We start from the raw sequence: 72,089 nt of genomic DNA, 5'->3' as shown, positions 1-72,089 counted from the left end.
GTAATTCTGATTCCAAATTTAGTATCCTTTTTTTCATTGTGAAACTTGGAAGCATTTCACTAATCTCTCCATCACTTCACTCACTTAAAAAAAACATAATAACTTATTAAACTTTGTATTTTGCTTCATTTTGTTTTTAAGAAATGAACTGTCTTATTCATAGTCCTGATTTTTTTTTCTTTTCAGATTACTGTTAGTTGAGGCTGTTATTGGAGTTTAAAATGGAAAAAAAATAGGGAGGAAGGAAGGGTGGAGGGACAGAGAGAAGGAGGGAGGAAGAGAGGATGGAATAAAAGAAGCATTTATTAATTACTCTGTGCCACTGTGCTAAAGGTTTTGCAAATATTTTATTTGATAATTGAAAAATTTGGCAGGTGTTTTTAACTCTTTTGTAAAGTTGCTCTTAATAAACTCAAAATTAAATTGTGTGTGTGTGCATGTGTGTGTGTGTGTGTGTGTGTGTGTGTTTTGAAATTGTATGCAATGTATGTATTGGGGTCTTCCTCTAGATCTCTGTATGGGTTATTTATCATTTATCCCTTGCTTCTGCTGCATAACCAATCTGCCTTCTTTTGTGAATATAAATCTCTCTGATATCCCTTTTTACCTCATCTCCTATGAAACTTTTCATTATTAAAATGTTGAAGCCTATTCATATTCACATATAAAACCACAGATTTAAAGATGGAAGGAGGCTTAGAGCTTATCTAGTCCACCCTAATTTTACAAAGAAGGAAACTGAGGCCAAAGGAATTTCAATCAATTTCTCCAAATTGAGGTAGATTCAGGGGCAATATTTAATCCAGATCCTCTGATTCCAAATCCAATATTCTTCCCAATGGCCCATACACCTTTTTAATGTTTTTTTAATTCTTCAGGAACCATAGAATTCTATAAAGATGCCGCTTTGTTTCAGAGAAAACTCAGTTGTTATTGAAGAAAATGTATGATTTGCCAAAAAATGATACAATATAACTGCCAAGGAAAAGCATAGAAATTTATAACAATAGAAATAATAATACTTTGTGGTTGACTGCTATCTTCACAATATTCTCATGAGATCAGCAGTATAAAGGGATACTAGGCTCATCTTATAGGTGAGACTCCAAGTTAAATCAAGTGAAATATAAAGCAATTTGCAAAACTTGAAATGCTTTGTAGATATTAGTTGTGATTATTAATATTAGCATTGTTGTTAAATGTGTTGCCTCAGATTATAAAGCTAATGAATCTGAGATGAACTTCAAATATATCTCACTTTCTATGTTTATCCCATTTTCCCTCCTTCGTTCCTTCCTTCCTTCCTTCCTTCCTTCCTTCCTCCTTCCCTCTTTCCCTCCCTCCCTACCCCTCCTTCTTCTCCTCCTTCTCCTTTTCCTCCTCTTCTTCCATCATCAACATCATCATCATCATTTTCTTCTTCTTCTTCTTTTTGTATTTCTTTTTCACACACACATATCCATGTTTATAAATTCTCTCTCTTTGTCTCTGTCTTCATATACACACATCTATGTTTGTAATTTTCTCTCTATGTATATAGATGTATGTATATAATATAATATAAACATATGATAGATAGATATATATAGATGGATGGATAGGTGGATGCATAAATACATAGACAATAAATAGAAATATGTAGATAAATCTTCATATTAATTTTGGGGCCTGAGCTTAGGCCAGACTATACTCTAAAGAAAGAACTTTTCTGGATTTATTTTTGCTCACAGCACAGATATGACTTATTTTGCATTTTTGAAAGAGGGGACTGGGTAGAGACTGTTTTCCTTTCCTGAGCTTAATTCCTTTGTAGACTGAAAGGCAAATGGGGGAAGGTAGAATTTTCTTTCATTAGAGCTTTTGACTCATTTCGACAGGTCTCAGCAGCAATGAACTTATCTCATCATTTCCCCATAGTTCAGTTAATATAACACAACATGAGAAGCCTTTAGCCACATTACTTCTGAAGTCTCTGGCTTGTGATCTTTTAACAAAACTGCTCTCTGTGTACATGGCTTGGGTACAAGAATTGACATGCATGGTGAGCATGGATTCAAATGGTCTCTCTTTAACCCTTTTTTCCTCCAGGGTCACAAGGAATATCTTAGGATGGGAATGTTGTATGTCCTTGACAGAATCTGAGGAGCAAAGTTTCAACTTCAGTGATTTCAAGACAGTAACAAATATAAACAGAGGCTCAGCCATAGGCATTTAGAGCAGCACCAGATCTACTCAGGACAGGAAATGAGGAGAGAAAGGTGGTACTAGGTTCAGTGCACACAGGTCTGTTTTGTGCCATGTCTTTTGTCCCAAGGGAACTCCCACTTTGGCACAAAGGGCAAGGAGGTTAATGTTGATGTTACAACTGAAAACTGATTTGATGCTGGAGACAAGAGCCTGAGAATGGGAGACGCTTTGGGCTCTGAATGCCAAAATTGGGTCAGTAATGCATAACTATTCTACTTGGCATGCAGAATGCCCTCTCAGAATGACTTATGCTCTAGGGGGCTCTGGAAGAGTTCTTAACAGAAGTGGAAACATTGGTCAACTCCCTGCTTAAAGATGAGAGAGAGAACCATCTTTCCCTAAACTGACAGTATTTGAGCCTCTCCCAAACTACAAGGAGACTGGTCCCAAAGGATAGGAAGATGAAGAAAAGCTCCTTTTCATCTAAACACAAAAGAATTCTAGAAGCTGTCACATGAAGATCTTTTAGCTGATTTTTACATGTTGTAAATTAGATATCTTTGGAAATCAAGTTACTTCTTTCAAACCTTCAAATTGTAAAGGAATGAGAAGAATGAAGATAATAATAATAATAAAAGCTAATGATTATCTTTACTTTCTAATTCCTCTTACTTCCCAAAACTTTAGGTGTTTCTTTGTTCAATTTCCAAAGTGTAGAATATTCTACTCAGTGGCCTCAGGCATATTAGTGAATTAGCAACTTTGATATAGTAAGACAAAATTGTTTAGCACTCTGAAAAAGTATGTAAACATAAGTTATATGCATACATATACTGTGTATAGTATACACATATACACAATGAATTTTTGTTTATATATGTGTGTGTGCATATGCATGTTTGTGTGCCTGAATGCATTTTTGTGTGTATATATATATATATATATACACACACACACACACATATATATATACATACACATATGTGTGTGCCTGAATGCATGTTTGTGTATATATATATATATATATATATATATATATATATATACATATACATATATACATACACATATGTATGTATGTGTATATATATATATATATATATATATATGTGTGTGTGTGTGTATATATATACAGATATATGTATGTATATGAATGTGTACACACACACACACATACACACACATATTATACTAAGAATCCTTCCAGAGCACTGCATGGCATCAGCCAGTCTGAAAAAGCCATCTACAGAACAAATGGGACAGTTATACCTAACTAACCAATCCTGATATTCAGAGGCCAAATATACATATATTATAATACATCCTCAAAATTATTCTACAACAAGTTGACAAGACCTCAGATGATTAATAAGCAGTGGAAAACAGCAATCCTGGATTAGTTTTCAAAATCAAAGTATAAAATAAGGTTTAGGTAGCAATAAAAAATAAAAATAGGAAAACACATAGGTAGCTCTCTAAGGGACTAAGACAATTGCATTGCCTGGTACTATTATATGAAATGTTGCTTCAAAGATATTGGAGATTAAAATGTTGAATTCCTTCCAAAATTTTAGAATTTGTAGATACTTTTGGAGTTTGAGAAAGTGAAAAGTAAAGAGTAATAATGACTGGCTAAATTACACCTGATCTCCAGAAATTATCATGAATTTATACTTGGGTTTATTTGATTAGTTTAATTACTGGCCCAGTTTTCTAATTCTTCAGTGAAGAACTTTGAGTTGAAAGGAGAAAAGAAAAGTCATGTGATTTGAAGTCATGTGAAGGGAGTGAAGTGCAAAACATTTTTGTGTGAATTATAAAGAAAAAAAATTGAAGAAAAATATAAGCAATTTTGAAAAGTTCTGATAGAAAATCAGTCCCCCAGAAAAAAGTTCCTGAGAGATTTTTCTGAAAGGAGCTGAGTGGATGTAAATCTTATGTAAAGTTGGCTATACTGAATTATTTTCCGCAGATACTTTTACATATGATTATTTTCAGAGCTTTAAGTTTATCTCTATGAAGCTCTGAATTAAAGAAGTATTTAGAACTATAAGATCATTAGATATTAAATATTTGTATTTTATCTATCATAAATGTGAATTTTGATTTCTTAAAGTAAAATGGAGGTATGTCATTAAATGTGAAGAGGTCCTAATTTGAGGTTTTAGAGTGAGAACAGAAGTCATATGAGAAAACACTTGAGGAACTCAGAAAAGTCAATGAAAGAAACTATTTGCAAAAGACAGATCATAGAATGGATGAAACTTAGAAGCTGCCAGGAGTTTCACACATCTAAAATCAATTGACTGGAAACATAAAGGCTCTAAATTTGATGTGGGGAACTGATCTGATTAGAGGAAAATTTTGATGAACAGAGGTAATTGAAGAAAACATTTTATGTTGAATGAAGAGCTCACCTTGTGAAAGCCATCTTGCTATCCTCTGCTATCTCTCCACAGAGGAAGCACGTCAGAGCCCAGGACTAATCCTTTTATTAACTAAAAGAGCTTGACACTGATTGAGAGACCAAGAATGGCCAAAAAGTGGCTTTCTCCAGAAGAAGAGGCAAGAAGCATAAGAGAACAAGATGCCACTGTTCCATTGACATGTGATGACTGTTCCCCAAAAAACCAAACCAATGATCCATTACAATTGCTTTTGGCACATGGGTTTTCTACTCATATGCTTAACTGAAAAGGTTTATATTCTTAACTTATAAGTTTTAAAGTTTGTTTTTTCTTCCTTTTAAAACATATTTTGTGAGAGTGGCTCAGGATTACAAGTGAACTTTTATGCCTTTTTTGAAACATTTATTCATTTATTCATTCAATTTTTTATTTGTTTGCTTATTTATTAATTATAATATCTTTTTTATTTTTTCAAATGCAAAGATAGTTTAAAACATTCACCTTTGTAAAACCTTATGTTCCATTTTTTTTTTTTTCTCCCAGGGGCAAAGCCAAAATAGAATAGGGAAGACAGCTTTTTATCTGAGCTCTTCCTGGCTTCCCTTAGAATCAATACCAGATCAAGCCTCTGAATAGGTTTTGGAGTGAAAAACCCCACAAATATTTGAAGTATAACAAATTTTTAGCAAAATGTATTTTGGAAGAGCTTCAGGAAATATCTATCATAAGTGAAAAAGGTAAGACATGGCCCAGTGCAGGAACAGAGCAGGGTGGCCTAGGGCAGCAAGGTCTCCACATACCAAGGTAATTTAGTGAGAGGCTTTTAGTCAAAATACAGCAACCTTGGCTACTCTGTCCTGATTCAGAAGACAGTGGATCAGCAGAATAGCTGTGAGAACTCTAATGCAACTATAAAAAGCAAATAATGAGACCTTGTTCCCCAGAATAATGCAGAACTTGACCACAACCACCCAGTATGGAAAGAAAGCCAGCAGAACTGGGCCCAGGGCAGCATAAAATCCCTGCCACCCCTAGAGGAAGCTAGGGACAATTTCCTCTTTGCCTTAGGAGCAGACCTTTAAAAATGATCAAAAAAGCAAAAAGAGCTCTGACTATAGATAGTCATTATGGAGACAGGGGAAAACAATAAAGGACAATAAAGGTAAAATGCCTCTAGATGATGCCTCAAAGGATCATATGAAGTGTCTCCAACTCAAAAGACTCTTGGAAAAATTAGAAAAGTATCATAACAGAGAGTTAGAAGATAAATGGGAGAAAGAAATGAAAGCTTTACAGGAGATTGGAAAAGGAAACATAAATTACATGAAGAAAAAACTCCTTAAAAATATATCCAATGAAATGTAAAAATAAAACAACTCCTTAAAATAGATTGGGAAAATGAACAAAAGAGAACAACTCCCTAAAAATAGAATTGGCAAAATGGAAAAAAAAATTCAATGAACAAAACAACTCATTTAAAAGTTTGATTGGCCAATTGCGAAAGGAGGCAAAAAGCTAACTAAAGAAATAACCCACTAAAAATTAAAACTGAACAAATAAAGTTAATGACTCAACAAGACTTCATAAATCAATCAAATAAAACAAAAAAAGAAAGAAATAGAAGAAAATGTAAAATACCTCATCAGAAAAACAATGACCAGGAAAATATGTTTCAGAAAAGACACTCTAAGAATTCTTGGACAACCTGAAAATTATGATGAGAAAAAGATTTTAGATGACATCTTTCAAGAAGTCATCCAGGAAAACTGCATTGATGTCCTAGAACCAGAGGATAAAATAGCTACTAAAAGAATCTATCATCATTTCCTGAGACCCCAAAAATGAAAATTTCAAGGAATATTGTAAATTCCAGAATTATCAGATCAAGGAGAAAATGCTACAAGCATCCAGAAAGAAACAATTCAAATGTTGAGGAGTCGCAATCAGGATTACCCAGTATCTAGCAAATTCCATCTTAAAGTATTGAAGACTTGGAATATGATATTCCCAAGGGCAAACAAAGTTGGACTGCAGCTAAGAATCAACTATCCAGCAAAAGTAAGAATTGCTTTTCTGGGGTGAGGGGGGGACGATAGACATTCAATGAAATAGGAGGCTTTCAATTATTTTTAATGAAAATAGTAGAACTGAACAGACAATTTGAATGTAGAAGTCAAGAGAAGCATAAAAAGATAAAAAAGAAAGAAAAATGTTTTTAAAAGTTAAAATCTTTACATCCACATATGAGAAAATGTTATATTTAACTTTTGAGAGCTGTATATTTGTTAAGAGTATACTTAGAAAGTATAGGTATAATTTGACTTTATTGTGATGATATAAAAAAGAAACTAGGGGTGGAAAAGAGATTGTACTTCACAAAGCAGAAAGGGTAGTAAAATGTGGTGATAAATGAAGAGGGGAAAAAAAAGACTAAGTACAGTGATGAAAAGAAGGGAAGGGGATAAGCACTGTTTGAACCTTAGAAAGAATATTAAATATATTTAATTTGAAATAGAAACTTGCCCTTTCTATATGGAAGTAGGAAGGGAAAGGGGTAAGGAAAGGGGGAGTCTAATAGAAGGGAAAACCAAAGTAGAAGGGGAAAAGCATAAGAAAGGGGGCAGGGGCTGTAAAAGGGGATGACAGATTGAGGAAGGTGGTGGTCAGAAGCAAAATATTGGTAAGGAGGGAAAGGGGGAAAGGAAAGAGGAAAGTATTACTTGGGGAAAATAAGATAGCTGAAAAAAACAGAGTTAATCATTTTAACTGTGAATGTAAATGGGATGAACTCTCCCATAAAATGGAAGCAGATAGCAGATTGGATTACAAAATACTATTTACAAGAAAGACATTTAAAGTATCAAAGAAACAGAATAAAGACAAAAACCTAGAACAGAATCTAGTATGTTTCAGCTAAAATAAAAAAAAAAAAAAAGCAGGGGTAGCAAACCTGATCTCAGATCAAGAAAAAACAAAAACAGATCTAATTAAAAGAGATAAGAAAATAAACTACATATTGCTGAAGAGCACCATAGATGATGAAATAATATCAGTACTAAACAAATGTGCATCCAATGTTATAGTATCCATATTTCTAGAGGAGAAGTGATAAGAACAGCAAGAAGATATAGACAGCAAAACTCTACTGGTGAGGGATTTCAACCTCTCTCTATTAAAACTACATACATCAAACCACAAAATAAACAAGAAAGAAGGTAAGGAGGTAAATAGAATTTTAGAAAAGTTAGATGTGATAGACTTTTGGAGAAAATTGAATGCGGACAGAAAGGAATATACTTTTTTTATCAGCAATACATAGAACTCACACAAAAATTGACCATGCTTTTGGGCATAAAACTCTCAAAATCAAATGGTGAAAAGCAAAAATAATAAATGCATCTTTTTCAGATCATGAGGCAAAAATAATTACATGTAATATAAGACTAGGTAAAAATAGACCAAAAATGATTGGAAACTAAATAGTCTAATCCTAAAGAATAAGTGGTTGAAACAGCAAATCACAGAAACAATCAATAATTTCATCCAAAAGAATGATAATACTGAGATCACATACCAAAATTTATGGGCTGCAGTCAAAGCAGTTCTTGGGGAAAATTTTATATTTCTAGATGCTTATCATTTTTTTCTTCTTCCACCCCCTTTTCTTCTCCCCTACACAATCCAATATAGGTTAAACATGTACAAATTCTTCTAAACATATTTTAATATTTGTCATGCTGCACACACACAAAAAAATCATATCAAAAGGGAAAAAATGAGAAAGAAAAAACAAACAAGGGAACAAAAACAACAAAAAATTGAAAATGCTATGATCTTTTTTTTCACCTTGCAGAAATTGTAAAACAACACACACACACACACACACACACCCCAATCAGAATATTATCTTTCCCTCACAGGTGAGTACATTCTTTTAGAGACTTATGCAGTCTTCCAGATTTAAAGCACCAGCCTTTGGATTTAGCCAATGTCACTCTCTCATCTCCCTGATTTATACAGTTTAATTTTTTGTAGTAATGAAAGCCATATGGTTATACATCATCTCACAACAAAGCTGGGTCTGAAAACTTAGTGTTGTCCAAAATTTCCTCTCCTCTATCTCTATGTAACAATTAATTACTAGTTCAAGAAAAAAAAAAAGAAAGAAACTACCATGCTCTGATCCACATTCCATTCTCTGACCCTGAATTTGGATAAATCTTTTCATCACAAGTCTATTGGGATTTTCTTGAATCACCTCTTTGTTGAAAAGAGTTAAGTCCATCACAGTTGATCGTCATATAATCTTGTTACCATGTACAGTGTTTTTTTTTTTTTTGGTTCTGCTTACTTCATCAAGGTTTTCTGAAATAAGCCTGCTGATCATTTCTTGTAGAAAAATATTCCATTACACTCATATACGATATCTTATTCAGCCATTCCACAACTGATGGGCATCCACTTAGGCTTCAGTTCCTTGCCACTAAAAAAAAGGGCTGCCACAAACATTTTTATACATGTGAGCCCTTTTCCTTTTTTTATGATCTGTTTGGGTTATAGATCCAGGAGAGACATTACTGGCTCCAAGGGAATGCTCAGTTTTATAACCCTTTGAGCATAATTCCAAATTACTCTCCATAATGTTTGGGTCATAAACTGTTATGTTTTAATTATTATTTTTCCTCCTTTTATTCAGAAAAAAATGTGATCATTTTTTTGAGGATGGAAATGACAAAACACTCCAGTGTCTTTGCCAAGAGAATCCCAAATGAGTTCATGAAGATACAAAATTGCAATAATTGAACAATAACTACAACAAAGATCATCTTTGCTTTTGCATTCTTATTTATCAAATATTTCATGTGAAATAGGTAATAGTATCTTTGTAATTTATGTGAATTAGAAGTATACTGGTAGGGGCTCATTACTTGTGCTCATATGTTGTAATAGGTATTTTCCCCTACACCAGGGTTACCCTTAAGACCTTAAGAGTGAGTTGTAGCACTGTGCCTAACTCTTTGAGGAATCTCCTTGACTTGCCAAAATGAGCACAGATGGAATAAGCAAACATTTGATTCCAGGAAGCCCGGAAAGAAAAGAGGATTAATACCATACATGCAATGCATATTGACAACAGTCTTGTCATTTGAGACAGACACAAATATACAGCTTCATGGAACAGAAAAGAAACATAGACAATGTCTTAATATCATATACAATCTAAGGGCATAGGTATAGTGACCCAGAATAATACCCATTTGGGGTACATATCAGGAAGGCAAACTTAGGATTTCTGGGTCTTGAGGAAGTTTTTTTGGTAGCTCAATCTTTTTTTTTTTTCTTCTCTTTTCTTCCTCCCCTAATCTCACTCTTATATGTACCATATGGCATCAACTAGGCAGAGCTAAAAAAAATAATCCTTTTATCTATTTAGTTAATTTTCAGAAGAAGAAATATGAACTTATTCATTACGCAAGCAGCATTATTAACACGTTTAGCATTTCAATTCTTTTTCTAAACCAAGCATTTAAGATGGTTGATTCACATTGCAAAGCAGGATACCTTTGAGTCATCGATCATAGAAACTAGCATAATGTCTTATCTAAATTTCATTAATTTTGTGAGGAAGCTCCACATTTTCAGTTCTGTGTGCTATATGTAGGGCACATGTTATATCTAATCATTAATATTTTTAAGAGCAGAGGTTCCAATTAAATTCTAAGTGAATTAATAAGAAAGGAATAGGAAAGAAGAAATAGAAAGGGTGATTAACTCTGGTCACAAAGGTTTGTGAAGATAATTTAACTAGTATATGGTAGGCAGGAGAAAGGGTATTGTGTGGGCATAGTCTGTTATAATTCCATATAGTATTATTACTTCCATTGAACTAGGCTTGATGAATAGTCATGTCTGACTCTAAAATGATTTCAAGATGAGGGTACTTTGATAGCCTCAGATACTGAACATAACAGAGGAATCCAGATGCTGATAGTGTTAGAGGTGACCCTTCCACTTTGTAGGTTTGCAGGCAACTTCTCATTTCCTGATGACTTAGGATCAGTGATTTTATGTTGAGAGAGACATTAAAAGTCATCTAATCTAAAAATCTTAATATTTTAGATTTGGAGCTGGAAGGCATCTCAAAGGCCATCTTGTCCAATCTTCTTAATTTACAGATGAGGAAAATGAGACCTAAAAAGGGCTTCCCCTTCACACTGTAGTTAGAGCTGGAGTTCAAACAAAAGAAATGACTTGCCCAAAATTATCATTATTATTCAATAGAGATGTGATATAGTTATACCTAGGCTTTATAAAAGTCACTTTGGAAGTTAAGTAGAGGTCAGATTGGAATGAGCAGAAATTTGAAGCCAAGGGTTCAATCAGGAGTCCATTGCAATAATCCAGACAAGAGATATTGAGTTTGAATTAAGTAGAGAATATAAGTAGACAAAAGGGATATAGATATACATATATATGTATGTATATATACTTGCATGCATGTAAACGTGTATGTCAGCCTGCTGATTCATGCTGTAATGATATATATATTATAAATATATGTGACATATTTTATATATATATATATATATATAGTATATCTGTATGTGTGAATAGAGAAATAGAGGTAGAGAGTGAGTGTTCATGCTTTAATGATATGTCTATGTATGCATGCATGTATCTATACACATATGTGCATGTGTTTATGATGCCATGAAGGTAGAAACAACAATATTTGGCAATGGCTTGGCCAATTGGAGTGAATACACTAGAGGAATAAAGGATAGTATAGAAGTTGTAACTAATTAACTGGGAAGATGGTGTTATAACTATAAGGATAATAATTTAGAAGAGAGGAAGATGATTAGTTTGATGATGGATATGAAGAATTTGGGATGTCTGTAGAACATCCAGTTGCAGGATAAGTGAGAATACCACATCTTTCAATTTTAAAAGTATGGCCCAGATCTAATCATTGCATCTTTCTGAGAACCAGTTTCCTCTTTGTAAAATGCACTAAGTTAGATTTTTAAATAACACCTTCCTGGAAATTATTGCTGTTATTTATTTTCCTAACCTGAGTGGCAAGTGTCTCTTGATTAGCGTGAATATGTCAGCTGCCTATCTTTTGAAAAGACTTAAAGAACTTAAAGTTATGCAGAGAAAGCTAGTAGATGTGGTAGTATACAGAAACTAAAGTAGGAATTAAGAAGATATGAGTTCAAATCCTACTTCAGATACTTCTTAAATATGTGATCTAGGTAAGTTATTTAACCTCTGTGTATCTCATTTTCTTTGACTTTAAAAAGTTGTTTTGTGAAATGTTCTACAAATCTAAAAGGGCTGTGTGAATGCTAACTAGAAGAAAATTTATACTCAAGGAAGCATGGGACCTGTCTCACAATACCAAAAATATGTGTTTTTTTATGAGTGTGTAATAAAGACTTTCCTCTGAGTGGGGAGATTGGTGGCAGGGATCCTAGATGGAACTCTGTCTCCTTTGTCAAAAGAACAGCTGACCACCACAGCAGTACAAATTAGCAGAAAAAAGGTTGATATTGAGGCAAATCCTTCATGCATCAAAGCTTTGGAAGGAATTTCCTCTTTTAGAAACCTCAAGCTCCAAGTAAACCTCTAAATGGAGGAGAAGGTCAGTCAGGAGGATAGAGAAGAAGGATTGTACTGATAGACACCATAGGTCTTGATTTATCATTCCATACCATATGACTACTTACTTTCATCTAGAGTCTCAGCCTTGGCGAATGATTGCATTTTAGTTGTTCATTTGAATTTGTCTTCTGTTGTTAAATAACCCCTTCTTTAAAAGTAAATGTAAATTTAGAATAAATTTCACCTTACCTTACTCCTTCAAATAGGAAAATATCTGTATTATTTTCTGTAAATAGAATGAAAGCTTCTTGAGGATAAGATTTATTTTATTTTTTTCTTAATTTTTGTAGTACTGAACACAATGGCAGCCATGCGTCTTTATTAAATGAATGTATCAATATTGAAAGAAAAGTGAATGTGGAGTGTTAAATATTTGTAAAATTAGCTTTGAAAGTCAATAGGTGTACTCCAAGGTCCAGTGAGAGTTCTTAAAAATATGTAGATCTGTATTATGAATGCCTGCAAAAGTCATTAAGGGCAGCTGAGAACTTTCTACTTGAAATCAGACACCCTGTATTTAAATCTCTTTCTCCCTTACTAGCTGTGTGGACAATAGATGAATTAATTAATTTCTTGGCTTCCATGCTCTCCTCTGTATGGAAGGAGTAATGGTACTTCCCTACCTTCCTCATTAGGTTATTAGGAGAAAAGTTTTGGTAAATCTTAAAAAACCTTAAAAATATTATCCAAATGTTAGCCAACAATAAGTAATAGAGATTCCAAACTTCCTAAAACTGAGAAAATGAAGGCTAAGATAGGCTAGATGAGATAGTAATGACCCAGGATAGACTGTTTTCAAAATTATTTTATTGTTCTTTTTGTATTGACCTAATCATTTTCCAATAAACATCCTCTCCCAGATACAAACAGTGCTTTCTTTAAAACATCTGCCACAACAAAACCATCTTTCCAGCCACTATAGCTGATAAAATACAAAAGTCTGCTTTGAACAGTTTTTTTGTTTTATAAGTTAGGAAGAAGTATGTAGCAATATTCATCTGGAGGCAACAGTGGTCATTGTAATTCATCTGAATTTTGTTGTTTTGAGTATTGTCTTAATTTTCATCATTACAATCATTATGTTTATTTGTCTCCTGTGCCTGTTTCTTCATACGGCCTCATACAAGTCTTGTCATGTTTCTCTAAATTACTCATATTCATCATTCCTTATGGTATAATAATATCCAATTATATTCACAAAACACAATTTGTTTAGCCATTCACCAATAGATAGTCATGAGATTTATTTATTTATTTGTTTGTTTGTTTGTTTTTTTCTACTATAAGAAGTGCTGTACAGAATATTTTGGTATGCAAAGACCTTTTTGAAAAGAATCACTGATCTCCTTATTCCTAGTAGTGAGATCATAGAATCAAAGAGTGTGAGTCTTTTAAATAAATTTCTCCTATAATTACAAATTATTTTCCAGAATGATTGGACTAAACTATAGTTCTACGAATAGTGTATTAGAATGTATTTCTTCCCACAGGTCCTATAGCATAGACGATTTCCATTTTTTTCAATCTTTGCCAATTTGATGTCTATAAAGTGATATTCCAAGTTGTTTTAATTTATATTTATTCTATTAGTTAATAAGACGCACCATTTTTATATTGTGATTGATAATTTGCATTATTTTTGATGAATTTTTTATAATATATAAACAAACTTATAATTTGTTTTGATGAATTTACGAATGAATTTGATTAATATAATTATAATATAAATTATAAACAATAAACAAAAATTTATTATATATATAAATATACTTATCTCAATTTCCTAAAGGTTTTAATTGCCCAACATTTATCACAAATGTTTAAGTCAGGATTTCCTCACAACTAATATTCCCCAAAATCTTTTTCTTTCACTTTCAATGATTTTGTTTATGCAATATATTTTAATTTTATGATATAATCTTTTTGTTTTTATAATATCCTTGATCCCTAAGTTGATTATGAAATTTCCACAGTTCATTTCTTTCCATCTTCATTCTTTCATTCCTTCTTTCCTCACTTCTTCCCTCTCTCCCTCCCTCCTTTCCTCTCTCTCTCTTTCATCTCTTTCTTTCTCCCTTTCTTCCTTCCAAGCATTGGTATATAATATTTAATTTTTCTTTGATCTTATTTACCTGGTCTATTCAGATTTGGGTTTAAGTCATGATCTTTAGGAAACAAATGTAGCCCATAAACCCTAAGATATCTTGTGAGGTTTCAGTGATCAATATTTACTTTCCTTTGCAGAGTATTGATAAATAAAAGTATCATACTTTACATGGACAGGAGGAAGGGAAAGAATGAAGAAAAGAAAAGAACTGTGTTATCCAACTGATTGTTCCCAGTTGGGTCTCCAGTGATTCAGCTTCCACTTCTTTGTACACAGGTTAAGTCTTGTCCTTTGTTCTTGGAGAGGCTCATGACATCAGGAAGGAGATGCCATGCCATGCAAGTGAATTGCATTTAACTTAGGGAAGACTATGCAAAATCACTTGCTTCACTTTCCCCTCCAGAGCCATCTGGGCCCAGTGGCCAGATGGAGATCCAAGACAACTGGAGATGGCCCTGGGTACTCTTAATTGGCCAATAATAGGTCCTAGGTCAAGCTCCATTTGATAATTGTTTGGGCCCTGATGTGTGTGGATATGTAATTTTAATTTGGTAAAGAGACCATTATCTCTTGCATACTTTGCTTTAATCACTGAATAGGTATTGCCTAAGTCAATCTGAGACCTGTGAAAGACCTCATCTTAAAAGGCTGAGGTCTCCTACAGTATCCAGGGCCATCTTTAGTCATCCTGATCAATGCCATTGAATCCAGATGACTTTGAAGGAGAGAGTAAGGTTGGAAACTTTGCAGATTTTTCATTTAAATCTAATTGTATGTCATTGTTATTCTTTTACCATGTAATTTGAGATAATAGTAATCCTAGGCCCTTTTATACTTTTTAAAAATTTTCATTATTTCTTTTGCAATTCTTAATTTATTAAATTGATTACTTAATCTAGTTATATACAATAAATGACCCTTTGATATTTTCCTTGATATAACACTAAATCTGTAAAAAATAAGTACTTTAATAATTTTTCTTTTATTAGTATGACTCATCCACAGACACAGACACGTTCCTATTAATTCTGCTTTTCTTTCTCCAAAGAGTGTTTTATAATCCTAGGGTGGAGGTGAGGGGAAAGGATCACACAGAATCAGAGATAGAATAATATGACTTTAGGAATGAAATCTGATCACAGTGAAAATAGAGGATAGTAAAAAGGAACGCAGTTTGGGAAAATTGAGTAATTTCTACCACAGCATAATTTTTTTCTTTCATGAATTGTTATTTCAAAGAGCAAAGCATGGCAGGAATGTAATGAAACATTCATATTACTATATGACCTTAAGTGAGGAATGGGAATATTTTGGGGGAATTTGACAATAGTGGCACATAAACTAATATGACCATTAATCATTACAGCCAAGGCTCAAAACTGCACAGGAAGCTTGGAACAGCAATCCCTTTACTCCAGGAGCAGGGCTCAACCATAAAAGAAAAAAATGAGGAAATACCATAAGTAGTTTGACCGTAGAAACCTACTATGGTAACAGGGAAGACCAACTCAGATGAGATCAAAATATCAACAGAGGAAATCTCAAAGAGTGATGTGAATTGGTCCCAAGCCCAAAGAGTCTTCTTGTAAGTGCTCATAAAAGACTTTAAAGGGCAAATAAGAAAGGTAAAAGAAAAAAATTGAGAAAAGAAATGAGAGGTATGCAAGAGAAAGTCAACTACTTGGAAAAGGAAGGAAAAAAATTGAAGAAAACAACTCTTTAAAAATACAATTGGCCAAATGTAAAAAAAAAAAAAAAAAAAATCCATTGAAGAAAACACCACTTTCAAAATTAGAATTGACCAAATGAAAAAAAGAGATACAGAAGCTAACTGAAAAAAAAACATACATTAATAAGACTTGGCCTCATTTTCTAGATGAGGCAATAGAGTTTCATGAAGTAAGAGACTTTAAATCATTTCCATGGGGGAAAAAATAGAACTAAATAGAAATTTTAATCTACAAACACAGGACTCAAGAAAATCATAGTAATGTAAACAGTGGAAAATGCACACACTCTTATCAGATGATGAGGTGGGTTCAAAAAAAGACACTACTAAGGACAGGGTGGAACTAGAGAGCAAAAATATATACCGAGGAGTAAAAAGAATGAAGGAAATATAAACCTGGTATTCATGACTGTGAGTATGAATGGGATGAACTCTCCCATAAAACAGAAGTGAATAGGTGAATGGATTAAAAAACAGAATCCTACAATATGTTGTTTACAAGAGACACATTTGGCTCAGAGAGACATACAGAGTAAAGATAAAAGGCTGGAAGAGAATTTATTATGCTTCAGTTGAAGTAAAAAAAAGCAGAGGCTGCAATTCTGAACTCATAAAGCAAAAACAAAAAATAGATCTTATTAAAAGATATAAGGAAGGAAAGATCATTTTGATAAAGGGTACTGAAAATAATGAAGTAGTATTGACACTAAATGTATATGCACCAAGTGGTAGAGCAGCCAAATTCCTGGAGAAAATTTTTAGTTAAAGAAGAAATAGACAGTAAGACTATTCTAGTGGAAGACCTCAACCTTCCCTTGTTGGAATCAGACAAATTTACCCATAGTATAAACAAGAAAGAAACTAGGGAGGTTAATGGAATCCCAGAAAACCTAGATATGATATGTCTCTGGAGAAAATTGAATAAGGACAGGAAGGAATATACTTTTTCTCAGCTGTTCATAGAACCTTCACAAAAACTGACTATGTATTAGGGCATAACAACCTCACAATCAAATGAAGAAAATGCAGAAATAGTAAATGCTTCCTTTTCAGACCACAATGCAATAAAAATTCTATTCAATGAAGGGGCAAGGAAAGATAGACTAAAAACCAATTGGAAATTAAATAATCTAATTCTAAATGAGTGCTTCAAACAAAAAAATCATACTAACAATCCATAATTGCATCCAAGAGAATGACAATAATGAGACAACATGCCAAAACCTATGGGATGCATTCAAAGCAATTCTTAAGGAAAATTTTATATCTCTAAATATCTACATGAATAAAAAAGAGAAAAAGGAGATCAATGAATTGGGCATGCAACTAAAAAATCTAGAAAATCTAGAAAAACCTCAATTAAATATGAAATTAAAAATTTTGAAACTCAAAGTAGAGATTAATAAAATTAAAACTAAGAAAACTATTGAACTAATTAATAAAACTAAGAGTTGGTTTTATGAAAAAAAAAATAGATAAACCTTTGGTTAATTTGATTAGAAAAAGAAAAGAAAAAAATAATATCACCAGCATCCAAAATGAAAAGTGTGAATTTGCCATCAAAGTAAAAGAATTTTTTCCCAACTGTTTGGCAGCAAGTCTAACAATCTAACCAAAATGAGTGAACTTTTACAAAAAATATAAATTGTCCAGAAGAACAGAAGAGGAAATAAGTTATTTAAATAGTTTCATTTTAGAAAAAGAAATCGAACATGCCATTAATGAACTCCCTAAGAAAAAAATCTTTAAGGCAAGATGAAATCATAAGTAAATTCTACCAAACATTTAAAGAACAATTAATTTCAATACTGTGTAAACTATTTAGAAACATAGGTAAGATGGAGTACTGCCTAGTTCCTTCTTTGACACAAATGTGGGAATGATATCTAAACCGGAAAGAACCAAAAATGAGAAAGAAAATTACAAACCATTCTCCCTAATAAATATCGATGAAAAATTTTAAATAAAATATTAGAAAAGAGATTATAGCAACTTATCAGTAGAACAATATATTATGACCAAGTGGGATTTATACCATGAATGCAGAGTTGGTTCAATTTCAGAAAAAAACTATTACTATAATTGACCATGTAAATAACAAAACCAACAGAAATCATATGGTAATCTCAATAAACACAGAAAAGGCTTTTTGACAAAATATAGCACTCATTCCTATTAAAAATATCAGAAAGCATAGGGATAAAGGGAGCTTTCCTTAAAATAACAAAAGTATCTATCTAAAACTAACAGCAAGCATTATTGTAATGGAGAGAGGCTGGATGCATTCCCATTAGGATCAGAGATGAAAGAAGGATGCCCATTATCACTACTATTATTGAACATTTTACTAGAAATTTTAACTTTTATAATAAGAAAAGGAAAAAAAAACTAAAGGAATAGAATAAGCAATGAAGAAATAAAACTCATGTTTTGTAGATAATATGATAATATACTAGAGAATCCTAGAAAGTCATCTAAAAATATATTCAAAAATAAATTTTTAATTTTAGCAAAGCTTCAGGATATAAAATAATCTCACACAAATTGTCAGCATTTCTATATATTATTGACAAAGTCCATCAGCAAGACATATAAAAATAAATTACATTTAAAATTAATGTAGACAAAATAAAATACATGGAGACTACCTGCCAAGACAAACATAAGAACTATATAAACACAATTACAAAACACTTCTCACACAAATGAAGTCAGATCTAAACAACTGGAAAAACAATTTGCTCATGTATTGACTGAGCTAATATAATTAAAATGAAAATTCTAAAATTGATCTAATTTTTCAGTACCATACTAATCAAATTGTCAAAAAATTATTTTTTAGAACTAAAAAACAAATAACAAAATTCATCTAAAAGAACAAAAGTTCAAAAATATCACAGGAATTAATGAAAAATACAGAGAATTGTGGCTTAGCATACCTAAAACTATATTATAAAGCAGCAATCATCAAAACCATTTTCTATTTGCTAAGAAATATAGTGGTACATCAGTTGAATAGATTAGATACACATGACACAATAATCAAGACCTATAGTAATGTAGTATTTGATAAATGCCCAAACTCCAGCTTCTAGAATAAGAACTCACTATTTGACAAAATTCACTGAAAAATTGGAAAATAATGTGTCAGAAAATCAGCATAGAACTACATCTCACACCCCAAAATAAGGTCAAATGGGTACATGATTTGGGCACAAAGGATGATACCATATACACATTAGGAGAACAATTTACTGATCATATCTTTGGAGAAAATAAGAATGTATGACCAAAGAAGAAGTAGAGAGAATTATGAAAGACAAAATGGACAATTTTGCATTAAATTTAAAAGGTTTTATAAAAACAAAATCAACTGAAACAAGATTAAATGGGAAGTACAAAGCTGGGAAAATCTTTACAGATAGTATTTCTGATAAAGGTCTCATTTCTAAAATAAAGAACTATGTTAAATTTATAAGAATACAAATAACTCTCCAACTGATAATGGTCAAAGGACAGGAACAGACAATTTTCAGATAATGAAATTAAAGCCCTGTATAGGCATATGAAAAATGTTCTAAATCACTGTTAATTAGAATCCTGCAAATTGAAAAAATTCTGAGGTACCATCTCACACCTCTCAGATTGGCTAAAATGACAGGAAGTTAATGATATATGTTGGAGTGTTTGTGGGAAAACTTCGTCACTAATGCATTGTTAGTGGAGTTATGAAAATATCCAACTATTCTGGAGAACAATTTAGAACTATGTCCAAAGGACTATAAAACTTGTGCCTACCCTTTGATCCTACAGTGTCACTACTGGGTCTATATCCCAAGGAACTCATAAAGGAAGGAAATGGACCCACAAATGCAAAAATATTTTTAGCAGCTCTTTTTGTGTTATCAAAAATTGGAAAATGAGTAGATGTCCATCAATTTTGGAATGGCTGAATAAGTTGTGATATATGAATATAATAGAATATTATTTTTCTATAATAAATGATGAACAAGCTGATTTTAGAAAGTTCTGGAAAGATTTACAGGTACTGATTCTAAGCAAAACAAGTAGGACTAGGAATATATTGTATACAATAACAGCAAAAATGTGATGATCGACTATGAAAGACATGGTTCTTCTCAGTGGTTCAATGATCCAAAGCAGTCCCAATAGGCTTTGGACAAAAATGCCATCTGCATCCAGAAAAAAAAAATTACGGAGATTGAAAGTAAACCAACACATGTTATGTTCACTCCTTGTTTCTGTTTGTTTTTTTTTTTTAATCTCTCTTTTTCCCTTTTGCTGACTTTTCTTCCCCAACATTATTCATAAAGCAGTGTATGTTAAAAATGAATAAATGTCAAAAACTTTATAAAAATAATAACAATGTTCCCTTATGTTTCAGATAACACCAATTTCTAGGAAGTCCTTTCTTAGATTGAAATCAAGTTTCACTTCTAATAACTCATACATTTATCCTAGTTCTTTCCAGTGGAACAAAATGTTTCAAGCAGCTGACAAGTACTTATTGCAGTCACATGCCTGGCCTATCATTGATAATCTGAAACTCATTGAAATCACCTACTGGATTCACAAGCAATAGTTTAAAAACCCTATGTGTTAGAATTCTTACAAGGTGCTAAGTCAGTGGAATTGATAGAGACAATGGTTGTTTAGCAGGGTGCTTAACAGTTCTTTAGATGTACTTAGTACTTACATAGTTCCACAAGATTTACATCTTTAAGAGAATATATATAAGGTAGGAGCCTCAAACAGAATTGACTCCAGGAGATTCACAAGCCAGGATTCAGTCAAGGAGATTCACAAGCCAGAGATGGCAGTTGGGCAGAATGAAGGAAGACAGAGAAGTGGTGGCAGGCTGTCCTGTGGAGAACACTGAAACCAAGATGCAGAAGGCTTCCAGACAAGTAGCTGAGCCCCAAGTGAAGGAGATAAGATTTTGGAAAAGACAATAAAGGATTTGGACTTTAATTCCTGGCTGCATTTGGGGTGATTACTGAAAAAGAAATGAAGGCTGCTCCCAGAAGCCCCCCAAGAAACCTGCTCTTAGAGAACATTATAATTTAGAAAAGAACATTACACCTATGTAACCAAATGCCTTGTAGTATGGCCTGCTGTATCTGGCTGATGGGTTGTATTTATCTTTCTGTTCTTGGTTAATATTGGGCTTGGAGAGCAGAAGAGGTGCTGATTTTGTTTTGCCTATGCTTTATATACTTTTTAGTGAGCTATTTTGTGACAACTGAGCTTGGTTGGTTTGCCGTTTCCTGGGGCCTCTATTTAAACATCTAGTCTATAAAGTTCTCAGTAATTGCTTTGTTTTCTCTGCAATCTATTTAATGGAGTTTATATATTTCCTCATTAATTAAAAGTTATTCTGTTTTGTGTTTATAGGGCTGATCCTCACTTGGGTAGATTAAAAATGGTAACCTTGAAGAGGGCCTTCCTCCTAACTACTATTAAATCTTTGGTATTTCACTTTCCTAATTTCTGACTTTGCAAATAATATAATACAATTGGAGAGCTCCTGGCTATATGTAATACCTAAAATTTGTCCCCTCCCCGTTTACCCTCCCATTTATCAAGTGGGATTCACAAGTGGGGAATACACAAGAGTGTACTCTTTTTTATTTTATTTATTTTTATTTGATTTAATTAAAGTTTTCAAAAAAAAAGTCTTCATCCCATATTTAGTGTCTAAAAACAACCACACATTGATTGAGCTTCATGAACTCTTTTAAGTTTGCCTTGAATAAAGATTTTAGTTTACTGGGTCCATTTTTGATTGGGGCTTAAAATAATATGTTTATCAATTCATTTATAACCATTTTCCTCCACAAACTATATGTTCTAGATAAATTGGAATCTTAGCTATTATCCAAACTTGGCAGTTAATTTTCTATCTTCAGTCAAGTTGTTTCTTGTGCCAGGAATCCATTTTTTTTTCCTTTTTATCCCCCACATCATAGGATCTTTAGTTTCCTTTTGTATTTAGCTCAAGCTCAATTTCCAATGCTGTCTTTTCTGATCCCTTTAGTTTTTTGTGTTCCTTCCATTCTCAGATAACTTTGTACTTTCTTAAATTTTTACATTACCCAAGAGAATATGTTTCTTAAGGCAAAGACTTTCATTTCTGTGTCTTTCAAATATTTGGCAGGCTGTAAATATTATTGAATTGAATCAAGTTGATATGGCTCCTTTGTATCCAATTTATCCATTCTTCCATCCATCTAAAATCATCTTCCCTTTGGTAAAGGTCAGATAATATGGTCTCCACTGAAAAACCTTCAGTGTTTCGCTATTGATAACATGCTCAATCTGGCATTTGGAATTTGCCACAATATAGCTTTCTAGCCCTATTTCTTATTCCCTTCCCTGTAGCCAAAATGGACTCTTTTTTGTTCTCAGAATTGGGCATTCCATCTCTTAGTGCATTTGCACAAATCAAGTTTCCCTCAGACTCCTACTCTTGTCCCTTTCTGGAAAATACTCTATACCCATACTTCAAAAGCATTATCTTTCAAGGTTCAGTTCAGATACCATACGAAAACTTATCTGATCATAAGTTATTAGTAATTAATATTAATTTATTTGTGTATGTATCATATCATTCAGTAGAATGTAAAATCCTTAAAGTCAGAGTGCCTCATATTTGTTTTTTTTTATCTTCAGCTCCTTGCATATTGCCATGAATGTTGTAAATATTTAATAAGTTCTTATTGAATTGCACTATAGAGATATAGAAAACAAACAAAAAAACCTGTTTCTAAATATATTTATTACAGACTAAGACCCTTACTATCCCAATATGTTCGGAAATACAAATTCCATTTTGATACCATCTTGATAGAGAGTTATTCAGTATTAATTTGTCATCATCCTTTTCCTTAATTCTCTACCTGTAATTAGAAATTGTATTAAAAGTATGTCCTAGGCTTCTACTATTTTCATTTTTCTAGTCAGGACTGAAAAATTCTAGGAAGGTTTTCTAGGTTCCTTATAGGGTTATCAATAGATTTCTCATAAACCATCAGAAATGAATAGGGGTAATGGGGTTTGCTAAATCTTTGGAAGCTTTGTCACATCTCAGATATATACCTTGAAATACATATTTCCCTTAAGAGTTTCATCAATAGGTTTTCTCATCTCATAGTATTTTATTTATTTCTCTCATAAAACTTATTTGAGTTTCATTTTATACACACAGATATATACTGCCTCATATTTATTTATTTATTTTTCATTCATGTTGAAGTTTTATTTTTATTTTTTAATAGCTTTTTATTGACAGAACATATGCATGAGTAATTTTTTACAATATTGTCCCTTGCACTCACTTCTGTTCCGATTTTTCCCTTCCTTTCCTCCACCTCCTCCCCTAGATGGCAAGCAGTCTTATACATATTAAATATGGTATAGTATATCTAAGATACATTATATGTGTGAAGATCTGTACAGTTCTCTTGTTGCACAAGAAGAATTGTATTCAGAAGGTAAAAATAACCTGGGAAGAAAAACAAAAGCAAATAGTCCACATTCATTTACCAGTGTTCCTTCTCTGGGTATAGCTGATTCTGTCCATCACTGATCAATTGGAACTGAATTAGATTTTCTCTTTGTTGAAGATATCCACTTCCATCAGAATACATGCTCCTACAGTATTGTTATTGAAGTATATAATGATCTCCTGGTCCTGCTCATTTCACTTAGCATCAGTTCATGTAAGTCTCTCCAAGCCTCTCTGTATTCATCCTGCTGGTTGTTTCTTACAGAACAATAATATTCCATAACATTCATATACCACAATTTACCCAACCATTTTCCAATTGATGGCCACCCATTCTTTTTCCAGTTTCTAGCCACTACAAAAAAAGCTGCCACAAACATTTTGTACTGCCTTGTATTTAATACTATTTGTTTACACAAATATTTGTGCCCCAATAGATATTTATTTCCTTGAAGTGAAGAACTTTTTTGAACAGCTTCTATGCACAAAAGTCTTTGGGGAATGCCCAAAATCAATAACAAAAAGAAATATAATCAGGACATCTTGATTACCTTGTATCAGAATACACTGAAATATAAGGAGAGAAATTGCTTCCAGGATTTTAAAAAGAGATTTTTGATTGCCACCACTGTTGCTTTTGTTGTTGTCATCCTTGTTGTCATTTTTGGTGTTGAATCATTAAAAGCAAAGAGTAATTACCCTATTCACTACACTTGAAGTACACAATGAAACCTTGTTGATTAGAAAGTGACACCTTTAGCTAAAATTCTCCCCAACTTTCTCTTCTCTTTTACACTGACATCAAATTCATTATGTTGAGTGGAATAGATAACTCCTAGAGGTCCCTTTCAACTTTTAAGATCCTGTGATTCTGAGATAAGACAACAGAACAAATCTGGGCCACTGCTGAAAATGTTTGATCTCATTTGAAATATGGGACTATGTAAAACTGTATGAATTACTTAGTGCAAAATTATTAATGTAAATTTATTTTAAAAAATAACTCATATTTCCAACTCTTCCATAAGACATTTTTTAAAAAAAAATCTAATATTACCAGAAATTACCATTTCTTTCTTTTCCTTCTTTTTTATATGCATCATTGTAATCCATTCTATGCAATGCAGGACTTTATATTATCTTATACTCATCTTTCCCTATTTCTTGTGCATAAATCTTGCTTTTCTAACCAGACCATATGGTTTCTTGAGATCAGGGATTACATTTTATACTTCTCTTTTGTATAGTTGCCTTCATATAGTGAGAATCCAATAAACTTTTCAGTTAATAAATTAATGTGAACCTCAAAAATAATACCAGGGAAAACTATAAAAAGTGAAGGCATGCATACTTTCCATATCCCTTTCTGGACTTTTCACTATTATGGAGCCATATTTTCTTAAATGCTGAGAGGTTCTCATGAAACCTGCTGCTCATACAATCTTTGCTCTAAATGCAAATATTTTTTCTCATCTACTTTCTCCAAACTTGTCATTGACTAGTTGGTATCAAGAAAGGATCTAATAACATAATGTTAATTAAGGCAATATTGACTTCTTAAAAATTAATGCTATTTGTCCTGGGAATATTTGCATTTTTTTCAGAGATGAATGCTTAACTTAAAAACAGCAGCAGCTTTAACAGTAACAAGAACAATACCAACTGAAACTGTAACAGTAACAACTAGAATTTGTAGAGCACTTTAAAATTTACTAAGCCTTCTTATCACAGCAACCTTGTTCAGTAGGAAATGCAGATTTTTTTTTATTCCCATTTCATAGAGGAGAAGAATGATGTTCTGAGAAATTTAGAGATGAGTTGCCCCTATTCATGTGGTTAATAACTGGTCAATTGTGAATATGAATCAACAATTTTAAACACACTGTCAGTACATCTTCTATGAGTACTGCCTTACTAAGAGAATTTTTAATATGTCTGTAAATGAAATATTCTGGAGACAGAAAGACCTTTTCCTAGGGCCAAAAATCAGATCCCAGAAACAGCTACCCACTGAGTCTATGCAGAAGGTAAGCTCTGTATTGCTTTATACATCTCCTCCATGTATCAAGAATATCTCATTCCCTGGGGATACATGAAACCACTTCCCAACTTTAGAACCAAGAATGATGGTATAAGAATCAAATTTGAAATGTTCACACTTCCAAGTTAAAAATTCAGAATATATCTTCTTGCTTATATTTTTCCATCCTCCTTTAAGGAAAGGGAAAAGGGGTTTTTTACCTAACTCAGTAGAGAAAGGAAATACAATTGGTAATGACACGTTTAAATTACAGAGGAGCAAGGAGAGGGTGGGAACCATTTGTAGTATAATTCATATCATATTTTTCCATGAATGAAACATAATCTCTTGACTTAAGGAAAATCAAAATTCACTCTTCTTTCCCACTTTTTCCTACTTCAGAAGGATGATTCAGCTTTCTTGCCCCTTTCTAGATGTTAACAGTAAGAGGTCCAATTAGTACCATTTTTATCCATTTCCTTGGAGACTTGGAGTCAGATTTATTGAAAGCTGATGGTGTAATTTAGTCAAGTGTTTTAATTTAATCACCTGAATGCTTTTGCTAGTTGTTATTTAATGATGCTAGGGGTCTGAGTAAATGTTAGGAGTCAAAATATCTCTGTGAGAAAAGATATCCCCTGATAATTAGTTCCTTCCCATTTTTCTGCGCCTCAGGTTGATCACAGGTTTCATGAGAAGGTCTTCAATCTCCTAGTCTAATCTGACATTATACTGTGATAAGAGGCATTAGCTGTCATTTCTGGAGCATAACTATCATGAGCCAAAAGGGTTTTTGCACTAACATAATATCTAGGAGGTTCCTCTTCCTGTGAGAGAGATTATTATTTTTTTTTTAACTATATCTCAACTCGCTGTTCCCTACTGTCCATGCTGCTCTGTGGGGCAATTCTTCTCAGGATCCTATTATTGCATTGCCCCTCTCCTGAATCAACTTTAAAATCTTGCATTTATAGAAACAAGGACTAGACTTTCTAGGAATCAGGGATCTTCATCTCCAGCTGCTACTATACCTATTTTGCACACACTCTTCAGTATACTGTCCCTTATGCTGGTTATTTCTGTGGAGTAGGGGAAAATGATTTGAGAGCAATGAAGGGCTAAATACTATGCTTTTCTCATCAAGTAGAGATTTATTTCTACAAATTACAATTTGTGACAATTTTAGTTAGTGATATTCTCTAGCAGAAGTGGTTTTGTTGTTGTTGTCACAGAACTCCTCAGAGAATAATCTTACATATTTCCCCCACCCCCACTACCACCTTAGTTCATTTGGAACAAGGAAAAAGAGGATTCAATGATTCTTTCAATAAAATTCTAACCCATGAAGTATTTCAGTGCTGCCAGACACAATGGTAGAATGTACAAGCTATTTTCTCTCTTGATACAAGTTGGGATACAGCTTCTATCTGCGCATGATAAACCCTATTCCAAACACAAGAGTGAAAGGGACTAGAAATTGAACCTCCTTGAGAAGTATGGTTCAAAGATGGAAAGTCCAAACTTGGTAAGCCATGAATCCTCTGTGTCTTGCTCCTAGACATAATAATGGAAACCAATTTAAGTAGGATTATTCTGGCTAAAAGCTTCCAAGAAATCTATGTTCCTGACCTGTGATAGGCCTGGTTTCTTTGTGGGGTGTGCTATTGTTTTGAAGTCAGAAAAGTCCCGAGTTAAAATCAATGACTGTGTATTCTCAGTGTGAGTAGTTTAAGCCTCCCCAAGCAGTGAGGATTTCCAGGCAGGCCAGTTACCTTGTATGCTCAGTAGTCCCATAGTTCAGCCATCCAGGAAGGCATCTGAGAAGACACAACAAACGAATCAAAAGAAAAAGTGAGAAGGAGGAAGGAGACTGAGAGGAGAGGGTTCTTTGTCAAAAATGAAATAGCACCCATAAGATTTCAACAGGTTGCATTGGGACAGCTTGTGTAAGCTTTCTAAATGAATGCAAATCTCCTGGGACTGAATCCATAATGATTTCTGTGTGGTAGAATTCCAGGAGTTCAAAGATTAATGCAAAAGTATGAAGTGAATGCAATTTGGTCTAAATTGCTTCGTTTGATCCTGCGACCCATGGGAATTATCCTTCACATGGACCCTGGATTGGTGACAATGAAAGGCAAACAGGCAGGCGAATGCAGGAGAATTTTTGTCTTCTCTTTGAACTAAAAAAAAAAAAAAAAAAAAAAGTTCAGGAGAGGAATTGAACTCAAATTTTACTCCCATCAAGCCTGTTTGCTCTGGATACCAATTATAATCATCTTTTGTGTTCCCTTCCCTCAGTGAAGATTTGCCAAGAAAGTCTCTTTATGGGGTTCTAATAGGATTACCTGAAAATGGGAAGTTACTTGTTCTCACCGGAAGGTCACTACCATTTGTTTGGGCTTCTACATCATCTATCATAATAGTTTCTTTTGCTTTTTCTTCTTTTAAGCTTGTTTTGTCCACCATGGAAATTTTTTGAGTATCACACACACATACACACACACACACACACACACACACACACACACACCATATGGAAACACTGATTCTGAGCCTCTGCACATATACATACACATATGTATGCTTATTATTGTTTAGTCATTTTCAGGAATGTTTGATTCTTTGTAACCCCTCGAGGTTTTCTTTGCAAAAATACTGGAGTGGTTTGCATTTACCTTTTCAGCTCATTTTATAGATGAAGAAACTGAGGCAACTTTTCCAAGAATAAAGCAAAATATATATTATTTCCCCTGGAATATGCAAGTTATTGTGTTCAAACTATTCTAATCTTTCATTTCTTTTTCCTTTTAGGGATTATTTAGCTGAAAAGGAACTTCCAGGTTTGGTAGTCTAATTTCCTTCATTTTGAAGATGAGGACATTTGAAGAGAGGTGAAATGATTTTTCTAAAGTCACAAAAGTAGTAGGAACAGAACAAATTTCTTTGAATCCAAATCTCCTTGAAAACTATACACAAATATCTCTTCTTTCCTCTTTCTAAATGTATGTGATCAACCTCTTTTAACTCTTCTTCTCAATCCTGGCCCTCCACAGTTATTATAATTTTTAATAATAAGCATGGCTCCTTTCAAGACTAGATTCAATTTGGACATTGGTCATTCTCTAAAATAAAGTCCATAGAAATGAGACCAGAATTTCAGAAAATGAATGTTAATGGAGCTTAAAGTGGAAAAACTATTCTGTTCTTCATCTACATTAATGCAGACTAATCTGTTTAAGGAGTAAAGAGGTAGTATAGACAGTAACTGATAGGAAAGCTATGTTAGAGCACAAATCCAAGTATGGTGAATTATCTTCTTTCTGTTGTCCAACTTGACTTCTAAACCTGAGATAGTTTTAAAATTTTTTTTATTTCCATTTTTCTCCTTCCTTTCTTTCTTTACTTCCTTTCCTTCTTTTCTTCCTTCCTTCTAGAAAAAAGAATTGAAAAATTAAAATAGTTTGAACATAATTTTCTTCCCTGCTTTCCTCCTTCCTTCTTTTCTTCCTTCCTTCCTCTCTCCTTCCCTCTCTCCCTCTCTCCCTTCCTTCCTTCCCTACTTCTTTCCCTTCTCTCCTTCTCTTCCCTCCTTCCTTCCCTCCCTCTCTCATTCCTTCCTTCCCTCCTTCCTTCCTTTTCTTTTCTTTTCTTTTCCTTTATCCTTCCTTCCTTCCTTCCTTCCTTCCTTCCTCCCTCCCTCCCTTCTTTTCTTTCTTTCTTTCTTTCTTCTTTCTTTCTTTCTTTCTTTCTTTCTTTCTTTCTTTCTTTCTTTCCTTCTTTCTTTCTTTCCTTCTTCCTTCCTTCCTTCCTTCGTTCCTTCGTTCCTTCCTTTTTCTCTTTTTCTTTCATTTTTTTGTAACCATCAAAACCTTTTCCTGATTGTCCAATCATAACCATTTTATGGTGATTTTGGGACTTTCAGAATTATATTTCATTTGCCTTTCTGTGATGATCGTGCTAGCACCCAGGATACCTTAGAATCAGCTGGAGTCAGGATAAGCAAAAATTCTTAGTCTTTATTCTTGGTCTCTAGGGGTAGAAGTAAAGAGGATGGAAGTAGGATCTCCACAACCGCCTTCTTCTTCCATAGCCAAAGTGACTCTGCTATTTTTACTCCACCCCCTAGTTCCTCCTACAATCCTCTGTATACACCAATCATTGAGCCAGCACAGGATAGTGGGAAGGACCATTTTCCAAGCATATACCCATAGAGTACTGTACAATTGGTAGTTAGCTTCAAGTGCTCAGCGGTCCCGACCTCAGTGCATTGTCAGCCCTCTACATCTTTCTCCTTTGATGCTGTTATCTTTAATTTCCTATTTTGACATCAGCCATATATGACCTCAACTCTGATTTTCTAGTAACTCTATTTCCATGCTCTGAACAACACCTATAACTCATGGTGTTCCCATGAACATCCTACTCTTTCTAAGTCTGATTGCTGCCACTGACCTTTCAATTCCCAATTAAAAGTAGTAAGTCATTATATACGGTCTACTCTGGGTACTAGTATTAATGCTGTCTAAGATCACATTAGATTTTCATTTTTTATTCAATGGATTTTAATAAACATTTTATGTAGAAAAATTTGTGATAAGATACTGACAAAATATTTCCTGCATCCAAGGAGTTTACAGTTTGTTAGGGAAAGGATAAGACATATAAGATAGTTTGAGAAGGATAAGAATGCTAAAATCTGGAAGAGGCATCAGTGTTAAGGAAGACTATACTTAACATGAGTTGGTAGTTGAACTAAGTTTTGAAGGAAGCTAAGGACATTAAGAAAAAGAAGTAAGGAATGAGAGAATTCTGGCATAGCAATAGCTAGGGAACTGTGGGATTAGATTGGGGAATATAGGATATGCAAAGGAAAATGACATGAAATAAATCTATAAAATTAGGCTAAAACCAGAGTGGGAATGACTTTAAAAGTTAAATTGAGAAGTTAGCATTTTATTTTAGAGACAAATAGGAACCAATGAAGATTTCTGAGCAAGGGAGTGACATGATTAGACTTCTGTTTAAGGGACACTATTTGGCAGCTAAGTTAAGGATAGAACATAAAGGGGGAAAACTGGAAGCATTGAGATCAGTTAGTGGGTTATTGCAATAATCCACAAAAAAGGTGATGAAAACTTGAATTAAGATAATAAGCATGTAAGTTTGAGAAAGGAATGAATGTTAGATGCATTATTAAAGTCAAATCAATAAGACTTGGCACTTAATAGGATATGGGTTGCAATGAAAAGAGAAGAGCCAAGATCGAGTCCATGGTTGCAAATCTGAACATTTGGAAGGGAAATGGGAGGCAATGATTTAGCAGAGATGATGATGAATTCTATTTTTGATGTGCTGAGTTTGAGATGCTGATGGGACTTGGCTGTCAAGCTATACTATTAGCTCATATTGAGTTTATAGTCAATTATAACCCATGTCTATTTCACATAAATTGCTTTTTACCTAGGTTTTCCTCATCCTGTCATCCTGAGCAGTTGATTTTTGGAAACTAAATGAAGAACTTTACATATATCCCTATTAAAATCACACTTGTTAAATTGATCCTCAGTTCCAGTGTACTAAGATAATTTTGGATCCTAATTCTGTCACCTTAGCTACCTCTCCCAGTTTTGTGCCATCTGTAAATTTGATACATGTACATTCTATAAAGTAATTCAGATTACTAATAAAAATTTTGACCAGAATATGACTAACAAAAGAATCATATAGCATATTAACATAAACCTTCCTTGTGCTTTTTAGATATGATTACAAAGCTCAACTCTGGGTTTTCAAGGACCACACTTCTCTTCTGGTAGCTCCTAAATAATAATAATAATATCTCTTTAACTTTTGATTTCATATTCATATTTGCTTATGAATTTAGCTCATGTCTTGATATCTACAACAAAAGAATAAAATTTTCATCTTAAAGGCAATCTATATATGTCTTTGTATATATATATATATATATATATATATATATATATATATATATGCATATATCTTCTAGAAATGTAGAGAGTCCTCTATATTTATACTGCTACTATGGGACTGAAGTGGTGAAGCAAGGGGGAAAAATTAAAGATTGCTAGAGCCTTGACCTTTTTCCCCCAGAAATGCAGTCTACTTTGCTCACAGTTGTAATAAAGAGCAATGCCCAATTTGGCTGTTTTATATCCTGACTTATTCTCTCTTTGTTCTTTGAATCTATCTCCTCCCTAATCCAGGAACTCTTCTTTTAGGACAGGAGGTTATATCCAGGAATTCTTCCATAATTTCACCGTTGCCACTTCTATGGTTTATACTTCTGTGGTTAGCAGTTGGGTCCAAGTCCTCTTTACTTTTCTGTTCTCTTCACCACTGCCATCTCTAGAACCATGTGGTTTTCTAAAGGGGAAATCAGTTATAGTCTTTCTCTGCAAGGGACTTGGTTTACTTCTCTTTGTGGTTCTATTAATCTTTATTTTTCCTCTAAGTTAATGGTGTCTTACCTGTCAAATTCAATGACCTATTCTGTATCTTCATTATCCTAAACATCTTTCTTTTCAGCTTTTTACATTGTTCACCTCTCTCTATTACTTGATTCTCTTTTCTCTCTAGGGTTTCAGGATATCATTCTTTCTGTTTCTTTTTATCTTTCTATTACTTCTAAATTGGGAAAATATTTTTACAGTCAAAGGTTCTGATAAAGGCCTCATTTCCAAAATATATGGAGAACTGACTCTAATTTATAAGAAATCAAGCCATTCTCCAATTGATAAATGGTCAAAGGATATGAAGACAATTCTCAGATGAAGAAATTGAAACTATTTCTAGCCATATGAAAAGATGCTCCAAGTCATTATTAATCAGAGAAATGCAAATTAAGACAACTCTGAGATACCACTACACACCTGTCAGACTGGCTAGAATGACAGGGAAAGATAATGCGGAATATTGGAAGGGATGTGGGAAAACAGGGACACTAATACATTGTTGGTGGAATTGTGAATACATCCAGCCATTCTGGAGAGCAATTTGGAACTATGCACAAAAAGTTATCAAACTGTGCATATCCTTTGATCCAGCAATGTTTCTACTGGGCTTATACCCCAAAGAGATCATAAAGAAGGGAAAGGGACCTGTATGTGCACGAATGTTTGTGGCAGCCCTCTTTGTAGTGGCCAGAAACTGGAAAATGAGTGGATGCCCATCAATTGGAGAATGGCTGAATAAATTGTGGTATATGAATATTATGAAATATTATTGTTCTGTAAGAAATGACCAACAGGATGATTTCAGAAAGGCCCGGAGAGACTTACACGAACTAATGCTGAGTGAAACAAGCAGGGCCAAGAGATCATTATATACTTCAACAACAATACTATATGATGACCAATTCTGAGGGACCTGGCCATCCTCAGCAATGAGATGAACCAAATCAGTTCCAATGGAGCAGTAATGAACTGAACCAGCTACGCCCAGCAAAAGAATTCTAGGAGATGATTAAAAACCATTACATTGAATTCCCAATCCCTATATTTTTGCCCACCTGCATTTTTGATTTCCTTCACAGGCTAATTGTACAATATTTCAGAGTCCGATTCTTTTTGTACAGAAAAATAACGGTTTGGTCATGTATACTTATTGTGTATCTAATTTATATTTTAATATATTTAACATCTATTGGTCATCCTGCCATCTGGGGGAGGGGGTAGGGGGAAGGAGGGGAAAAATTTGAACAAGAGCTTTGGCAATTTTCAATGCTGTAAAGTTACCAATACATATAACCTGTAAATAAAAGGCTATTAAAAATAAATAATAAAAAAATCTTTCTATTACTTCTCTCTTTCTATTCTGGTTCTATCTCTACATCAGGCCTTTAACTTTTGGTGTCCATCAGGGTTTTGTGCTGGGCTGTCCTCTTCTTCTTCTACACTTCTTTACTTGGTGATATTATCAACTCCTGTGGATTTAATTGCCACCTCTTTGCTGATGATTTTTTATACCAATCTCTCTGCTGACATCCAATTATGCATCTCCAACTGGTTTTCAGCCATGGAGAACATTGCTGGATCAAAGGATATCTTAAACAATATGACCAAAATAGAACTCGTTAGCCTTCTCTCTAAACCCTCTCAACTTAATAACTTTCTTATTACTATAGAGGACAATGCCCACCTCTCAGTTTTTCAGGTTTGCAAGCTGGAAGTCATCTTCCCAAGTTTCATATCCAATATGTTGTCAAGGCATATATATTTCACCTAAATAATATCTCTCAAATATGTCCCCTCTCCTCTGACATTGCTATCACTCTAATGCAGCACTTTATCATCTCATGTCCATATTACTGTAATAGCCTGCTGGTTAATTTGCCTGCCTTTCCTTACTTCAATCCATCCTTTGTTCATCCACTAAAAAATCCATTTTTTTTCTTAAAGCTCTAGGCCGTTCATGTCATATATACTCACAAATGCTCAATAAACTCTGGTGACTTTTTACTGTCTCCAGGAACAAATAAAAAAAATGTTGTTTGGTATTCAAAGCCTTTCATACCCAATAGCCTTCTACATTTTTACTCACTTTCAATTTTTGACACATGCCCTTCAGTGCAGTGAGACTGGACCCTTGTCTGTTCCATAAATAAAACTTTTCCATATCTTAGTTTAAGGTTTCATTCTCTCTAGCTATCCCACATACCTGGAATGTTCTTCATTCTCCTCTCTTATTATTGACTTCCCTAGCTCTCTATAGGTTCTAACTAAAATCTTATCATTTATAGGAACACTTCCCCAACTCTTCTTAATTCTAGTGCCTATTCTCTCTTAATTATTTTCTGTTTATTTGAAACATAATTTGCCTTGTATATATTGGCTTGCAAGTACTCTCTCCCTCTTATAATATAAACTTGAGGGCAGGGGCCCTCTTTTGCTTCTTTTTGTATCCCTAGTGCTTACCGCCTATTAAGTGTTTAATAAGTGTTTATTGATTGATTCATTGGTCATTTTCTTCTGATCATGTTCCAGCATATTAATGCCTAGTTTACAATGGGGTGTATCTAGAAGGGGACATATGCCTTTACATATCTAACTTGTACTGAGTACAGTTAAATGACCACTTCCCTTATGCTAGATCATGTACTTCTATTAATGAAATCTAATATCACATTAGTTTCTCTGATTAGGTCACATTTTGAATTCTTCTAGAATTCACAATCCATTAAAATCCCTTGCCCTTTTCATATGACTGATTTTTCTGCCACATTAGCCCTATTCTGTACTTACATAGTTGATTTGTTTAGTGTGAATGTAAAACTTTACATTTATCTATATAAAATTTCATCTTATTTGATTGAGCCATTGTTCCATCCCGTTAGGATATTTTTGGAGCCAAGTCTGTCATCTGAAGTGTTAACTATCCTTTCAGCTTTGTGACATCTACAAATTTGATAAGCGTGACACCTATGCCTTCATTGAAGTAATAAATTTTTTGCACAGAACAGGACCAAGGATAGAACTCTGGAACACAGCACAGGAGGTTTCTCTCTGAGTTGACACTAATTCAGCAAAATTGACACTGGTTCATCAAATAAAATTGTGACTGGCCCTTCTCCTGGTTCTGTGACCACCCAACTGTGCCACCCATCAGTCCCTATCTCTAAACTGTCTACAAGGTTATTATGAGAGACTGTCAAATATCATGCTGAATGCTACATGTTTATTTGATCAGTCAAGTAAACTGGCATCAGCTCATTTAAGAATGTTTGTTTAAGTCAGTTGTTTAAGTGCCAATGTGAAATTTTATTTATTGAGTGCATATTTGTCCGTCTTACCCAGATCTATATATCCAGTTGCACTGCTGAGTTCCAGTACCATAGAACAAGCTATCTACTGGACATTCTGAACAGGGTATCCACCTTTTCCCCAAAACCCACATCCCTTCTGAATTTCCTTCTCTGTATTAATATCACCACTATCCATCTAGTTATCCTGCTTCACAGTTCAATAGTCTTGGGTATTTTTCATCTCTTAATATAATTGGTTGCCAAATATTGTTGTTTCTTTATTGACATCTCCTGTATAAGTATTTTTCTAATCATATATGACCTTAGTTCAGGTCCTCATCATGTCTTGACTGGACTTCTGAAATGTTGTCACAATATAATCTCTCTGCCTTAAGTCTCTTCTCATTCCAATTTATGTTCCAAACAATAGCTAAAAGAATATTAGTCTGATGTTACCTCCTACACTATACACTCTCAGGTCCCCTTATTAACTTCAGGATCTCCACTTCTTTTACCTGATTTTCAAAACCCCTTTGGGCTCTTCTTCTATGGTCTGAGTCCAATTCTTAATTTTCTAAGAGGCTTTGAATATAGGAGCTTTGATTTTATCTTTTTCTGAGTGTGTTTTGATCTTTCTTGTCACCATAGTAACTTTCTATAGTCAGAATTATTTTTTCTTAATTACTCATTTTCCCCATCTATTACTTAGCTTTTAACTCTTTGTTAAAGTAGAACATTGTTTCTAGAGTGGAAGGAATAATGTTTAGTTCTAATGTGCTAAAAGAACAAAGTCTTTCCATGGTGCTATTGAAGAGGCCTCCTGTGGGCTAAAACCTCCAGAAGCTGCTGCCACTGTCACCTGTTCCTGATTCACTGGTTTCCCAAGCTTCTTTCCTTGCGAGAAAAACCTTTTCTGCTGACCTTCCAAGTTGTTTTTTGTGTCTCTCGGCTGAGAGGTCTGGAAACTGTCAATTCTGCTGCTGATTCAGAGGCTCCAAGTCCCATTCCTACTTTGCTGGTGCAATTTGCACCAGGACTGCATTAGACTCCCCACACTGATACAACAGATCTTACTAGCTAACCTTCCAAGTTGTCTTCAGCTGGAAAATTGTTCCATTCCATCTTTTTGTGAGTTCTGACTATCTCAAAATCATTTAGAATCATTTAAAGGAATTTGGAGTGATTTAGGGAACAGTTTGGATAAGTCCCTCTCTTTACCCTATCATCTTGACTCCACCTTCAATTGATTAGCTTTGGGTTCTAACATGAACTCCTCTTTGAAATTTAAAGCTCTTTACAAACAGTTCCTTTCCTATACTATCAGTTTTCCTACATTCTCTTGTCCTTCATAAAATCTATTGTCCAGCCATATTGTCTTGCTCATAAAAAAAAAAAAAAAAAAAAATCCATCTCTTTTCTCTTTGCTTTTGAACTTGCTATCCCCCCAGTCCTAGAATGCTTGCGTTTCTCCCATTTATCTTTGAGATTCTTTAAGATTCAGGTCAAGTTCTACTTTATGCAATAGAACTTTCCCAGTCCACCTAGATACTAGCACCTTTCTTTATAGGTTACCTTATATCTCTTTCATGTGTATTGCATGTCTATGTAAATAAATCATGAGCTTTCCACCTCTATTAGAATATAAACTTCTCAAAGGCTGACTATTTTTGTTTGGTTGCTTTCCCCCCTTTTTTTTTGTCTCCTTAATTTTTATCACAATTCCTGACACCAGATTGCACTTAATAAATGCTGATTGAAGGAAGGAAGCAAAAAGGAAGCAAGGGAGGAAGTAAGGAAGGAAGGAAAAAAGGAAAGAAGAAGGAAGGAAGGAAGGGGGGAAGGAAGGATGATATGAGGGGGAAAAAAGGAAGAAAGAAAGGAGGAAAGGAAGTTTGAATTTATTAAGCACTTACTCTATTCCAGGCACTATACTAAGCACTGGGCATTCCACTCTAAGATAACTACACACCTCTCAGATTAGCTAAGATGACATGAAAAGATAATGGCAAATGTTGGAGGGAAAATGGGGAAAACTGGTACACTAATACATTGTTGGTGAAGTTGTAAAGTGATCCAATCTTTCTGGAGAGCAATTTGTAAATATGCACAAAATTATCAAACTATGTATACCCGTTGGGGTCCTTTGATCCAGCAATGTCTTTACTAGGTCTGTATACCAAAGAAATCAGAAAAAAGAGGAAAATACCCAGGTTGACAGTTAGGCTGGGTGGGCTTCCTATGGAAAAAAAAATATGGCACCATCATAGGGTCATAGTCCTAGAACAGAAAGGGGCCTTAAAGGCAAAGAGGTATACCAGAGTTAGCTCTAACCAGCTGGCAAGAGCAGTTCGTTAAATTTTCAGTGTGAGTGCCCCACGCCTCAGAAATCAGAAATTGCTACAGATCAGGATTTAATTTTTGTTTGGTTTGGTTGATTTCTAGTCTTAAGAAAGTACTGAAGAAAATGTTAATAATATATAGCAAACTTAAAAATGTATTGTTACATCCAACCATTTTGGAGAGCAATTTGGAACTATGCTCAAAAAGCTATCAATATATATCCTTTGTTCCAGCAGTGTTACTACTGGGCTTATATCTCAAAGAGATTTTAAAGAAGGGAAAGGGATCTGTATGTGCAAAAATGTTTGTGGCAGCCCTGTTTGTAGTGGCTAGAAACTGGAAACTGAGTGGATGCCCATCAATTGGAGAATGGCTGAATAAATTGTGGTATATGAATGTTATGGAATATTATTGTTCTGTAAGAAATGACCAGCAGGATGATTTCAGAAAGGCTTGAAGAGACTTACATAACTGATACTGAGTGAAATGAGCAGAACCAGGAGATCATTATATACTACAACAATACTATATGATGATCAATTCTGATGGACGTGGCCCTCTTCAACGAGATGAACCAAATCAGTTCCAATAGAGCAGTAATGAATTGAACCAGCTACACCCAGCAAAAGAACTCTGGGAAATGAGTATGAACCACTACATAGAATTCCCAATCTCTCTTTTTGTCCACCTGCATTTTTTATTTCCTTCACAAGTTAATTATACACTATTTCAAATTATTTTTGTACACCAAAATAACTGTATGGACATGTATACATATATTGTATTTAACATATACTTTAACATATTTAACATATATTGGTCAACCTGCCATCTGGGGTACAGGGTGGGGGGAAGGAGAGGGAAAATTGGAACAAAAGGTTTTGTAATTGTCAATGCTGAAAAATTTTACCCATGCATACATCTTGTAAATAAAACGATATAATAAAAATATAATATTATACCACTTTAAGGTTTATAAAGTGCTTTATAAATATTACCTCCTTTGATCCTCACTACAATCTAGAAGATGGGTGATATTTCTATACCTATTTTATAAAAGAAAAAACAAAAACTGGTACAAACAGAGATTAAGTGACTACTTGCTCAGTTACATAGTAAATGTTTAAGTCTGTATCTGAACTGAAATAACTTTGGCTCTAAGTCCAGAATTCCATCCATGCACAACCATGTCTTCCAAACGTTTGGGTGAAGACAGAGGTTACATATTTATAAACTTTTCAAATGTTTGGAGAAGCTTGTGTGGTACAGTGTTGATCTTGGAGTCAGAAAGATCTTCATTGAAATTCTGTCTCTATAATTAACAGTTTTATTACAAGGTACAAGCCATTGACGTTTAAACCATGAACAAAGTAAGAATAATAAAAATTATGTTACCTCTCTCACATGGTTGCAGAGATGCTAAAATGTCACTGTTCATGAAAAATTCACCACCAACTTTAAAACTGTGGGAAATTATCACATGTTATTGTCATTGTTATTGAAGAATTAGCACTATGACATAAGAGCAAAGATGCAAAAGGTCATCAAAGGACTATCATAAGAAGCTGTATCTTATAAGGTGTATATTAATAAACAAGAAACCTTCAAACTATAGATTTAGAGAATGAAATCTGCAAGTACAAAACATGAGAAAGATTACTATATAACTGTTCATTTTGTTTTAAAGATTTGGGAATGTGAGGTGAATATGATTCAAACATGAAATAAGAAAGCCAAGAAAGTTAACATATACTTGCATTTCATTTAAAAACAAAGGGTTCAGACAAAAGGGGAAATATAGTCCTGCTATTCTGATCTTATCAAACTCTATCCGTAGTATTATTTTCAGTTATAAACATCACATTTTGAGAACATTAAGAAGCTTAAACATTGTCTTACAATGAGGCAATCTAAGGACTAGAGAGAACTTACCATTTGATGACTGGTTGAGGGAAAAGAAGCTTATTGAGTGGAAATGTAGAAAGTGAGCAATGAGTAGTATGTAGAAAAGATTTAGGCAGAATGTGCTAGCTGTCTTAACACATTTGAAAACCCAAGGTGTAGAAGGTGTAGAAGAAGGATTAGACATCTGCTTTACCCTAAAGGCAGAACTAGGAGAAATGGATGGGTGAAAGTTTCAGGTAAATAGATTTAGGAAAAGATCTGAACAATTAGAGCTGTCCAAAAGCTGAATAGACTGCCTCAGGATATAGTGTGTTTCCCATCAGTTGAAGTCTTAAAATAAAGGCAAGCAGACAATTTATTGAGAATGTTGTAGGCAAGTTTTTTGGTCAGGTACTTGATGGATCTACAGACACAGATATCTGTTTCTATCTCTATCATTTATTTGTCAATTTTTTTGTCCATTTATTTCTCTATCTACATTGGCCCAGGGAAATCAGGTCAATTTAAAAAAAATTCTGTTGATGAGGTTTCTTTGGAATGAGGGTGGGTATATGATTGTAGAATTAATAAGGATTGAGACAATTTGGGGTTTTTTCATTGTTCTAGATGCTTAAAATTCTTTTCAGCTAAAACCTCTTGACTTATGGTTACCATGTCCTTAGGATATATAGAGATCAACACTAAAGATTTATAATAGGCACTGTGTACAAATCATTTGGTTAAAAATATCAAGCATGCTTAGAAATGGATTAATTGAATATATCAATAACCAAACTAACAAAAATTATATTATTATCTCAATAGAAAAGCATTTGACAAAAATCCAACATTCATTCCTATTAAAAACACTAGAGAACACAGGGATAAATGGAATTTTCCTTAAAATGATCAATAGTATATATTTAAAGCCATCAGCAAGCATCATATGTAATGGGGATAAACTAGAACTACTCCCAATAAGATCAGGGGTGAAACAAGGTGCCTTACTATCACCATTACTATTCAACATTGTATTGGAAATGTTAGCTTTGGCAATAAAAAAACAAAAAGAGATTAAGGGAATTAGAATGGGTAAGGAGGAAACCAAATTATCACTCTTTACAGATGATATATTGGTATACTTAGAGAACCCTAGAAAATTGACTAAAAAACTACTAGAAACAATTCACAACTTTAGCAAAGTTTCAGGATACAAAATAAATCCACAAAAATTATCAGCATTTTTATATATTACCAACAAAGTCCAGCAGCAAGAGATAGAAACAGAAATTCCACTTAAAATAACTGCAGACAAAATAAAATATTTGGGAGTCTACCTGCCAAGGCAAAGTCAAGAACTAAATGGATACATTTACAAAACGCTTTCCACACAAATAAAGTCAGACCTGATCTCTCGGAAAAATATCATGTATTTAGGGATAGGCCACACTAATATGACAAAAATGGTAATGCTATCTAAATTAATCGACTTATTCAGTGACTATACTAATCAAACTCCCAAGAAATTACTTCACAGAGCTAGGAAAAATAATAACAAAATTCATATGAAAGAAGATAAGGTCAAGAATGTCAAGGAAATTAATGAAAAAAATATAAATGAAGGTGGCTTAGCTGTACCAGACCTAAAACTATATTATAAAGCATTGATCATCAAAACCATTTGGTACTGGATAAGAAAAAAAAATAGTTGATCAGTGAAATAGGTTAGGGTCACAGGACAAAACAGTCAATGACTATAGTAATCTAGTGTTTGACAAATCCAAATTTTGACAAAATTTGACATTTTGACAATGACAAATCCAGTTTTGGGGATAAAAACTCAGTATTTGACAAAAGCTACTGAAAAAATAGGAAATTAGTATGGTAGAAACTAGGCATTGACCAACACCTAACACCCTATACCTAGATAAGATTTAAATGGGTTCATAATTTAGACAAAATGAGTGATATCATAAGCAAATTAGAAGAACAAAAAAATAGTTTACCTCTCAGATCTATGGAGAAGGAAGGAATCTGTGGCCAAATAAGAATTCAAGTATATTATTGAATGCAAAATAGATAATTTTGATTATATTAAGTTGAAAAATCTTGTACAAACAGAACCAATGCAGACAAAATTAGAAGGAAAGCAATACACTAGGGAAAATTACATTCAATGGTTCTGATAAAGTTCTCAATTCTAAAATAAACAGAGAATTTATTCAAATTTGTAAGAATTCAAGCCATTCTCTAATCGATAAATGGTCAAAGGAGATGAACAGGCCATTTCTAGTCATATGAAAAGATACTCTAAATTATTATTGATCAGAGAAATACATATTAAGACAACTCTGAGGTACCACTACACACCTCTCAGATTGGCTAAAATGACAGGAAAAGACAATGATGAATATTGGAGGGAAAGTGGGAAAATTGGGACACTAATACATTGTTGGTGGAATTGTGAACTGATCCAACCATTCTGGAGAGCAATTTGAAAGTATGTCCATGGGAAAACTATGCATACTCTTTAATCCAGCAGTGTTTCTACTGGGCTCATATCCTAAAGAGATAATAAAGAAACCTACATGTGTAAAAATGTTTGTGGCAATCCTTTGGGTAGTGGCAAAATACTGGAAATTGAGTGGATGCCCATCAGTTGGAGAATGGCTGGATAAGTTACAATATATAAATGTTATGGGATATTATTGTTCTATAAGAAATGATCAGCAGGATGATTGACAGACTTACATGAACTGATGCTAGGTGAAAGGAGCAGAACCAGGAGATCATTGTATATGGCAACAGCAAGATTATATGATGATTAATTCTGATGGACATGGCTCTACTCAACAATGAGATGATTCAGACCAGTTCTAATGGTCTTGAGATGGAGAAAACCATTTACACCTAGAAAGAGAATAGTGGGAACTGAATGTGGACTATAACACAGTATTTTCACTCTTTTAATTGTTGTTTGTTTGCATTTTGTTTTTCTCATTTTTTTCCCTTTTTTATCTTATTTTTCTTATACAGCATGATATTTGTTGAAATATGTATAGAGGAATTGTACATATTCAACTTATATTGGATCACTTGCCTGATGAGGGAGATAGTGTGGGAAGAGAGGAAAAAAAATAGAACACAGTTTTTTGTAGATGTGAATGTCAAAAATTATCCATGTTTATATTTTGAAAATAAAAAGCTTTAATTAAAAAAAAAGAAAAAAATGATATTTGAAAAAAATATCAAGCACATTTGGATATAAGCATTCACTTCTTCATATTTCCTAAACATTTTTGGCACTGTATGATTTTTCAGGGGACAAAGACAAGTTACTTCTATCTCCAAATGGGATAAGGGACTATTTAGTAGAGAGACAGCAAAATTTAGGAAAATAGCCCTGAGTTCAGGACCGGAAAATCTTTAATGAAATAACCTATGCCAGTTCATATCAATAACCAATCTTTTACTTGTAGTCTTGAATAGTTTCCTGGGACATTGAGAGTTCTAGTTATTTGCCCATGGCTGCAGAGTCATCATGGGTCAGAATCAGAACTTGAACTCAGGTCTTCTTGATTGCAACTCCAGGCCTTTTTCAATTATGTAATGCTGGGATCTTGCATAGGAAAAATACTTCATTCTAAGTTTCTATTTCATAAGAATATTGGAAAATAGGTTTTTCAAGACTATCTCAGAAAATTCAAGGATGAATGAAATCTTGAGAATCATCCACTTTTTGTTCTTTCAACAAATATGCAATGACTAGTAAATCTAAAGCAGTAATCTAGGTGCTACATAAAATAAGAAGCCTCTAGTTTCTTAATGGAAATAAAACAGGACCACATATTACTAAAATTCATATCTAATTGCTATAAGATGAATACACAGTATTCTCATAATTCAGAGGAGAAAATAATTACTTAAGTCAAAGAAGGATCTTTGGGACTTGAAAAATTCATAGGAATTTAATAGTCAAAGAGAGAATGTTTGGTACTCAGAAAGAAATAGCATAGTCAAAAGCATAAAGTTGGGAAATGTAAGGGCACATTTGAAGAAAAATGTGAAAACTAATTTGATTAAACATAGGTGACTTATATGGGAGGAATATGAGATGAGAACAAAAGGCATCTCATAAAATCATCCTGTTTTTCAGATAAGATTTAAAATGTATCACCATGAAAACAGAATGGCCACTTTTAAAATCTTCTATGATATTTTGAATCCAACTCCAATGCTTCAATAATTATGTGACCAAAACTTTGTGGATAGCAGTGCCATTAGTATAGATTGGAACCATTTCATACCATTTCCTTTTGTCATTCTTATCCATGCTTTCCTATGACTGATTCATAGAGGATCCACCCAGCCAACTGGAGACCTGCTCACTCCTTTGGTATAACCTCATATTTTGGTAGCATTATAATAGCTTAAATGATCCCCTCCTTTTCTAGATATACACATTTTTTATGTTATTTTAACATAATTCTTATATGCAACATTGGTAATATTCTGAAACTGTTCATGCTTATTATACCCTTTTCCATTTAATCTAATATTTGATTCTCCTCTGATCTCTTCTATCAATAAGGCTTATTGCAACTGATCCATCCCTTTTCATCCAGTGAAATCCTTGTCTAAGGCATCTGAATACCTTCCTCTAAATGCCTTGATCGTACATGAATATCAATAGAATATCTAGCCATCCACTGATTACTTCTCACTCTGACTAAATGTCCACTCTACCCCCCTTTCAAATCATGATGTTGTGGCCTGAGTACTAGAATTAGAATTAAGATTTGAAGTAAAATCTGCTCTCAAACATTATCTTTGTGACCCTGGTGGCAACTACATCATGCTTCTATTTAAGAAGCTTCAGTACCTCCCTTTTGGCTCTAAAATAAAACACTTATGCCTCTGTATGGCATCTAAATCCATTCAAATGATTCCAATGTAATTTTCCAAGCTGAATACACATTATGCTCTCTTATACACTCTAAATTCTACCAAAAATTTACAAATTGATGTTTTTTCTACACAATATTTCTGTTTCTTTACAAAGGTTGAACTCTATTCCTGGAATGCTCTTCACTTCTTCCCCTTGGAACTCCTAGTTTCCTTTAAGATTCGCCCTAAGGGGATATTTCCTGATTACTTTAGAATGCCTTCTCTCCCTGAAAAAGACTTTGATTTAATGTGATATATATATATATATATATATATATATATATATATATGTAGTATATGCTTTTCTAGATATATGTTCAGTCCCTTAGCCCTTGCCTCAAGGAAAGTCACAATATTATTTCTGACTGTATTCTTAGTCCTTAGTAGAGTGGTTGGTAGAGAACACTTCTCTATGCTTGTGAAATTGAACAACCCAGAATTTCAGTTTCCTTATCTACAAAAATGAGCATCATAATAACTACGGTGTATTCTTCATAGGTTGTGTGGATCAAATTTGATAATATATGTTGAATTTTTTCAGAACTTAACAATTAGTTTTTTTATTATTATCATCATTACTTATTATCATTATCATCTACCTCTCAATTCAAGTCAATAAACATTTACTAAGAGCTAAAAATTAGATATTGGTTTGTTTTATTGATTATCTAGACTTAATAAAGTAATGGAGATAATAATACAAATGAAACAAAATTAAAAATGCAAAGTAAATTTAGTGTCCTAAATAGATTTCTAGGGAGCTGGTCCTTAAATCCTTATCAGCAAAACACTGCTTACTTTGGACACTGAGTAAAATGATAGATATGAAAAAGTCCCTGTCCCATAGGTCCTTTGATTTAATAAGGGCTTACTGAATGTTTATAAGTTAGATATTACAAAGCATATCTAAAATAATACAAAGACATTTCATGAGAGACTACTAACAAGTGATAATAAGCCTTATATAGAATATGGCTCCCAAAGTGTTCCTTGAAGATACCTAGGAATCCTTTGAGGCACAAGTGAGAAAGGAAATGAGTAACAATGTTCCAGAAATAGAGCAAAATAATAGTCAGGAGATGGAATGCTATATTCCCAGGAACAGCTAACTGACCAGTGTCACTGGAATGAAGAATGTGGGAAAGAAAGTAATCTAAATTAAGATTGAGGAGGTATATGAAAAATCAGATTATGGAAAGCTTAAAAAACAGATAAAGTTTTTAATCCTAGAAATATTGGAGAGTTATCAAAGTTGTTAAATGTTACTGCTATTATTGTTATTATTTAGCAGGCTTGAGGCATCAGATCTGTGTTTAGAAATATTAATTTGGGGGCTATGTGGAGGCTTGATTAAAGAAGGGGAGAGATTGGACATATTGGAGAGGCAAAAGGTTAGGAGCAAGGAACCAATTATAATGCTATGGCAATATTTCAGGTGTGAGGTGTGTCAACATAAAATAAAAACACTTACTGACTGAAAGGTTGTAGAGTAGTATTTTACTTAACTGAATCAAATGCTCTTCTTATCACCAAAATTGTGGGATATTGCATTTTCATTGTTTCCAATAAGAACAATTGTTTGCTTTTAGATAGCATTTTATGATTAAGTAGTATTTTAAACATAGGATTTCAATTAACCATCATAAATAACATCCTGAGACAAAGATGAAAATTAGACTCAGAAAAGAGTAGTGACTTATACTGAGTTACTCAGCTTGTTAATGAAAGAATCTGAAGAAGAAATCAATTGCCTTGTCCCACTCCAGTAGTTTCCTTTCTCTTTTACCATAATCTTCTTGGAAAATGAGAGGGCGTTTTTAGTTTTTTATTTTTTGTTTTTGTTTTTGTTTTTTGTTTTGCTTTGGTTTGGTTTTTGGTTTTGGTTCCTCCCCCCCCCATCACAAGTAGTGAATTGACTATAAGGAACTTCACTTGTACGTCTACATTTCAGGAATTATAATTTGTCTCAATCCAATGATACTAGTCCCTTAAAAGTAAAGACAAAAACAAACCAAATAATACAACATATTCTGGACTTCTGGGCAAGATTCTTCACTTGGTTATTCATCAGACATTTTCTTCTTTGAGTTAGTTAGTTGGCTCACTTTCCCACCCAGCATCAGAAAGTTTCATTTGCACTGATTACCCCACATTCCACATAAAAGTCATTAAGAATTCTGTTTCAGTGAATAAAAGAATGTAAATGAGGTAATTATGAGCTCCACTTACCTTCCTAACCCCATGCATTGTGAGATCATTAATGTCTTCCCATGATCTGTGCACTGGAAAAATCAGGAAGATGGAAAAGCAACATTGTTGGGAAAGAAGATTGGAGTCAAATTTGTTTCTGTGGTTTCTTTTGGTGGAAGGTGTTTTGAGGTCAGTGAGGGAAACGGTTTGAGCCACAAAAAGATAGAAAACTCAGGCAGGGTCTGGCTGCTGCCATTCTTAGAACCCTGACCACCTCTGCACATAAATTAACCAAGTTTCTGAGGCTTCCTCAGAGTAACACTTCACACTGTGAAAGGCATCATTAATTTTGAAGAGCTCTGCAAAGTCTACATGTTGCTTATTGTACCCACTGGATAGAGGTGAGCAGCTGCTCAGCTCTGCTAAGTGTGGTGCAAAGAAGGGAACAAGGGCTCTGAACCTATCTGACAACTTCACTTTTGTACTCGGAAGTCAGGAAACAAAACCTTTTCTATGTGGTGTGAAGTAAAAAGGAAATATTGTAGTGGAACCACCTTGGATGTGGCACCTGATTTCATATCACACCGATTTCCATTTCAATTCCAGGGCTGAGAAAGTTTGTAATTATGTGTCATTATCTCCTCCAAACTACAGTCTATGACCTCCCTAACGCCTTCAACAGTGGAAGGTCAGGGGACATAATAATCAAAACATTCCATCAAATAACATAACATTAACTGACTAGAAAATAAAATCCCCTTACAGAGGATGCCACAGAGGGCACATGTGCTGAAGATGTGTATGTCAAAGGAACATGATTGTAAGGACTTGTTCAAGGAACATACAGCTTGGGTATTTGCAAGGGAAATACACATAGCTACAGAACACAGGTGTTTAAGATGTGTGTGTGTGTGTGAATGATTTGAGTAACTAACACCACTGATGTTATAGGATCATCTATTCTTTCTGATGTGTCATCATATTGTTCTTTCTATTGATTTCTGCTAGATGTCACAGGTCTACTCTGTTGGGATCTTTGGTATCCATCAAGTCCCAGAAAATATCTCATCTTCTACAGGATATATTTCCTGATCCCCTTAATTCTGGTGCCTTCCATCTGTTGATTATTTACAATTTATCCTGCAGGTAGCTTGCTTGTACATCAAGTATCTTGTATATAGTTATTTGCATGTAGATTTTTTCATTCTACTGTAAACTCCTAGAGAGTAGAGATTGTCTTTTATCATTCTTTGTAACCTAAGAGCTTAATAAACACAATAAATGCTTGTTCCCTGACTGACTGACCCATTCTCTGATATGTTGAAACAACACCATGTCTCTGCTAAACATCTCCAATTTATTGTTACTAAACTACTCTCTGATGTTACAAGGATGGAGACTTACCTGGTAGTGCTTTACTGAGGGAAAGCTTGAAATTTTCCTACTATATAACTTAGGGCTATAAGCAGTCATACTCAACCATGTAACAGGCAAAAATAGACAAAAGTCATGGAAGAAGAATGTCTATACTTTAGTTTTTTTTTTTTTTTTTTTTTTTTTTTTTTTTTTTTTTTTTTTTTTTTCCTGATGCTGTCTCACAGTTGCTGACCCAAACCCACTAGTTAGTCTGGGACTAGTAAATACCTTTTGACACGTAAAATTGTTGACCGTGCATCTGTAATCCCTCAAAACATTTTAGAAAAGTCACCCAAAAATATCACTGTGAACTAGGTGGAGATGGAACGATGAAATTCCCCTCAGCAACTACAATGGTTCCTTATTGGCTTACAAATAAATAGTGGAGGGACAAGATGGAACCAGCAGTATTACTGATGTTATCAATAAGCTATTAATGTTTCTCCATTTAGCATAAGAGTTCTTAACCTGAGATATATGAATATTAACTTAAAAATTTTAACTCAACTTTGTAATTCATACATTTTATTTTATTCATTCACAAGCATTATTCTGAAAATGGTCTATTAAGATATCGTTATATTTTATGGAGGTCCATATCACACACAAAAATAATGAACTTCTGATAGAAATCTATATCAATATTTATCTGTATCAGGAGTTCATACACACATATTTAATGCAGTTTTATTTATATACATATAGGGATGTGTATAGGTACATACATGTATCTACACACATATATCAAGAAATAATAATAATATTGACTTCTATAAACATTGACTATTACAAACTGATTCTCTATGTGCTTTTTTACCTAATTCTTTGTTTTTCTTTGTTGGTTCATTTACAAATCATATATCTATAGCACCTTAATATTTGTCAGATCCTTTACATATATTGTCAACTGATCATTTTAATCTTCACAGTAATCCTTCAAGGAAAGCACTAGAGGCATTATTATCCCCATTTTTCAGATCAGGAAATTAAGTCTCTGAAAGGTGAGTGTCAGAGGTAGCATTCAAAGCTAGCTTTCTCCTGATTCTGTTGTGTATTCTTTATATTGTACAACATTGATGTTTGAGCGTGTACATGGCATGTGGGATGAGAGATTGTTGGTTGGGACAGATTTTTTCACTTAATTATCTTTCCTCTTTCACCTGAACAATATATGCCAAATTAAAGCCAATTGATTTATATCAATTTATTTAAAAATAACTTTTTTGTAAAGGCTTACATTATGGTTCCCATTGTACTAGGTATTGAGAAATAGAAGAGATAAATAAGAGGATCTTTCTTTCAAAGACTTGCTAAATAAAGGGGCAAGAAAGGGAGAAGAAAGAATGAGGGAAAAGAGAAGAGGATGGAAATAGAGAAAGGTAGTGAGGGCAGGAGAGAGAAAATGAGAGAGGCAGGGAATAGAGAGAGAGAGACAGAAAGAGGGAGACAGAGAGATGCTAATTAAAAATGGCATTAATGCATAGGGCAGACCATATTATTATTACATATTAAGCTATATGCAACAGAATTTTGTTGTGATAAGAGTTCATAGTTTACAGGATAGAATCCCAGAATATTAGAGCTTACTTGGGCCTCAGAAATATTTACCATTTTATTGAGAAGGAAATAAAAGCCTAGAAAGGACTGTGACTCCAAATTACAAAGCTTGGTGGCAGATTTTGGAGTAGAACCAAATTATCCTGATACATGGCTGAATCATTTTTCTAAATATTTCATTCAGGTATCATGGAATACTACAGAGTCAAGACCCCAAAGTACTGAGACCACTTCAGGTACTTTTGCAAACATTAAATAGCCTGTTAATTGAAAGTTTTCTTGTCTGTGGTATTTGCAATGCTCAAAATGAACATTCCGTTGAACAAATGTAATTCTATTTTTAAATGTTTGTAGTGATCATCCATAACCCCTAATTTCATCTAATGTAGTCTTTATTGGTATCATATTTATCCAGCTCAGGTCATAATGGTGATGAGAAAAAAAATCTTCAGAGAAATGAAGTTAAACTAAAGACCATCAATTGCTGAGGGAATTTTCAGATAAGACCATCAAGGAAGGAGGGTGAATGAAGCAAGCCCAGCTGACCTAAGGGTTTTGAACATTCTGGATATCTTTCCTCAGAACCTGAACTTGTGGTATGAAGGAATCTTGGCACTTCACATCTAAATTTGAAAGCCTTGAATCATCTGACAAAAGTCAAAAAGGAAAGCTAAATTTTAGTCAGAAATATGAACAAGAAAGAGAAGATAGATGGCAAAGAACATGAGGGAAAACTTAACAACAATGTTTTATAGGTTAGAAGAAGCAGGCTTTTACAGGAAAAAAAAAACATTCTTACAAAAGATTTAAAGTGATTATTGTACTTTTGGACTACTGCTTACTTTTGCATAATAAATGAGATGGTAAGCATTCTGTGATTTCCTGTTCTTTAAGGGAAATGGGTTTTAAAGGCTCATTAAAAAGTAACCTGGACTAGCTGGACATCATAAAGCTCCTACAAACCAACATTTTGATGATTTAAGCATAAATGAGTCAGAAATGTGTGGCTGCAATTTCCTTTCAAATGAATGGGGGAAAGCGCTTGCAGCAAAAACCATTTTGCAGTGTTACTGAACCAAAACGTCTGAAAAAATATTCTGAGGCACATATCACCCCAAGCATGACCTAAAGGAGACAACAGGAAGCTGAGAGTGAGGATTCCTGGGGGGCAAGCTTGTTTGGGTCTTTATCACTTATCCACTGCTTTGACCAAGGCACCTTGCCAGCAAGTACCTCAGTTTCCACCAGGCTCCTAATGTTGGCCATCTTTCTCCACTTGGCAAAGACATATTACAATTGAATTGTTAGTGGTTTTTAAGGGCCTGTGGGATCTCTGCTTGAACAGAGTTACAGAAATGCACACTATTAGTAATAGCATTATTGTAATAAAATGTGTGGGGGCCTAGAATTCCTTTCAGCCTTCTTCAGATCAAGGGGATTAGTAGCAGTTCAGTTAATTTCTAATCTGTGGCTCAGAAACTTCGGGAATCATTTGTAAAGCCAGCACAGGAAGCTGACTTAGAGGCACTAGGGGACCGTCAGTAATTATCCAAACTGGGAGGGGAGTTAAATGGGACTGTTTTTGTTTGAGTTGACTTGAATTTTTGGAGGGAAAGATATTACCCTGATGCACTTCTGAGACTTTATCTAATTAGATTTGAACAAGACTCTGTGATCAAGAAACATGCATTTTCCCATTTGGAAACCAAGGCTGCAGAGAATTGCAGGAGATATTACAAAGTACACAGCAGTGGTTTTCCACGTGGGTCCAAAGAGATTAACGTTGAAGTTAACCCTATTCCCTCTACGATATTTAAATGGCTTAGGTGATGATATCAAGGCCAGAAGGGCATCTTAATTTGCTAATAAATGGGAACCACATGGAAAATCAGCCTATCTCATTGACATGAGGAGGATTCAGCAGGATTTACACAGATTAGACATTACAAGTATCAAATAGCAGATGTCATTCCTGCCCCATTGCATCAAATGGCAAAATGAATTTCCAATAGAGAATGTCAGGTTGTTGGAAAGAGAGAGGGACGGAGCCCAAGAAAAACAGGAAAAACAAAGAGCCATATCTTAGTAACAGTTCACTTCTCTCTGATTTCCAGAAAATCCTCTATTATGGATGAAATAGTGATCTGACCTGGTTCTTTGAATTTCATTTCCCTGAAAAGAGCTGACATATTATTCTGTTGTGATATAATATGAGCTTATATTATTACATAGATTTCTCCAACATTTCTGACCATTGTCTGGGAAATTGTTAAATGGTGCTATTAGTCTTCTAGGGGCCCTTCCCAAGTTATAATTCTAAGATAGATTCCTAGAATCTTAGAACAAAAGCTCCTGGCTAGAAGACAGCTAATGTTTTCCCCTCCCCATCACAGTGCTTAATAAATGGCTGTTGATTAGATGGAGGCAGAAAGGACCTCAGGGTTAAAAAATTAAGTGTTCTGATTCTTATATTTATTGTCTATTGGCAGAAAGGAAATGTTAGGATGCTTAAGTCTAAGTCCAAAATTAAAATGCCAAGTGAGTGGTTCTTTAAATCTCAGGGGTAAATTGTTCATTTCCACAGAGATTCTATACTGCATACTCCTTAGTCCTGGTTCTGCTTGCCACTATAATAAAAACAACATAGTACTTAAAAAAATGGAAAGACTAGAGCTACTTTGGGGTTATTGAGGGCCAATTTTAATGAACACAATTGAAAACTTTGCTTGTATTATTCAAAGATAAAAAAAAGTATAGGAATTGTTATATTATTAACAAATACTACAAAAAATACCAGCACCTGTACTTTGAGGACCACAGCCAAACTTTAAACCTATAAAGGAAAAAAATTCCATGATGGGTGATAACAAAGAGGAAGGTAGTGGATGGATTGCTGGGTCAGACTTCTAAATCAGTCTCCCAGGTGGTGATGATATCATAAAGTATGAGCCAAAGGCTGAGACCATTTATAATTGCATCAGAGTCCCAAATGGATTTCTCTCTACTAATCCATCCACCTCCCCCATGATGGGTTCATTCAAACAGTCAGCCGCCTGGCCTCTTGCTAGTTCAAGAACTGTCAGTATTTCTATCACAGAGAGATTTATAACTGGGGCATTTTAGTCCTGCCACACAGACTTGGCTAGTAAAATCTGGAACTCTGAGCAATCTTTATGTAAACTTTTTAGCTTTTCCTTAAAGTTACTGCCACTACGTTACCATAATCACTTTTTTGTTGTCTGCCCTAACAGACTGGAACAGGACTATGGAAGATCACAAAGTTATTTGTATTTGGCTTTGAAGTGTATTACATGATTTCTTTTCAGCAGATTTGTCTTTCTCATTATGTTTTGCTTGGGTTAATATTAAAATGAGTTTGGAGTCCCTGGGCATATACACTGGTTGGATAACAAAGAAGAAGCTGGCTCAGATCTTAAAAGTAACCACTAACAATCTCCAACCTGGCAGATTGGATAATATTTCCCTGGATAATGGAGAATTGGCTGCCAATAGAAAAGAATTAAGGGAAAAAGCTTAATGTTTTAAACAAAAATTTTGGACAATTCTGGTTTTCCTTCTATTGGAAAGAAAATTCTTTATAACCCTATCAACATATATGGGGGGGGGGGGGAAAGGCCCTTTAGTAAGACCTTTGCACAATAATATCAAAACATCTCAGAAGCTGAAAAACCTTCATTAAGTTTGAAGGAAACTGAGAGATAATCAGTCTAGCGTTGAGCATGAATACCCATTATGTATCCATTCTGAATCCTCCTACTTTTGCTCTTTTGAGAAAAGAAAAAAGTTAGCTCATCTCTATACTTCCTTGTACAAACTAAGTGACTTTTAATTTTTCTTCAATATCCCAGTCTAGAGAAGAAGGGTTTCATGGATCCTGGAGCCCAACACCCTCCCCTAGAATATTGTTGGGCCAAAAAAATCATACTCATTTATAGGCAATGCAATAAAAATTATAATATTGACAATAATAATTGATCTCTTTGACATAGTGTTTTAAAGGTTATAAGAGATACTGAAGACAAAAGATGAATGACTAAGAGGCTACTTACTGTCTCTGTAACCAAATATGGCACATATTATCTTTGTATACTTGTTTTTCCATCTTCAAAATGGGAAAATTGTCCCAGACTAAATTCCCAATGTTGGAAAACCTAGCCAGAAGCAAATATTTCTTTCCCTTGCTTTCAGCATTCAACAAACTACCTCCTTTCAGCATTAATTCAAAAATAACCAAAGTTGAAAATGCTGAGAACTCAAAAAAGCAAAATTCAAGCAAATGGAAAAGTATGTAAATGAAAAGTCAAATAAATTATTCACCCACTCTGCAGGTTTCCTTCCTTGTTTTGTTTTTTTTCCCCTCTCCTTTAAAAGAATTTTCTAGCAGTAAGAATTGTTAAACACTGGAATGGAGTACTGAGGGAATAAATGGAATCACTTCAACAGTTCATTAAAAATAAGATATTTTTTCCACTGGTCTTTGATATTGGGACCTTATCATCTGATGGCAGGGGGATGGACAAGATGACTTTTCTATGTTCCTTTGAGTCTAAAGAATAATCAATTCTGTAAATACATTATCTGGGATATTTTTTATGTATTCTATAAATAAAAATTATTTTGTTAGTATTTTAGACAAATTTTGGCACACAATTTATAGTTACAAACAGGAAAGAACTTTTACTTGGCACATTTTTTCTTTTAAATATCATATTTTCAAAATGCCTATTTATTCTCCTGCTAAAAAAAATGAAATTGACTAAAGACACAATTTGCTAAGGAATCCAAGCTACAGGAATGAGTATTTTAATAGGGGATAAGAAGATTAGTCAAGAAAATCAAGTCAATCAGAAGAAAGATAAAATGTATGGTTCAAGAAAACACCTGCAGAATCAAATGGGGAAAAAAGGGGATTGCTGTGCAGATAATTTTAAGCTGATTTGAAGTGACATGATCTTTAATAATGATGAGCTATGAGACAGATTGAACTAGTTCTGAGCAAAAGTTTATTTTCATTGTATTGGAAAGAGATATGAGTTTATAATGGGTTTATCAGTAAAAAGCAGGCGATAGCAATACATTTATTAAGGTTTATTCCAGTAACCATGTTCAACATTGAGCTTACTTTCTAATTAGTAGAGGACAATTCATTAAAAAAAAAAAAAAAAGCTGTAAATAGAAAGGAGGGTGGGGGCATGATGTGGAAATGGTCATGTAAATAATATCAGAGTCAGATTCCTATCAAGATAAGGCTATTACAGTCAAAAAGGGGATAGAGCATATGGATAAATGTGTTTGCACACATAATCTAAATTTTTATAGTCTATATTCAGAAATTAAGTGTGAAATTTTTAATAATAAAATTATAGTGGGATTAATCATTTAAAAAGTTAATGTTTTTATACCCAAATTCAGAAAGATTTAAACCCATTACCTTATCCCCACTCATATCCTAATATATATATATATATATATATATATATATATATATATATATAAATTCTTACTGTCTACTGGAGGGAACTGGCCTCTAACCTGTGGACAGCCAGAGTCAAACTGAGAAGGCTAGGGACAGGAGAGTTAGAAATCAAACAAAAGTTTAATTTCAAAGTAAGACAAATAGCTTGCTAGAACACATGAGCCATTGCCCCATCCCTAAAAGAAAGATCTGTTTTGGTGAGGGAAGTTCTCCATACTTATACCAATAGCTGTGCATTCAGTGAGCTGAAACCTTGACAATGAGGGGCAACATCAACGATGTGACAAGTTTGATTCATAGCAGGGTTTCATGACCAGAAATAATTCTGGGATTTTGCTGTGGCTGAGATCATCCATAGGGTGAGTGCAAAGAATTATTGTTATACCAAGCTCAGGGCACAGATTGCTTGCCCTGCTTTAGCTCTGGAAAAAACAATGACTCCAAATTTCTGAACATTGCAAAATATAAACCCATTGGGCTATCTTCTCATCTTCATGAAAGGCATGCTTTCAAAACCTAATCCTTTCAAAATTACCTTTTACTGTTTTGTTTACTGTACCTCCCAAGAGTAGATAAACTTTCAACTTTGTATCAGTAATAATTCTCTTTCAGATGGTAGTAGCATTCAATTAGTTGGGTTACTTTTCCTACATTTGTTTAGCACTGATCAGTCAATTTGTAGACAGGTCTTCCTGAAAATGGTCCAAAGTGTAGCATAAATATGTAGCAACACATCCATGGTTATAATAGTGTATGCCCATCTAAGTTCAAGGAGCATTCCATGTACCAACATATAGTAACTCTCCATTCATTTTTAATGTATCAATTCATAACTCACAATAGATAAAACAGAGTTAGAGTGGCTTCTCTAAAAATACAGGATGTACTGAGCAAATTATTGGTTAAAAAAAAAAAAGATAACAGGTGAATATTTATCTCTTTTTTTTTAAAAGAAAGTTTCTAGTACATTTCCCAATTGATAAATGGACAAAGGATGCGAACAGAAAATTTTCAGACAAAGAAATTGAACTCATTTCTAGTTATATAAAAAATTGCTCTAAATCACTATTGATTAGAGAAATGAAAATTAAGACAACTCTGAGGTACTACTTAACACCTCAAAGAGTGGCTAAGATGATGGAAAAAACATAAGGATAAATGTTGATGGGCATGTGGGAAAATTGGGACACTAATATTTTTTTGATGAAGTTGTTAACTGACCTAAACATTCTGGAAAGCAATTTGGAACTATACCAAAAAGGCTATAAAGTTGGGCATACCCTTTGATCAAGGAGTGTTTTTACTAGGTTTATATCCTAAAGACAGCACAAAAAAGAGAAAACAAACCATGTATTTAAAAATGTTTGTAGCAAGGGAAGGAACTGGAAATTGAGTGGATGCCCATCTGCTAGGGAATGGCTGAATAAATTATGATATATGAATGTACTGGAATATTATTGTTGTATAAGAAATGAGTAGGCTGATTTCAATAAAGCGTGAAAAGACTTTCATGAACTGATGCTAAATAAAGTGAACAATGTACACAACAAAAAGATTATGTGATAATCAACTTTGATAGACTTGGTTCTTTTAAACAATGAGGTGATTCAAACCAATTCCAACAGATTTGTGATGGAAAGAGACATCTGCATCCAGAGAGAAGACTATGTTGACTGAATGTAGATCATAGTGTTTTCACCTTTTTTGTTGTTTGTCGTTTTTTTCTATTTTTTCCCTTTTGAACTGATTTTTCTTGACCAGCATAATAAATGTGGAAATATATTTAGAAGAATTACACATTTAATCTATGTTGAATTACTTTTTGTCCAGACAGTAGGGAGGTGGGGAGGGAAAGAGAAAAATTTGGAACATGAGACTTTGCAGAAGTGAATGTTGAAAATAATCTTTGCATGCATTTAAAAAATTAAAAAAAGTTATTATTTAAAAATAAATTTGTCATTTCTCTACATATTTTAGAAATGAAGCCTTTATCAGAAACATTGGCTATAAAAATGTTTGTCCATAGCTTTCTTATTCCCTTCTAATCTTGATTGCATTGGCTTTGTTTCTGCAAAACCTTTCAAATTTAATTTAATCAAAATTACCTATTTTGCATTTCATAGTGTTCTTCTTTTACTATAAATTTGTCCTTTGTTCTCCTCATTTGCTTATAGTTTCACCCTTTATGTCTAAATAATGAATCCACTTCTAACTTATCTTAGCATAGGGTATTAAATGTTTGCCAGTACCTAGTTTCTGCCATACTATTTTCCATTTCCCCAGAAATTTTTGTAAAATAGTGAGTTTTTATTGCAAAAGCTATAGCCTTTGGGTTTATCAAACAATAAATTACTATGGTAATTGACTATTGTGTTTTGAGAATGTAACCTGTGCCACTGATCCACTGCTCTCTTTCTTAGCTAGTACAGAATGGTTTTGATAGCCTCCACTTTAAAATACAGTTTTAGGTCAGATACAACTAGGCCACCTTCCTTTGCATTTTTTCCATTAATTCTTTTGAAATTCTTGATCTTTTTTTCTTCTAGATGAATTTTGCTATAATTTTTTTCTCACTCTATAATTTCCTGGCAATTTGATTAGCATGACACTGAATAAGTAGATAAATTTAGGAAGAATTATCATTTTTATTATATTAGCTCAGCTTACCAGTGAGCACTTGATATTCTTTCAGTTATTTAGATTTAACTTTATTTGTGTGAAAAGTGATAATTTTGTTCCTACAGTTCTTGGCTTTGTCTTGACAGACTTTCAAATATTTTATATAACCTACCATTATTTTAAATGAGATTTGTCTTTCTACTTCTTGCTGCTGGTTTTTTGTTGGTAACATAGAAATGCTAATTATTTATGTGAATTTATTTTATACAATATTGTTAAAGTTATTAGTTGTTTCTAGTAGTTTTGTAATTAATAGAGTAGGATTCTCTAAATATAGTATTATATCATCTGAAAAGAATGATAATTTTGTTTCCTCATTATCTACTCTAATTCCTTCCATTTCTTTTTCTTTTCTTATTCCTAAAGCTAACATTTCTTGTTTCACCCCTGAATAGATAGCTAGATTGGATAGAAACTACTTATCATTTTAAGGTAATCTCCATTTATTTCTATGCTCTCTAGTGTTTTGTTTTGTTTTTATAGGAATGGATGTTGTATTTTGTCAAATGATTTTTCTGCATCTACTGAGATAATCATATGATTTCTGTTAGTTTTGTTATTGATACAATCAATTATGCTGATAGTTTTGCTGAGAACTGCTTTTCTCATATACCAGTCCTGCTTTTCTGATATAAATCCCACTTGATCATAGTGTACTCTCCTGGTGATAAGTTGTTATAATCTCTTTGCTAATATTTTACTTAAGATTTTTGCATCAATATTCCTTAGGGAGATTGATCTATAATTTTCTTTCTCTGTTTGGTCCTTCCCGGTTTAGGTATCAGCAACATATCTGTGTCATAAAAAAATGGTAGGACTCCTTCTTCTCTTATTTTTTCCAATAATTTGTATAGTATTGGAATTAATTATTCTTTAAATGTTTGGTAGAATTCACTTATAAATCCATCTGAGCCTGGAGATTTTTTCTTAGGAGTTCATTGATGGATTATTCGATTTCTTTTTAAAAATGGGACTATTTAAATATTTTATTTTCTCATCCATTCATATGGGAAATTTATATTTTTGTAAGTATTCATCCAACTCACTAACATCATCAAGTTTATTGGCATGTAATTAGGAAAAAACCTCCTAATTATTTCTTGAGTTTCTTTTTCATTGGTAGTAAGTTCACCTTTTTTAATTTTGGATACTGGTGATTTGGTTTTCTTCTTTCCTTTTTCTAATCAAATTAACCAAAAATTTATTTTGCAGTTTTTTTTTCATATAATCAACTCTTAGATTTATTTATTAGTTCAATAGTTTTCTTGCTTTGAATTATATTAATCTCTCTCTTTATTTTCAGAATTTCTAATTTGATATTCACTTGGGGGGGGGGGAGTTGATTTGTCCATTTCTTAGCTTTTTTAGTTGAATGCCCAATTCATTGATCTCTATTTTGTTCATGTTGTTATTTAGAGGTATAAAATTTCTCCTAAGAACTGTTTTGGCTGCATCCCATAAGTTTTGGTATATTGTCTCATTATTGTCATTGTTTAGGATGAAATTGCTAATTTTTTCCATGATTTCTTGTTTGAGCCTCTCATTTTTTTAGGATTAGATTATTCAGTTTACAATTAATGTTTGATCTATTTATCCATGGCCCTTTATTACACATAATTTTTATTATATTATGATCCAAAAAGGATACATTTACTATTTCTGATTTTCTGCATCTGTTTGTAAGATTTTTATGCCCTAATACATGGTTAATTTGTGTAGGTTCCATATACTACCAAGAAAAAGGTATATTCTTTTCTATTACATTCAATTTTCTTAAAAAGTCTATTATACCTGACTTTTCTAAAATTCTATTCACCTCCTTAACTTCTTGTTTATTTTGTGATTAGATTTACCTAGTTCTGATAGAGGGAGGTTGAGATCTCCCATTTGCTGTCTATTTCTTCTTCCAATTCAATTAACTATACCACTTGATACATAAATGTTTAGCACTGAAATCACTTTATGATCTATAGTACCCTTTAGTTAGTTGTTGTTTCCTTCCTTATCCCTTTTAATTAGATATATTTTGGCTTTTTCTTGATGTGAGATCAAGTTCACTATCCCTGTTTTGTTTTTTTTTTATTCCCTTAAGCTGAAGCATAATAGATCCCACCCTAGCCTTTTACCTTTACTCTGTATATTTCTCTCTGTTTCAAAAGTGTTTCTTGTAAATAATACATTGTAGGATTCTGGCTTTTAATCCACTCCACTATTCAAATTCACTCTATGGGAGAGTTAATCCCATGACAAACTCTGTATTTCTCCCCATCCTATTTTCTCTAGGCTCTCTCCATTCATCCTTTTCCTAAAAATCAGAGTATTGTTTCTGACCACTTTCTCCCTCAAACATCCCTCCATTTTTAGCACTCCTCCTTTTTATCCCTTTCCCCTTCTACTACTGTCCTCACTTTTATTAGCCTTACCTTTTCCTTCACCTTTTCCCTCCTACTTCCCTATAGAGTGACACAAAAATATATAAAAGTGTGTACATTATTCCTTCCTTGAGATTAATCTAAGATTGTTTCAATGTTTATCTCCCTCCTTTCTTTCTTTCAACTTTAATAAGTCTTTTGTGCCTCTTCATAGGATATAATTTACTACACTTTATCTCCCTTTCCTCCTCCCACTACCATCTCTCTTCTACCCATAATTTCTTTTTATATCATCACATTAGAGTCAACTTATGCCTAGACCTTCTAAGTGTACCACTTCTAACTGCCCTGATGAAGAAACAGTTCTCAAGAGTTATACATATCGTATTTTCAAGTAGTAATGTAAACATTTTTTCTTCTAGTAAATTTATCTATTTTTAATATACATTGCTTTATGAATCATGTTGGGAGAGAAAAATCAGAACAAATGGGAAAAATCATTGGAGAGTAAAAGAAAAACATAAAAAAAAAAAAGAAGTAAACAATATATTGATTTGCATTCAGTCTCCTTAGTTCTTTTTCTGGATGCAGGTGGTATTTTCGGTCTAAGGTCTATAGGGATTGCTTTGGATCATTGAACCAAAGAAAAGAACCAAGTCTTTCATAATTGATCATCACAGATTCTTGCTGTCATTGAGCACAGAGTATTTCTGGTTCTGCTTGTTTCGCTAAGCTTCAGTTCATGTAAATCCTTCCAGGCCTTTCTAAAAATCTGCTTGTTCATCATTTTTATAAATTATAATATTCCATTACCTTCAAATACCACAACTTATTCAGTCATTCCTCAATTAATGGGTTTCTACTCATATATTTTATTGGCTTTGGTGACTGCTGTTTTATAATGTAGTTTTAGGTTTGCTACTGCTAAGCCACCATCTTTTGTAGTTTTTTTTTTTTTCATTAATTCCCTTGTTCTCCCAGATGAATTTTGTTTTATTTTTTCTAGTTCTACTAAAATATATTTTCGAAGTTTAATTGGTATAACACTGAAGAAGTAGACCAATTTAGGCAAAATTGTCATTTTAATTATATTAGCTTGGCCTACTGATGAGTAATTGATGTTTTTCGAATTGTTTAAATCTGTCTTTGTGTGAGAAGGTTTTGTAATTATGTTCATATAGTTCTTGGGTTTGTATTGGCAGGTAGGCCCCCAAGTCTTTTATTTTGTCTACAATAATTTTTAATGGAATTTCTCTTTCTGTCTTTTGCTGATAAATTTTATCAGTACTATACAGAAATGCTGATGATTTTTGTGGGTTTATTTTATATCTTGCAATTTTGCTAAAGCTGTTAGTTATTTCCAGCAGGTTTTTGGATGATTTCGTAGGATTCTCTAAGTATATCATCATATAGAAATGTAAATATTTTAACCTTAAAAAACATAGTTTCTTTTTTCTTCTTTGTTTACTTTTTTATGCTTCTCTCAATTTGTGTATTTGAAGATCAAATTTTCTATTAAGCCCTGGTATTTTCATAAAAAATCTTTGAGAATCTCCTATTTATTGAATGTCCATTTGTTCCCCTGAAAGATAATGCATGATTTTGCTGGATAGTTAATTCTTGGTTATAGTTCAAGATCCTTTGTTTCCAGAATATCATATCTCAGGTCCTCTGATCCTTTAATCCAGGGTTCCTCAAACTTTTTAAATAGGGGCCTCGTTCACTGTCCCTCAGACTGTTGGAGGGCCAGACTATAGTAAAAACAAAAACTTTGTTTGGTAGGCCTTTAAATAAAGAACCTTCACAGCCCTGGGTGAGGGGGATAAAAGTCCCCAGCTGTTGAATCTGGCCTCCTGGCCATAGTTTGAGGACCCCTGCTAATCTGAAAGCTTGTAGGTCCTGAGCAATCCTGATTGTTGCTCCTTGACATTTGAATTATTTCTTTCTGGATGTTTATAGTATTTTCTCCTTGACCTCATAATTCTGGGATTTAGTAACAATATTCCTGGAAGTTTTCATTTTGGATCTCTTTAAGGAGGTGATCACTGGATTTTTTCCAGTGACTATTTTACCCTCTGCTTCCAGGATATCAGGACAATTTTTCTCAATTATTTCTTCAAAGATGTCCAGATTCTTGTTTCTTTTTTTGTCTTTTCTTTTCTTTTCTTTTTTTTCTTTTTCAATTATGGCTTTCTTAGCTTGTCTCTCCTGGATCAATTTTCCAGATCAGTTGTTTTTCCAAAGAGATATTTTACATTTTCTCCTATTTTTTTTCATTTTTTTTTTGGTTTATTTTGACAGAATCTTGATGTCTCATTGATCCAAATTATGTTTTCATTTCTATTTCTCCAGTTCTAATTTTAGCGAATTATTTTCTTCAGTTTCCTTTTTTTAACCTTTTTTTTTTTTTTTTTTTGCATTTGGCCAATTGTATTTTTAAAGGAATTATTTTGTTCTGTGTTTTTTCTTATTTCACTAATTCTATTTTTAAGGAGTTGTTTTTTTCAGTATTTTTTCAACTTTGCCAAATTTGTTTTTCAAGGAGTTGTTTTCTTCAGTCAATTTCTGTGCTTCCTTTTTCAAGCTGTTGGCTTTCCCCAAAATTTTCATAATTCTCCTGTATAGTACTCATCTCTTTTTCATATTTTTCTTCTATCTTTCTTTTAAGGTCTTCTTTGAACTCTTCCAAGAGGACCTTTTAAGTTGGACACCAGTTCATAATGCCCCTTAACACTTCATCTATAGACACATCCTTGCTTATCCTCTTCTGGGTTTCTGTTCTGATCTTGCCTATTTCCATAGTAACTTTCTATGGTCAGCTCTGTTTTTGCTTTTTTGCTCATTTTTAAAAGTTGAACTCTGCTTCTAAGACACAAGGGAAATTGACCCAAGCTTCTTTTGCAGGGTGACAGGTGCTTGTCACTGACTGCACTGGAACTGGACTTTCGGCTGGTGGTGCTATAGGCTTTTCCACTGCACTAGGTGGTGCTGGCTAAATCCCATCTGTTTTCTGGAATTGGGGGTTCATAATTTGCCCACTGTAGTTGTATTGGTGGTCTTACAACTGGTCTGTTTAGAATCTACAGGTCTTCTGCACCAGGATAGAGTGGCTATTTTATTTTGGCTAAGAGCTTCCTACTAGATTTCCTGCATTGCACTTGTACTGGGCCATGTTCCCTCTTGCTCAAATTAAGGACTTTCCTAAAGTCCTTCCAAGATATCTTAAACTGAAAATTTATTATATTCTGAATGTTAGTGGGTTGTGTCACTCAAAAATCTTTTCAGAGGCTAGATCTAGCATTGATTATGAGAAAAGCTGGAGAGAGATCAAGCAATGTCCTGTTTACTCTCTGCCATTTTGGTTCTAACCCTGAGCATTTATTTTCATGCCCAGTTCAGAGTTTCAACAGCACAGCTGGGCCTGGAGTTTCTTATCAGAGATTCTCTCAGTCTTCCCAAACTCAGACCTTTTGATTCCACAACCTTTCCTGGAGGGGAAAGTTCCTATGGTTCTGGCCCAGGCTACCTCACCATCCAGCTAATCCCAAATCTCCCTGATTGCTGTTTCATCAGATCTAGTTGGAGGTGTTTACACTTAACAACTTAATCCTCAATTCTGGGTTTTTTTGGGTAGGATCATAGTATAAAATAAGCTTCAAGACCCCAGGTGTGGATTGGGATTCCTGGAAGTAAACAAACTATCATGGCTCTCTAAGCTATGTAAACAAACTTAATAGTGCCTAGGACAGCAAGTTACTTCTACACAAGCTTATATCTACTTATGTAACCACCTTACTTCCACACATGCACATTTGTCCCGTGCTTTGGCAAGTTGCCTCTTTTGTTTGTTATAAAGTGGCCTACCTGGGCCAATGTAAGGAGCTGATGCTGGAACTACAGCCAGGTTTCCAGTTGTGCCAGTTGCTACTGGGTTTGCCCTTTCCCCATCCCCATAGCCTTTTGATGGAATGCATGGGTTCTCCCTGGCTTCTTTCATCTTTTGGATCCAAAGACTCTTACCAGAGCCCTGTATCTAACAGGAGTCTTCTCTGATTTCTAGAGAGGATCCCTCTTCTTCCCCAAGTCTTATTTGTTTTTTCACTGGACTATATTCTTTCTATTTTGTTTGTGAAGGAGATTTGAAGAGCTTGGAATTTTCTGACCTATTCTGCCATCTCCCCATAATCTATTAACATATAAGTTAACATATAAAACATATAGAATAATTAACATATAGACCATTCACACTATGGCCTTTTTAAAAGATAATATTTTTAATAAGTCTCAGTTTCATTAAAAGCAACAACCATTCAGTGATTAAGGCTGAGTAAGAACTAAGGCAGAGAATATCCCCTTTTACCTAGTTAAAAAACATCATTCTGGGAAGGAAATACTTTTAAGGTTTTTGGGCAAAGCAAATAATTGCTATTTACATTCATTTTTAGTCAACCAGCGTTGAAACAATAATCAAATGTGGCTTTGCCTGGGACCTATCATTGAATAATCAATGAGAGTTAAAGTGATTTGCATTTAAGGCAAGGGTCTTAAAAAAGAAATTTAGTCCTCCAAGATATCCAAGAAGTTTCATTAATCCAAAAAAAAATTATATTTCTTTGGGCAGACCATTCACAGGCAAGAATATAGAAGAAAATAATATGAGGGAAGCAAAGAAGAAAGGAAGGAGGGAAGAAAATAACGAAGGAAGAGAGAGAAGAGATAGAGAAAGAAAGAAAGGAAAGAGAAAGAAGAGAGAGGAAGGGAGGGAGGGAGAAAAAGAAGGGAGAGAGAAAAGAAAGGGAGGAAGAAAGGAAAGAAGGAAGAAAGAGAAAAACAAGGGAGAGAGGGAGGGAGATTGGATTCAAATTGTATAGGCGCTTAAATGCTTCTAGACAATAGAAAACCACTCAAGGTTTGTAAGCTGTGTTTTGATGTGATTAGATTGCGTTTTAGGAAGGTTATTTTGCACACTGTATGAAAGAAAAATTTGAGTGGGAAGAGGTTGGAGTGATAGCATTTACTTACTTGACTATTTCAATAGTCTGAATGAGAGATAATAAAGGCCTTATCTAAGGTAGTCTGTATAGTAATACGCAGAAGGGAAGAGATGAGAAATATGAGAGTAGAATTATTAAGATTGGGCCACTAACCAGATGTGAGAGGTAAAGAACAAAAATGACTAAAAATGCTTGTGGGTTAAAACCTCAGTGACTAGAAGTAGCAACATTCTAGCAACAGAAATGAGTAAAACAGGAGGAAAAGAAAATCTGAGGAAAGAAAAGATTTTTTTTTTTGGTACCAGCTGAGTTTCAGGAATCAGTGAGATAATTATTGTGGACATGTAAATTGAGTTAGGAAGTTACTAATTAGAATTCAGCAGAAAGATTTGGCCTGATAATGTCACTGTAATTGGTTATTTGATTTTGTTTGCTAATTCCTCCTTTAATTCATCTTTCATATAAGGAAAATAAGTTAAGAGTTAAGTAACCTACCCAAGGTCACACAGCTGGTAAGTGTCTGGGGTAACATTTGAACTCTGGAGTCTTCCTGACTTCAGGCCCAGCACCTTTATACACTGTGTCATCTAGCTGTTCTATAATCTGTCTTGTGTTCAGTTATCATTTCTCTCCTTACTAAAAACCTTTTATTATTATTAAAAACTATTAATAAACATACTCCACCATTCATGGTTGAGTTTTGTTTTTTTGTTTCCTATCAGGCTGACTAACCTCTGATTCTCAGTGAAACAGACTCACATGTCCTACTTTTCAGTACAGGGTCTCCTATCTTCCTTTTTTCCCATGGGGGAAATATGAAGTGGACCATTGATTCTGAGTTGCTTTGGAATAGAGATGGCAAAATTAGTCTTAATTTAGCCTGTGTAATTGTATTTGGTACCAATCAGGGACTACATTGTGAAATGCAGAAACATTTTCCTTTCACCTCCTTTTGCAGAGAGGGATTGAGACCCTGCTAAAGAACAAAAGAAAAGGCCTCCCTCCCTACCCACCCACCAAAATCAGAAAACATGCTATTTTCTGCAGAGAACTTGACTTTTCCTTTGCTCATTTTACTGCATTTTTGTTGAACCTGTGAGTCAAATCCTAACAAAACGAGGTCCCTTTTACCTCTTTTCTGGCAGACATGTATTACTATAAAAACTCTGTATGACCAATCCTCTAAAGTGAGTTTGATCTGTTTTCTTCTCATCAAGTTCTTCCCCCTATGGATTTCCTTATTGCCTGTGTTCATCACAATCTACCCTCTGGGCACATTTAGCAATGTAGTTTTTAAAAGGACTATCACAGACACTGTGGTTTTGACTGAAAAACTGAAGTCTTTCTGCTTTATAGGAGACTGGAAGGTTGCTTTGTGTGAAAACAGAGCCAAAATTGTCTCAGGCAGGAGCTGTTTGGTTACATTCCAAGTCAGGGAGGCTGGGCAAGGGCATGGCCATGGATCTAATGAAATATGAGACAGAAAGAAGTTGTATATTCATCATCGATCATGATTTCTTTAATGCTGGGATTTATGGAGTACTGTTTGTCTAAACCAGTGATTCTCAAAATTGTTTTTGTTACATGGTGAATCCATTTATCTTAAAAAGAAATCATGAAATCCATAAAACTAAGTTAATTTTCATTTATTTAAATTTTTAAGAAGTAACTGCTTACCATATGGTGTTAGGGTTTATAAAAGTTGACATGATGAAATAGGGATGGTGGAGCTGATGAGGAGATAGGGAGGATTTTTGAAAACCAACAAGAAATAGGAAGGGGAGTATATCACTGGCCCTACTTCCTTTCTGTGACAGTTTAGGTCCCTGATCAGCAGCAGTGAAAGTTTCTAATAGCTCAAACCTCAAAAACACCTTTATCATAGATAACATAGATGAGGCTTGAAGTTTTAGGTAAGCCATTGCATTTGTCTTTACATGCGCTTAGCTAGTTTGGTTGAATGGTTTTCAGGGATATAGTGAAGAAGCCTTTTAAAGAAGCGTGACATAAAAGAAAGAGTGATTGATTCAAAGTGAAGATACCGTGATTCACTATCTGACATGGACCTAAAATAGCTGTGTGGCTGTGGGAAAGCAGCTTAATTTCTCAGTTCTCAGTTTTGTCATTTGTAAAATGGCAACAGTAATAATAACTATGGAAGGTAGTAAGATGGCAAAGTGGATAGAACATTGAGCTTGAAAGTAGGAACACTCATCTTTATGAGTTTAAATCCAGCCTTAGGCATTTACTAACTGTGGGACCCTGAGTAAGTCACTTAACTCCCCTTGCTTTAATTTTTTCATATGTAAAATGAGATGGAGAAGGAGTTAGCAAACTACTTTAGTATCTTTGCCAAGAAAATACCAGAATGAGGTTATGAAGAGTCAAACTTGACTGAAATGACTCAAAAACAGCGATAACTATTCTTCAAAAACATGTTATAAGGGAAGCAGTTTGGGAATGTATTATCATCATCATTATCACTATCATCACCATCATCACCATCTCTTTTAGTAGAATTCAAGCAAGCATACAGATATTCTTTCAGACACAACAATTTTCGTGAGAAGATGAAAACTTTATGGAGCAGTATTTCAACTCCAAGTATATCACATTGTAGCATGAGGTCAAATTAGAAATAGTTGGCTTTCAGGGCAGCATAAATACAGAAATGACCTTAAAATTCCTTGTTTGATTTTCTTAAATTATTAGAATTATATAATTATTGTATGTTTCTATACCTTCTTAAAGGACTTTATAAAAATATGATCTACATGTTTATTATTTAGTTGGGACACTATGAGTAAATCTTACTGTAAAGTTAACCTTAGCGATAAAAAAAAATTCTGTATACATTTGAGGTTCCTATATGTTGTTTTACCAATTAGAAATGAATCAAGGGAACTTTACAATTTCTGAAATTAACAAAGAAGTGCTTATATGGCATGGTGAATAGAGTTCTAGACTGAGAATTTTAAAAAAGACCTGAGTTAAAAATCTTGCCCCAGACTTTTAATATGTAACCATCTAGTATGTCATTTAGGTTCCCTCAAATACAGTTTCCTTATCCATAAAATTTCTATAGCAAGGCCTGTAATGCATATCTACCTATTAGCCTTGATTGAGAATAATTTCTTTGAATATACAACACTGTGCAAGTCTTAAAGCACTATATAAATCAGGTATCACTAGTAGTAATAGTATCTCTATTATTATAAAGGCAAATAACATGGTATTTTGTTTTTGTCATTTCTAGTAGAAATGGGGGAAAGGAACATGGGAATTAAACACTTAATTTTTAGACAACACCCATCTAAAATGAATAAAACAGTGCCTAAGGATGAGCTACAGATGCCTTTCCTTCCTTTAATCTTTATATACTAATTCTTCCTAGACTTTCTAGATATAGAAAAGTCTTGAATTTATAAAATATTGGGGCAAAAAAATCTCCTTATGTGCAAGACTTACTTATACATTAGTGCTGTTGAATTCATCATTTAGCCATGCAGTTTCTGGACATGAAGAAACTAAACCATTAAAATATTAAGTTCTTTCTCAAATCTGGTTCACAGGATTCCCAGACCTAAAGTTGCAAAGACCTTGGAGATCCTCTAGTGAAAATTCCTCATTATATAAATAAGAAAACTGAGGATAGGATATTGAACAATTTTCCCTGAGTCACACAGGAAGGGGGAGTCAGAGACAGGATTTGAGTTCATCCTCTTTGCACTGTACAAAGCCCTTTGTTCCTTGAATGGCTGGAATAAAACTGGAAGAGACTTAAGGAATTCTGGGAAGAGAGATGCAAATCTTCACTTCTACCATGATGGCTTTGCTGAGGAGAGCAATGCAGCCAATGATCTGAGCACAAAACATCACATCCAATGTTTCTAAGTATGTAATCATCCGAGATCCAGCCAAGTCCTTTATCTCTTAGCTTCTATATCAGAGAGAGAAGATAAAAATACTCAACTCCCTCCTGAGATAGGCCTTGGCACAATTCATATTTGTGAAATACTTTGAAGCTAGAAAGAGGCTAGTTTAATGTTAGGAAAGTTTTGGTATTAAAGAAAAGAACTGAGTTTTGATAGCAATTTTTTCCCCAAAAGGTAACATAGACAGGGACTCTTTCTGTCTTGATGATGTGCACATGCAGAATACAAAGGAATGTACTCTTGACAAAATATTTGCAATCCCAACCAAAATAAATAAGCATTTAACCTGAGCCATTCTAGATCAACTGAAAGGTCTATGAGCCCTTATCTTGACATCATCAACAGAGGCAATTATCAGCTATTTTTAATAAGCACTGAAAAGAATTTCCATCTAGTTGTAAAATATCACATTAACATGGCTGGATGTTTGACATTAAGAGCATCGTCCAAGTTCAAATGACATTATTTATTATCAATAATTATTCCATTGGCACTTTTAGGGAAAGGAGAAGAAAGCTTTTTATCTCATTAACATGTTTTTGCTGTTAACTGTTTGTAATATTAGTTTCCTTTGATCTCCCTTTTGATTGCAGTGTGCAAACAAAGATGGTATAATCTGTTATTATTCCCATTAATAACCAAGTATCTCTTATGGTTGACAAGCCAATTTGTTATTATCAGGCTGTCTTTGTGCATCAGGGAGAGGTTTCCACCCTTTCTCCCACCCTGTCTATGTTCGGTGACAGGTGTTTATCTGGTTCTGACAGCTTATAGATGCTGGATTCTTAAAAGGGAATCTGTGAAAGATTTAGCCAGAGAAAGCAAGTAGTGGTTAGTGCATGAAACTGAGAAAGAGAAAAGTCAGAAACCCATTAGGATCTAGTTTGCAATTTGAGGCTTCTGTCACATTTGAAAGTCTAGCCCAGAGTATCTCCCCACACAATAAATAAAATGGCAGCTCTAATAAGATAGCAGTTAGATACTATAGTTCATTTACAGGAAGTCAAAGAACTATATGCACTGCAATGGGCTAAGGAGCTCAAGGTTCTGAAGTAGATTTTTAGTAAAATAGGAAAAGAAAATTTGCTATATAAGGAGTTTCTATATTTCTAGTATGAGTCTATAATTTGATGTGTTTCTACCATGTTCATTCCAGGAGATCCTAAAATACTTGAAAAACTTTGACACATACAAGGACCATTTCTCCACCTCTGAAACATTGAGTGCTCATGGAAATAATATCTCAAGGAATTATGATTTCATTGAGATGTGTGTGTTCCTTGTATCCATTTGTGTACAACCATAACACACACCAAGGCATTAGTCTAGTTTTCTAGAAATCTAAAATTTGTGTATTGCTGATATAAAAAATAATGATATATGATTTTTAAAAAATAATCAGCCAATAGAAGATGAAGTTGCATTGTGTGTAATGATCCCAGGAGACTTGCCATCTTGCCAAATGAAGAAGTACCAAGGGAATCTCAAAACACCTGATTCATGCTCTTAGGGTAAAATTGACAGTAAAGCACCCAAGCATCCTTTTCTGCAAGTAAGGAGTGTGAATGTTAACTAGCAGGCAATTTTTAATAATCCTTCTTTCTCCGACTAACATGAATTAGGACCAGTCTGCTGATATAAGCTTATAAATACTTGCCCTTAATGCCTGGTTACCCTAAATATGGTTAAGAACTCTATTTACAAAGAAAAAAATAGTATAGCTGAGGAAGTCCCCATTTCCTATGTGACAACAATAGGATGTGCCCAATTCTAATCAGATCCTAGCCCACTTGACTTGTTTCTAGCATTCTTTAAGATTTTCCTTCATATATCCTTAATAAAATTGGTTTAATTTGCTCCCTTGTGGTGGTGTTTTTTTGAACCATGTTTCCTTGTAATCGATTTGAGTATTCTGAAATATTTCTAAATCAGCAAGAAGACATTCTAATAATTTCAATTATAAAATAAGGGTTTTTTGATCAACTTGCAATACTTTGCATCATGTTAAATATGAAAGAATAATAACATGACATTTACTAGTTCCAGGAGTATTTTCAATGAACTATATTAAAATATGAAAGTGACATTTTCTCCTTTTCCTCTTCTTCCTGCTCTTTCTCTTCCTTCTACTCTTCTTCCTTCTTCTCATCACTTAGTGTCCATCTCTATAGTGATGAGCTTCTCAGTGCTTAGTTAAGATTATCCTGAGATAATAAGCACAAGTGTGGATCTCATATTCAAATGTTTTCCATCATCCTAGGGCCTCTACAACTTGTGCTCCATTAACATGACCTTTAAGAAACTAAAAACTGTTTTCCTAACACAAAGAATCATTAGTAAATGATTTTAGAAAGATTTTGTAAAAGATAATAGGCACAAAGGAACAGTGGAATAGCACTCAATCTGATATGTGACAATATCTTTTCAGAGGAGAAAAACGTATAAATAACCAGATTTTTCAAAGATGTTGGGATGGCACTAATTACATTAATTTTAATTCTATTTCTCCTACACCTTTGTAAACACAATTCTGTTGTGAATGTGTTCTTCCTCCTACCCCAAGCCATCTCATCCTGGCTTAGAAATCAATGAGGTAAATTCCCTTTAACAAAGTCACAGAAAGATAATTTACTTAGGAAAAAATGGTCCTATAATTCCCTGAGCATTCAATCAGTCAAACATTTAATAAGCATCCACCACATGAAAGGCATTTTACTATACAAATATGAAAATCAAACATTCCCCATCTTAAAGAGCTCATATCTTACTGGGAGAAAATGAACAGACAAGATAATACCAAATATAGGTTAAGTACTATACCTGTGATTTCAATGATATAAGCAATTTTCAAATAAGGAAATTCCC

This window comes from Sarcophilus harrisii, chromosome 3 (assembly GCF_902635505.1).
Source record: "Sarcophilus harrisii chromosome 3, mSarHar1.11, whole genome shotgun sequence".
Classification (NCBI taxonomy): domain Eukaryota; kingdom Metazoa; phylum Chordata; class Mammalia; order Dasyuromorphia; family Dasyuridae; genus Sarcophilus; species Sarcophilus harrisii.
Note: the sequence above shows the minus strand (reverse complement) of the source record.